At 40.9% G+C, this 72,089-nt stretch overlaps 1 protein-coding gene across 8 annotated transcripts; it reads right to left on the bottom strand.

Moving 5' to 3' along the window:
- Nucleotides 1-17,879: 17,879 nt before the first annotated feature.
- Nucleotides 17,880-50,020, bottom strand: taf1a (TATA box binding protein (TBP)-associated factor, RNA polymerase I, A). 8 transcript variants are annotated; one of them, XM_048601282.1, is made up of 12 exons: nt 48,992-49,244; nt 47,708-47,820; nt 38,415-38,575; nt 36,310-36,479; nt 34,913-35,026; nt 34,080-34,278; nt 32,536-32,663; nt 28,746-28,904; nt 26,972-27,038; nt 26,537-26,660; nt 22,249-22,403; nt 17,880-20,631 (listed from the first exon to the last, which is right to left on the bottom strand). In XM_048601282.1, exons 3-12 carry the CDS (start codon nt 38,539-38,541, stop codon nt 20,513-20,515), a joined length of 1,362 nt encoding a protein of 453 aa, XP_048457239.1. In that variant the 5' UTR covers nt 38,542-38,575; nt 47,708-47,820; nt 48,992-49,244; the 3' UTR covers nt 17,880-20,512. The 8 variants fall into 8 exon arrangements, with proteins under 8 accessions (XP_048457239.1, XP_048457240.1, XP_048457242.1 ...); XM_048601283.1 differs by having other exon boundaries at nt 47,734-47,820; XM_048601285.1 differs by having other exon boundaries at nt 49,095-49,244.
- Between the last annotated feature and the right edge of the window lie 22,069 nt (nt 50,021-72,089).

The raw sequence follows: 72,089 nt of genomic DNA, 5'->3' as shown, positions 1-72,089 counted from the left end.
TGGAAAAGTGTTGCCAGTAGTGTGCAGAATTGCAGATTGTGGTGCCAATCAATCTGTAATGCTGAATTGATGCCAGCCTTCAATTTTGGAATTGCAAACACCTTGCACAGTTGAACAACATAAAGTGTGTTAAATATGTTTTAATCTTTTCTTACCAGAAAGAAACATGTGGAAGTAATATTTGGCTACACAAAGAGTATAGACTTCCCAAGATACAATTGTCATAGAGTTCTAGAATTAGACAGCATGAAAATGGACCCTTCGGTCCAACTCGATTGTGCTAACCAGATTTCCCAAACTGAACCAGTGTCATTTGCCTGCATTCGACACACATCCTACTAAATCTTTCCTATCCACATACCTGTCCAAATGCATTTTAAGTGTTGCAATTGTACCCGCCTTTACAACTTCCTCTGGCAGCTAGTTCCATGCCTGCACCAACCTCTGTGTGAAAAAGTTGTCCCTTAGGTCCCTTTCAAATCTTTCCCCCTCACCTTAAACCTATGTCTTCTAGTTTTGGACTCCACTACCGTGGGAAAATGACCTTTACTATTCACCTTAACTATGTCCCTCATGATTTTACAAACCTCTATAAAAGGTCACCCCCTCTGCCTCCAATGCTCCAGGGGAAAAATATCCCAGTCTATCCAATTTCTATTTATAACTTAAATCCTCCAGTCCTGGCATCATCCTTGTAAATTTTTCTATACCCTTTCTAGTTTCCCTATAGCAGGATGACCAGATATTGTACACAATATTCCAAAAGTGGTCTCACCAATGTCCTGTACAGCCATAACATGATGCCCCAACTCCTATACTCAGTGCTCTGACCAGTGAAGGCAAGCATGCAAAAAGCCTTCTTCATCACCCCGTCTACCGGTGACTCCACTTTCAAGAAACTATGAACCTGCACCCCTAGGTCCCTCTGTTCAACTACATCCCCCAGGGTCCTACCATTGACTGTATAAGTCCTACCTGATTTGCCTTACCAAAATGCAACCTCTCACATTTATCTCAATTAAAATCCATCTGCCACTTCCCAGGCCATTGGCCCCTCTGATCAAGATCCTGTAGGTCTCTGAGAATCTTCTTCGCAGTCCACTATGCCACCAACTTTGATGTTATTTGCAAACTTACTAACCAGACCTCTTATATACTTGATAAATGACCTGATCTCCCTCATCTGCTATGATAAGAGCATGCCAGCAAATCTCTGAGATGCTGTAATTGTAAAAAGAAAGGAGGTAAGACTGATTACAGTAACTGCAGAGGGTTATACTTCCCACTACAGGGAAGGTCATTGCAAGAATCTTCCTCAAAATTTGAGGGTCTCAAGATGTGAGGCAGCAATGGCCAGCATGTTCCTCTGCCTCCTCCCCTTCAGGCCACACTTCCCTTAATTTTTTCTGCTGCTATGTGGCAGGACCTTTGAGGTCCACGAGTGGCAGTGACATCCGGAACCAGAGGTCAATGTGTTCACACAAAGATTGGTGTGACTCTCCAAGCAGCGTGGCCGTGCAACTTATGGGAACATTGCTCCGAGGTCTGACGCCTGTCCCACCTGATCTCACTGGTCTCTCCACTCCCCACTAATCACCCCACCCAGCTCTCATGTTACATTGGGGGCCATGACAATTTTCAAGTCTAAAATTGGAACTAAAGTGGAGAAGAAGTTTCAGAAGCACTTCACCACACTCTCTGAATTATCCTGCAAACTTGATTTGTTCCACCCCTTTCTGTTTATGCACCCACAATCGTACCCTTCATCGCCCCTCCTGGGTTCTCTCTGCAAAATGGAACACTTCACATTTCTCCCAATTTAATTTAAGTTACCAGTTGTCTGGCTGTCAATTCCCCCTGTCCTTTTAAGACAGTTGACAAAAATATGCGCCCAGGTTTTGCAACATTCACAAAATTCTGAAACTGGGTCTTGGGGGAAGAGAGCTTTGGGTTGAACCGTGAAGCAGATTAATGATTACAAGGTGCCATGTTTGTATGTAAAATAATACCAAGTCTACGCCTCACCACGTGATCAGCTTGCTGCTACCATCCACTTTAAGCATAGAGATCTGCAGAGCCTGGTTAGTCTAGTGTATAGCGGAAACCCAGTTCTAAGTCTAACTAGAAGAGACAATTGTACTGAATGTGAGATAGTTCAAAGCATGTTAGCAACTAATTACAGGTTTCTTTGATATAATAGACCCTGTTACCGTAACTTAAGAGTAGGAACTAGATGTTACACTTCACTCCTTCATGATCCTAAGTCATTTTCCCACCAAGTCCATACGATATCTTCACAGTTAGTGGTGCTGAACGCACTCATGATCATTATCCTTTCAGAACCTTACACCAATATACAACACCATAGACTGCATGCACATTGCTCTAAGGTGCCACATGTTAATTCTGATTAAATATGTCACAGTTGAAACAGACTTTTTCTCCTCAACATCCAGCTGGTGTGCAACATTTATCAGTGTAATCTGCAGGTTAATACTCAGTTACCTGATAACAGCCATAATGCCTTTACTCTGCAGCAATTCACTGTACCATCTGCATTTAAGTCAACTCTTCACATGGTTCATAGCTTGAGGACGCAATTCACATTCACAAACATAACAACATAAGAAACAGAAACAGGAGAAGAACATTCAGCCCTTTGAGCTTAGTCCAACATTTAATAAGTTAACTGCTGATCTTCTGCCTCAATTTCTTTTGCCTGCCCTGTTCCTATAAATCTTGATTCATTTAGTATCAAAAACCTGTCACTCTCTGTACTCAGTAACTGAGCAACCACAGCTTTTTTGCAGTGAAGAATTCCAAAGTTTCACAATCCTTTCAGTGAAGAGGTTTCTCCTTATCTCAATCCTAACTGAGCATTCCATTATTCTGAGGTGGTGATGTTTGGTTCAAGATTCCACATCTGGGAGAAACCTAACAACTAACCTGTGAAGCGTTTAAATAATTCTTTATCTAAGTGCTAGGGTAAATGGACTTAATCTGCTCCATTTCTCATTATAAGATCCCCTGATTTAAAGAAGCGGTCCAGTGTACCTCTGTTTCACTCTCTCTAAGCCAGTTATATTCCTCCTTCGATAAAAGGAACAAAACTGTAAAGTACCCCAGGTACACAGTCTTATACATTTTGAAAAAGAATTTTGTAGTCTTTTATTTCATCATTTCATATTTGAAGCCATTTTATTTCTTAATTGTTTATTATACCAACTAATCAGAACTGCCCCAACACCTAATCTGCTACTGAAACTCTCTTCCATTACTTCAGTTTGGGCAATTGTCTTGGCTGAAGCTGGATGAGTAAAACAGTTGCCCCTAGGAAGGGAGGTAGTTAAGGATTGTTAAAAAAAAAGTCATCAGTGTGTAAGGAGTTTAGTTTAACAGCTCCAGAACATAAGTGTTTAGGTAAAACCCTGAAGGGGTTATTTGAAGCGGAGAAAATCTTAGCTCAGAATCTAGGAAGAGCCTATCAGATTCACAACCACAACTAAATCAAACCCAATGTGGGATAGAGAAGGGAATTCTCTCACGTGTGAGTACTGAAAAGGAGTGTTTTTGCGATTAGTGGGATTATGTTTTACCGAGTATTGTGAAATATGTAAGTTCGTGTCATATCTAAATCAATTGGTTTATTCTACATTATCTGCAATTCTTTTGCATAAAAGAAACTCTAAACCTAAATCTGCAGCTTATGTTTCAGTACAAGATCAACTTGTTCAAACAAAGAAAAATCTACTTAGACAGCTTTCAGTCTGGGATCTGACTTTCCAGAAATAACATCAGCTGTGATCATAACAAGGTCATCTAAAGCTTTGCTGCCTGTGTCCTAATTCACACTAGGTGCTGTTCACCCATTACTGCTGTCTGACTATACCACAATAGTGCTGACTTGAGAAGCAATCAATTTTAATGTTCACAGCTTTCGTTCAAACCCAGCCTTCATGACCCTGATTATTGATTTAATTCAACCATTAATAGGTGCATGTTTAATTGTTTGGGACTTACATTCCAGAATTCCCTGAAAATGCTTCTCTGCTTTTCTGTCTCATGCTCTTTCTTGTATAAAAAAACCTTTTCTAACCTGCTTCTTTGGTCAAGCTTTTTGGCCATCTGTTCCAATATCACTTTATGTGGCATACTGTCATTCTTTTCTTTAGAGCACTTCTGAGAAATGCTTTGGGACATCTTATTATGGTAATTGTACTAGATCAATACAGCTATTGTTGTTGACACCCAGTTCCTTCTGAATACCAAAATTTCCAAGATTCTCCATTTTAAAAAATATGATATATAGCTGTCTAAAAGGGAAATTTCTGAGACCAATATTTTCATTAAAAAATTAAGGGGTTAATTGTATATATAATCAACGGTTTTGAGAGGCTTAATTTAAATATACAAACCCTGCACACTTAACATGAAGCTCAGAAGTGATCTCTTCTCCCCAAACAGGCTGAGATTTGATGATTGAGGGCACAAAACCCAGGTGATCACTAATGCAATGTTTGCTTGGGAAGTTTGTCTCTGCATCATGATTTTCAGTCCATTATCTAATGCTCTTTTTTTCCCGTTTCTTGATCATCCTTAAGTCTAAACTTGTCCCATTCCCTCGGCTAACTCATCTCTTTGGTAACTTCATAAACATCTAGATTTAATTGTGTCAGGTCAAGGTATATGGACAATGATTTAATATTCATAATCATATTATGAATATTATAAATGTCAGATTTTATGAGATTAAGTTTTATGAATGTGTTTGGAGTTAGGTTAAAGTGGAGGAACGAATGATATCGTGTAACCTGTTGTGAGTTCCACTGACATAAAAGGTGGGTGGTGTGACTGTTAAAGATTAAAGTGAAAGTAAATGGTCTCACTGGTAAGTACCTGCAAGATGTTTGCACTTGAAGATAGTGGCTGAAGCATCTGTGCTGAAAATGGACAGATTTAGTTTCTCAAGATGACATTAAAAATGTGAGGTTAGAAATGGTTTTATTTTAAACTAGCTTTTTTAATTTCAAGTTAGGATATAGAGTCGGTGCCTAAAGGATAGCTAATCAGCATTTCTACCAGGATACAAAGCCCATATGATTCATGCTGTCATTAATCTCAGAGTAGCAGAGGCATATGAAGCAATAGCAAGAATGGATTACAAATTCTCCTAAAAGGTCCCTGAATTTCACAGCCAGGGGAATTTGCCAAAATCTAATACAGGGAGAGATATTAGGTAGAGGCTGCCAATCTTTAAAGTTCACCATGGAAAAATGTGGGTGGGAGCTTGTGTTATCATTGAAAAGATCAAAATTATGAGGACTTAAGATGAGGCTAGATGCTTCATCTAGTTTCAGCCAGAGGGAGAATCTGCTAGGAAACTGTCAGCATGAAAGACAATTATTGGGTTTACCAGAGACTTGGAGATGAAAGGAGTGAAAGCTAAACCTGAGGAGCTAAGGATCACTTTGGACTGGGTTCAGGTGAAATAAATGTTAACTTATGCTCAGTTATAAATTGTAAACATGGAGTCAGACTTAGGATTGTGTTAAACATAAACAATGGAGTTCAGTTCTGTTGTTTAAACTATAAGTTGGTTGCCAAGGTAATATTTAATCAGTGTTGCTTTTAGCTTGTTTTTTCAGTAAATGTTGTGAATCTCAAATGCTTGTTTTGTGATCCTTTAAGTTGGACAATGAGAATGCAGATCTGTTTTTAAGAATTATTGGTCTCTACAGAGATCATAACAAGTGTCAAAAATATGGTCTGTTTGCAAAACTGGAAATAAAAAACGCCTCACTGTTTTTAAATTGCCTATTGATTTTCTTCTTTTCTAGTTAAGGGACAACACAGTTAAGTGTGTGAACCTTTTCACGTCAGATTCTGCCCAGTATCATCTTGCACTGGTAATGAGAGGATAACAACATCTGAAACTCAGAAGTGTGCAAGTCAGCAGGTTTGATTCAAACTAAAATGCAGAAATGTTCCATTTTCTCTTAATCCTGCATTACCCTGTTGATAGAAGACAGTTTGATACATTTTGCAACACCACCTATTTTAAAGCATAAAGGCAGCTAGAGTTGTTAGTCCTTACAGTAATGCAAGTCTGGCTGTTGCACAGTTAGAATAAATGTGTTTTGATTCTATTCTTGGAGTGTTGCAATCCATTTGGAAGCCAAATTGCCTTCATTTTTCTTTCAGGTATTAATGAAACTACTTACTAAAAACTAACTATTCATCCTATAAACATTTTTGTTTAGTGCTAAAGGACAGCAACAATGGCAGTGATGGCGTGCAGGAGTTATTACATGATTTTATTTTATCCAAGAGATTAAAATGGCCAAAAGAATCTTGCACGCCCCTCTTGCAGGGTGAATTAATGGAAAGGACTGGCAAAGTTTATTCCATATTTTCAGAAAAAAGCACTGTGGACTAAGAGTCAGTGAAAACATACATGTTAGAATACCCAAGGTACACCATCAGAAATTCAAAAAACTTGAATTCTACATTGAATTTGAAAGAAAGTTTTCAATCACTGGGTAAGAATTCTAAAAGCAGATCAGTCCTATGACAGATAATTCTCTTTAAGGAATTTAACAATGACATACCATTTAACATTGTACCTCAATTTGGGATTCTAAGGGTTACAAGAATCAGAGTCACTGCTGTTATGATGATTGTGAATATGAAGTAGACTTTTCAATCAAAGAAGTCTTTTCTCTAAATATCTCCAGAGGTCAGAGAAGAACGGAAAGTCAGAGAACAAGAGGAAATGGGAGATACTGAAAGGGAACAACATGAAAGAAAAAATAAGCTCAAATAAGAACAAGTATGGAATAAAATGGACAGACCATTCCCCAACTTTATAAAGCTGAATTCAGGATTTAGGGATTTGCTCAACTTTCTCGAACCTTTAAAAACAGACTGTTGGAATTACAATGGTAAACCAACAGGGGACTCCATTGCTAAAATACTGACTGTGACCATGGAAACTTGTAAGTTTATGTTCAACTGTAACAGCCACAAACCAGGAGATCTTTGAAAAAAAATTTCTTGTTTAAAGGGAAAAATGACTCCCAGATTTTCTAAGAAACCAAAAGAAAGGTATTCTCAGAGATAATGGTTTCTTACAAGTTTTCCTTCAGCCAGAAGACGGAGATATTTCATCTAAAAGCCCAGTGGATGCCAGATTGCTGTTTGCTGGAGGATGTTTAGAGGTTCCTATAGTTAAGGTATGCTTAGAGTGAGCTAGTTACAGGTCTCCTAACCAGTGGGGAGATTCCAAGTTGACCTATGCTGGTTTTTTCCACAGATAATGATATAGCTGGATGTAAGAGAGGAACCACCGACAGAGATTGCAGAGGCTAAAAAGTCTGAAAAAAAGATTCTGCAGAGGCTCACAGAATTGATGAAACTTCTGCAAGAATTCAACAGTTGCAAACAACATCACCAGAATTTATATTGGCCGAGAGAGGAACAGAAATAGGGAAAACAGCTGAAATGGAAGCAGCAGTGACAGAAATGCATGAGAAGTGTTGTTAGCTGCTAATTTCTTCAAAGATTTAAATAGGGACAAGGAATGTCCTCCTGCTAATAAGGAGTAAACAAACTTTGCAGAATATTCACTAGAGACAGGAGTTCCATTTTTCCATCAAGCCAGAAAGTTATAAGAGGTCATATGCGGTAGCTTCCCAAAGTCCTTTACCACGTGTGCTATGCTGGGAAATTTGGAATAAATCACATGAGAAATCAAATGAGGCCTTTCTTGACATCGAAGCAACTGGTCACATGTTCCAATTAAATTCTGGTTGTTGGGATTCTCACCGTTGAGCAGTGCAAGGCCCATTAAAGTCATTATCACCCTGATAATGACTTAATCTCTCTCTACTGATATGCACTCTCCTCTTCTGCTGCCCTCTAAATAGGAACTTATCGCAAAGAATGCCTGCCATGAAAGTCAGAACGGATACTTGTCTGTGGATCTTCTGCTTGCTGGGTGCCCACTGGCACCACCCTGTGAGAAAGGACTAGCTGGAGTGAGCTCAACATCACTTGTCCCTTTGCTGGTGCTGAGCACCAAGATCTGCAGTGATGGTGTGCAGGTCTGTGGGCAAATCCATTAGACATGGAGTGTGTCACCAACTTGTCCATGGAGGCAACCAGACACTTGCATTCCTGAGACAGCAGGGTGCCAAGAGGTGTGGCTGCAGGCCTGCAATGTTTGTGTCGGATTGTCCATTGCCCCTGACAAACTTGTCCCCTGGTCCTGTGCCTGCTTGTACATATTAATAAAATCCTCGATTTGCAATGCCATGGGGTCCTCTCCTGCCTGGTCCTCCAAATGTCAGTGACCTTTGGCATTTATGCTCACCAGCATGTGCTTCTGACTCTAATTCAGGTAAAAAAGACACGAAGGTGGCAGTCTCTGAGCTGGCGAGGGCTGCAACACTGTTGGTTCATCCTCTGAAACATCTGAGCTCTCTTCTTCCTCAGAGGCAGAGGGGAACACGGCTGTCAGTGTGGGGTGGGGGGGGCTTCTTGACCGCAGACATTGGGAACCTCCAGGTCACGTCTGCAGAAGACAAAGGGGAGAATGCCCTGACCAAGGGGGAGAAACTGTGGCATCTTATCATTAAATGCACACACAGTGTGGGGGTAATGGGAGGTAGCAGGGCAGTGGGTGGTGGCACTTATTCTGGTAGAAGTGAGAAGGTTATTCGCCTTTCTCCAGCACTGCTGAGTGTTTCGCCAGACCGTGGGATCGCACTTACCCAGGGACAACCTCAGACCAGGTTGGCAGGTGGCACAGCCTCCTCTGGGAAGAGAATGTCATTCCACGGTAACCACCCCACGTCTAGTTCCCTGTCCACAAAACAGTGCGCCAAGTCATCATCATCATCATAATAGAATCCCCTACAGTGTGGAAACAGGCTCTTTGGCCCAACAAGTCCACACCGATCCTCAGAGCATCCCACCCAGGCCCATCCTGCATAAACCACCTAATCTGCACATCCCTGAACACTATGGGCAATTTCGCATGGCCAATCCACTTAGCCTGCGCATCTTTGGACTGTGGGAAGAAACTACTGCACCTGGAGGAAACTCGCACAGACACGAGGAGAATGTGCAAATTCCACACAGACAGTTGCCAGAGGGTGGAATAGTGCTGTGAGGCAGTAGTGCTGACCACTGAGCTGCCCCCTCTGGCACTGTTCAGTACTTGCAGCAATGGCAAGTGGGAGAAATGAGCTAGCACTGGATGCAGGGGAGGGGTGCTATAAGGACAGGCAAATTTGGGACAATTGCATGAGCAATTGTACTTATGAGGCCTCACTGAGAGAGACCCTTCATGAAACTCAATAGAAATGACTGCCAAAATATAGTAAGATTCAGCCCTGCATGACTTCTTGTGTAAGTGTAAGATCTTCTAAATCTAGAAGCAAGGAGCGGTCAGCCTAGAGGTGTTTGCAGATCTCTCCTCATCCATGACATATCTCACATTAATCCAGCATTAACCGCCCATCCTGAGGCCAAATAGGCTTGATGGCCTACAAAATGCTGGCCTAGCCAGCAATGTCTACACCCGATGAATGAATACATTTAAAAAAATAAATAACTTTGATAGTCTGATCATGGAGACTGCTTTCATAATGTCTCAACAAATGTCATTAAGTGGCTGAAGTTTCAAAATGCTCAGAAAAATATAGTTGATTTTTCAAAAATTTAATCGTATTGCGTGTAATCTTTGAGTCAGAGTGTGATACAGCATGGAAACAGGCCCTTCAGTCCAACAAGTCTACACCAACCATAATCCCAAACTAAACTAGTCCCACTTGCCAGTGTTTGGCCCATATCTCTCCAAACCTTTCTTATTCATGTACTTAACCAAATGTCTTTTAAACATTGTAACTATCCATGCATCCACCACTTCCTCTGGCAGTTCATTCCACACACAAACCATTCTGTGTAAAAACGTTTCCCCTCATGTCCTTTTTAAAACTTTCTCCTCTCACTAAAAATATGCCTCCTAGTTTTGAACTCACCCACGTGAGGGACAAGACCCTGGCTGTTCACCTTATCAATGCCCCTCATGATTTTATAAACCTCTATAAAAAGGTCCCCTCTCAACCTCCTAAGCCCCAGTGAAAAAAGTCCCCGCCTATCCAGTCTATTTTTATAACTCAAATCCTCCATTCCCAGCAACATACTGGTAAATCTTTTCTGAACTCTCTCCAAGTTAGTAATATCTGAATATTTCAACTAGAACTGAGCAAGTGTTTCACAATCCCAATATAACTCAAACATTGAAATAACGTCAAGGATTGATGACAATTTGGAAACATTTGTGAATTATGTTAATAATATTCAAACTGTTTAAAACTTAAATTATTACAAATTAGCCACACTGCAGCAGATAGAATGGTTTTGGCCAGTTTTAACTCAATGAATATTTCTGATTTTAAACAAATATACTATTAGTGATAATATGAACACTCCAAATCCGCTTCAAAAAAAAAACTTTACTGAAAGCTGAACACCATTTTTTTTAATGCTAGATTGCAAAATACAATTCTTCATGATAAAAAAGCCAGTGCCAGAAACAAGCACAAGTTTCATTGTGGTGCTGCCATCAAGTGGTCAAGTGTGTTCATCATGAAACTTGATTAAAAAAAAATGACTGCTAAAATATAGCAAGATTCGTGACTTCTTGTGTTGGCTATCTTCCAAACCTAGAAGGAAAGAAATGGTCAGCCTGGAGGTGTTATCAGATCTCTCCCCATCCATAACACATCAGGCATCAATCCAGTATTAACTGCCCATCTTGAGAGCAAATAGGCTTGAGCAACAAAATGCTGGTCTGGACAGTAATGTCCACACCTCATGAATGCATACATTTTTAAAAATCCTTTGATAGTTTGATCAGGGAGATTGCCTACAATGTCTCAACAAATGTTACGAAGTGGCGAAGTTTCAAACACTAAGAAAAACGTATTTGATTTTTCAGAAAATTAAAACTGTATTGTGTGTAACCTCAATGTTTCAACTAGAACTCAGCAAGTGTTTCACAGTCCCAATACAAATCAAACATTGAAAAAACTTCAAGGATTGATGATGATTTTGGAAACATTTATGAATTATGTTAATAATATTTGAATTGTTTAAAACAAATTGTTACAAAATTAGCCACAGTGCAGCAGATAGAATGTTTCTGGCCAATTTCTGCTCAATAACTACATCTGAATTTAAACAAAAATACCGTCTGTATTGAATGTCCTCCAGATCCCCTTCAAACAAAAACACCTTACTGAAAGCTGAACGCATCATTTTTTAAGCTAGTTTGGAAAATATAATTCTTCATAATACAAAGCCAGGGCCAGAAACAAGTCCCAAACTCGTTGAATGGCTGCCATCAAGTGGTCAGTTGTATTCATTACAAGAGTCATTAGAATTAAATGACGCTTAATGATCAGGCATTTGGAACAAAAGGTTACTTTCCACCCTTGTACTAATCAGAAGAGTATGGTAACCACAGTCATTTTATACGTTTAATATATTCATCTAAGTGACAGCTTTTCTATTTTCTGACCTGATGATCACTGTTTTCCATTAGGCAGTTTACAAAACTCCATAGCAACAATCTGGGGAATTTATAGATCAGAATTTCAAAATCATCTTCCAATTCATAGGATGAAGATTAATTAGGTTATTCTAAAAGAGGATTCAGAGCCTGTATCCTTTGACTGTATGACTAATATATAACAATTAAATTGCATTTTAGTCTGCATTCCATTTCTAAATGTTATCTCTCAGCTTTGAATACCTGGTTTATGTATAAATACTAATGAGGTAACTATTGCTGTTTTACTGCAATGGTGCACCACAGAACAACGGTACATGATGATGGTCTAACGGTTTGTACCATTGGTTTTCCCTATTTTTTGAATTCTCAATCCTCAGTTTTGTCATTTGTAGGGAAGAAAAAAAAAAAAATCAACAATCTCTCCATAAGATCAGAATGCTTACACATTGTTCAGTGCTGAGTGTGGGCAGGTTTATAAACAGATCATCTATCCTAATACTTTTTTTAAATAAAACTTTTGCTGCATTCATGGGCCTGGGCAAAGAAGAAAAAGTAATGGGGATTTATTCAAAAAGAAGATGGAATTTACTTTGGTAAACAAAAATTTAAAACAACAATTTTCATCTGTAAAGCCTTTTTGAACATGGGAAAAAGTCCAAGGTGCTTTCAGATGTGTGATCAGGAAACCCGTCTGAGGATTAAGGAAAGAAATAGAGAGGTAATGAGAACCTTAGTTAAAGAATGGGGCATAAGGAGGGTCATTAACAAATGTGAAAATAAGGATAGAAGCTTAGTGCAGGAAATTCAATGCATACCCCTTACTTTCAGAACTGAAGGTATAGCCATCAGTGGTACCTCAATAATCAAAGTAGGTTTGAGTGGGGGATAGTACAAGGCTTTAGAGGGTTAGAAAGAGAGAGAGATTGCATGAAAGCATTTAAATACTTTAAATTCTGAAAACCAAAGATCTAAAGTGGATCATCAAGCACAACTGTTGTGAAAGAGCAAGGCTGTGAGCAGCGTAGAATGTTGGTCAGTTAGAGAGAGGTAAACTGTCAGCATGTAAAAAAAAAAATGGGAAGCTGCCAAGTGAACATTGGACGAGTGAAGTCTGAACGTGGCCTGGCATGGATTAAAGTTTCAGCACCAGATGGATGGAGTTTGCATGTTTTATGGAATGGAAGTAAGAGTGAGAGTGTGGAAGCTCAGGGTCAAGGAGAAGGTCAAAGTTACAAAATGGATCAACCGGAAACAATGGCTGTAAAATGGACTGTGGTTGAACCATAGCAGTTTTGAAAAGTGTAAATTTTGAAACTTACCCATGGCAAGAAAACAAAAAGGCACAGGTGAGGTATCTGATTTGTGAGTAAGGGTGAAGAATTTTGACTTTCTACTGGTCTCCAGTATTTAGTCGGTAGGACAAGTGTAAGGTTAAAGTGAGTTAAAGTATTAAAGCTGCAGTAAGTAACTTAAATGTATGAAGTATTGTAGGGCAGCTTGGCCAAGTATAGCGCCTGGTCGGTAGCATGTGGAAATGTGTGGACACCTCCTGAGACTTAAAATGGATCCATGTGCAGGAACTGTCACTGGCTGAACCATTTTGAGCTTCAGGTTTAAGAGCTCGAGCAACTAGTCAGAGGCACACCTACAAAGCAAATGGCTTTTGAGATAGCATATTCGAAGAGATGGTCATAATGCAACTTAGGGGCAAGCCAGGCTGCCCATGAGGCAGTCTGAGAGAACAAAACAGGTTGTGTAGGAGTTCTCAGAAATCATTCTCAGTAACCAGTTTTCCATTCTGAATATCGGTGGGGGTGCAGGATCCTTGTAGGGGTGCAATGAGAACACCCTCTGTACAGGATGAGAAGAGGGAGAGTGTAAAGTCAGTACTGATAGAATATTCTTTGTTCAGGGAAATAGGCAGCTGCCTCTTGCCTGACAACCCGACTCCAGCATGGTTTGTTGTCTCCCTAGTGATAGGGAAAGAGACATCACAGAACGGTTGCAGGGGTCTAGGTGTGGAATGCCCTGCCTGGAAGTTTAGTGGAGGCAAGTTCGATTGAGGCACTTAAGGAGGGAGCAGATAATTATTTAACTAAATAAAAAGAAGCGCTGGTTTTGGGGAAAAGGCATGAGAATGGCACCATGGTAAAATGCTCAAAGAGCTGGAGCTGACATAATGGCTCATTGGCAAAATTGTTAACCTGTACAAGGAAACCATTTTGTGAAATGGACACAAGAGGCTATTAAATGTGATGAAAAGATGAAATTTGGCATATATTAGACAAATCCCTATCAAAACTCTCAGCTTTTTTGCCCGAATCCACCCCCTTACTCAGAAATAACTAAAGCCCATACCCTATCCACAAAAAGACTCCTTACTTCAACTTTGAAAACATCAGATTATGTTTGCCATTGTTGAAATCTAGATTTTTACTCATTCCATCCAAGCTTGACCTCGCTAACATCTTCCTGACTTCCTGAGTTTCATACTAGGTAACCTCTAATTTATCCATAATGCAATTGCCTACTTTCTTTCCAACTTACCCATCATCTCAATAACAATAAATTCAAGGCCCATTCTAAGTTCCTTGAACTTCCAACTCTAGGCTCCTACGTTATCTGCCTATTACCTTAAGATCTTCCTCTACAGAGTACTGTCTCTCCTTCCACTCTCCAAATTCAGTTTTAACTATCATTTTAGTGATCTACTCTAACATTCCATTTGCACCTTGATATATGAAAAGCATTTTCCTAACAATCGTAAACCTGCTTTATATGTGATCTTGGACACTAAAATTGTCACCCTGATTACAATTCGCATTTTAAGGAGCTTTTGACAGCAATATTCTGGCAACATGCTCCAGGAACAGGCAAGTGAGTCTAGTGAAGGATTACGTTCGGCATCGACTGGTTGGACCGAAGGGTCTGTTTACGAACCTATTACTCTATAAATCCCTTCTTTGCATGTGTGATTGCTATATAAGAAAATAATAATAAAGTAATTAACTGATTTTGAACCCCAATTAAACACATACCTTCTGTTTACCTTAAGTCAACAAATTTTCACCAAAAATCTCATTTTTCATTTCTATTTGTTGATTTTAATACAATATAATTGATTTTTTAAAATTTTGCTATTGAGTTTAAAATATGTAAATATGTTTCCAAATTGCTTGCGACTTCAATGGCAATTGCATAATAATATCCAAGACATTAATCCTTAAAAAATCTAATGGTTTCAGTGGAGATCTTTTCCTATATTTTATAGAAATATGGCACATGGTGGACTAGTTATAGCTCACTACTGTAACTCAGCATGACTTTCAATCAGACAAGGTCATCAGTATAAATGGAATATTAACGTGGAAGGATCAATGAGCTTGTAAATCATTCCTAGTGAGGCATATACACTTGGAAAGTAAGTGACCAAGAAGTATAACTCCCTTTGAGATGTTATCAAATATTGTTTAGGAAACAAGATTATTGACTGAATTATGATACAGGAAATATGTAGTTGGTGATATGGATTTATTCACAGAAGTACGCTTTTGACATATTTGATATCTGGCTTCGAAATCATTTGCTTCACATCAGTCTACATACAAATCCTCAAGGGCAAAGGTCCACATTATTGTGCCAGCCATTCAATGACTCAGGATTATCAAACTGCTCTACCATTCCACGTGAACTGTTCTGCTAATTTTTCCCCAAAGTCAAAGGATTATTTTCACTTGTGTGCCGAACGTAATCTCTAAAGATCTGTACAGGATTATCTGTCTGCATACCGAGACTAGAAATTACCCCATAACAATCGTTTCAGCATACTACTTGCAAATGAAATTTCCCTTTCGTTGATACATTTTATGAACCAGTGTCATAGAGTCAGAGATATACAGCACGGAAACAGACTCTTCGGTCCAACATGGGTCGATCAATTTTTTTTGTTAGGGATAGGTAATTTCTAGTAATTCTAAGAGCTGATTTTTGAAGACTTGTCGTAAAACAAATTGCGTGGACTGAATCCTACTCATCACCCTGAGCATTTTGCATGAAAGTCAAGTTTGATTGAACCTGTAAGCCAAAACAAAAAACAGCTACAAGGCCAAATCTTCCAAGCAGTGGTAATGAGCACCAGGCCGCCCCTCCATTCTTCATTGTCTTATGCTGCCCCAGTGCCCTACGTTTCTATCCCGGAATCCCAAATCAGGCCTGTTGAAAAACGAGCAGTGCATCAAATCTGACTGTCTTACAGTGCAATGCAGGATCAATGCTGCAGGTTAAGCAATCCCCCCTTTTAAGGGCAGTAACTGCCCGTAGGGTGCCAGGTCGGGGGTGAGGCTGGGTTCCAGGTGGGTGCAGAGCTCGGTTGTTAGAGGTTTGAGGGAATAGGGTGGCAAGTGTGTTGGAGATAGGGTGGTGGGTTGGGGAAAGAATAGCAGGCTGATTGCTAAAGGTGGCAATTAGGTCGATGTTTAGTGAGGTACTGTGCTTGTGGTTCACTAAAACCATAAATAGAACACGAGGCTGGCAGAGGGTAATCTTGAACATGGAATACTTTATTGTGCATCTTCTCAGCTCCACACTTGGTCTTAGGCTGCCTCTGGGTCACCTGACCCACTCTCAAAGAGGCAACACACACTCAACCATATACATAACAGTATGGTGGCAGGTAGGTGGGCAAGGGAGTAGGATACCAAGTGGAAAAGAAAAGTTGGATGCCAGGTTGATGACAGGCCAGGTTTCAGAGCTAGGGTATCAGAAGGGGAGGCAGTGGCCTAGTGGTATTATCACTGGACTGCTAATCCAGAGACCCAGATAATGTTCTGGGGTAGTAGGAACTGCCGATGCTGGAGTCTGAGATAACAAGGTGTGGAGCTGGAGGAACACAGCAGGCCAGGCAGCATCAGAGGAGCAGGAAAGCTGACGTTTCAGGTCTGGACCCTTCTTCAGAAAAGGACCCAGGTTCGAATCCCGCCACAGCATGGTGGAATTTGAATTCAATAAATATCTGGAATTAAGAATCTAATGATGACTGTGAATCCATTGTCGATTTATGGAAAACACCATCTGGTTCACTAATGTCCTTTAGGGAAGGAAACTGCCATCCTTACCTTGCCTGGCCTACCTGTGATTCCAGACCCACAGCAATGCGGTTGACTCCGAACTGCCTTCTAGGCAATAAATGCTTCCTTGCCAGAGACACACTCATCCCGTGAATAAATAAAGACAAAAAAATGTTTAAGTGAATCTGGTGGCTGTGGGTTGATAAGGGTAGTAGCGGGGGGTGGCGTAGTTGTGTTAGAGGGGTCAGGTCAGTGGGATGGGTTGGTGGCCAGGCCAAGGTTTTGGGGAGGTGCGGGGAGCGGTGTTGGTCATGTCAGTGGGGGATGACGAGTCGGGGACAGTCAAATTTGGGATGTCAGGTCGGGTCAGTTCACTGAAGGTGGTCTCATGTGGGAGTAACATTGAGTTTTATAGTTACCGAGGAGTTACAGCTGGTTATAATCTCTCCAGCTATTCTTGGATAACTATGCAGGTCAGTGTGTCTGAACCTTCCAAAGTTGCAACTCTAACTCAGAGTTTAAAGACATTTTCAGTGGGTTTCCAACAAATCCCGCAGAACATCCTTCAGGGCTACAATAACTAACTTCAAGTCAGAAGATCTGTGTCAAAGATTTTATGATACAAGTACTTAAACGCTCCCATTTCTTGTTTCCTTCAGCCAAAGAATGCTGTGCTTTAGGACTGATCTGTAACATGACCCAGCTGAGAATATAAAAGTCTGCTCGTTAGCTCTGGGTATATTGATACAAGCGTGTTGTTGGGTCACATATGAGCCCGGAGGCACTAAAACAAATTTCCATTTTGTTTGAAATATAATTAAGGTAAATGCTAAATCAGTATTCTGAACAGCAAAAATAGCTAGGTTTTTGTTTTAATGCAGCTTCACATACTTGATCCTGAAGACAGATGGTACTGGGATTGACAATGCAGGCATGACTAATGGAGCCCTTATGTCCCAACAATACTTCAGGGCAGGATGCACTGGTAAAATCCTGCATGTTCATTGAGGAGGCACTATGTAGACAGATACATCATAGCAGCATCTTCCGTAGATAATACTGTGCTTCATAAAGATATACAACTACCACATACCCGAATCTTTTGACTTTCTACATGGAAATGTTTAAATAAGGCAAGGTTGAGACAATAACAAAAACTTCTGAATTCCAAGCTAAAGAAAGCTGTTTTGTTTATATTTGATTGAATTTTAATTATATTGTCATTGCTACAACATTGATATCTGTAAAAGTTGCCTGTATGGAGTTTTATTGAACCATTTTCTATAAAAGTCAAAGAAACTAGTGTTTTGACACAAAAATACTGCAGATATTGCAAGTCCAAAATACAATCAACTGAAACACTAAATCAACGTTTTTTTCTTCTCTGTAGCTAACGTCTTATCTATTGGATATTCCCAGCTTTGTTTCCATTTTAAATGCAATGTTTTATACACAGTTAATAACAGAAGAAATCTTGCAAGCTTATCATCTCTGGCTTCGAATCAAGAAATGGGAGCTTTAAGTGCTTAATGTCAATCTACGGTTGAGAGAAATATTTGCCTGTATCTAGGCAATCTCTATTAAAGAGGTCCTCACCCATTTTCTCTACCCTCCTAAATATTGCATATTTCTATACAAAAAAAAAACTGAGAACTGTGGATGTTGGAAATCAGAAACAAAAACAAATCGCTGGAAAATCTCAGCAGGTCTGACAGCATCTGTGGAGAGAATTGCTCTGAAGAAGGGTCACTGGATTTGAAACATTAACTCTGATTTCTCCCACAGATGCTGCCAGACATGCTGAGTTTTTCCAGCAATTTGTTTTCGTTTATGTTGCATATTTATATGTTGTTTACACTAAATGAAACATATCTACAATTTCTTCTCCTTTTGGAGAGTGTTGTGTGCTGATTTGGAGTACCTGAAGCGTAAACTTCCAATGCCATCATCCTTTACCTTGATGGACGCAAAAATTACCAAATCTTTTTTAAAAAAAATGAGAAAGTTACATACACTTAATCAACCATTACTTCAAACATCCACTTACACCACCAAGCAAAACACTACATTGACACATGCATCATCTATTGAATTCTACTAACTCAAAATTTTATTTCACTGCAACTCCCAAATTGTAAGCTGCATCACCTTGAAAATCAAGGGGAGCAAGGGTGTGTGGCTATTATTACAATAACTTCTCAATTGAAGTTCCAATCCTGAAAATTATGACTTTAAGTGAAACATAGTTTCCCATAGAAATCAGGCAAAAGTTCCTGTGGACATGATTTGCATGGTAAAAGAATGCACAGATTGAAATATTATACTGTACCCATGCTTCAGCTAGGAATCCAACTTGCAAAATAAAACCAAGGACTAAGTTAGGACCTTAGTCTGCAGAGAAAAAAAAACCTTAAAACATTAAGTGAAAACAGTGCACAGTTCTTAATATCTACATTCAAAAACGACCTCTAAAATAAACGTAAAACAAAGAGCTATAAAATAAATGTGAACCCATGCATTATAAATACATGTTTTCTATATCAACCTGCTCAGATATTTATTATCCATCTCTGGAACAGGTGGGACTTGAACCTAGACTTCCTGGCTCAGTGGCAGAGGCACTTTCACTGCACCACAAGAGCCTCTACCCCCATGTACTGCAAATATTACACTCACCTGAAGTTTCAATTGACCAGTCTCCATCTAGTGGCAGAGGACATTCAGTGCAGACAGAACTATCAGCACCAACTAACTTCTGCCATTAGCTGGGCCCAGCACTTCAAAAGAAAGTTCAGGAGAATGACGGAGACAGAAATAAAACAGAGATTTTAAAGGGAAGAACAGAGGGTGATATTAGGAGCCAGACTGGGATACAGGAAAGTTATTAGAGGCGGCTTGGGGGGCTGGTTGCACAATGATTGACAACTGTAAATTGAGTGCTGGAACACTGCTAACTTACTTTTAAAACAAACATTTCTTCTAATGGTGCAAAGTCCAGCAATACACAAAGTGCTTCATATGTAGGTAACCAAGGTTTTACCGAACTAACAAATTCACTGCTTCTTCTGTATCGAGAAAGCTAGAACATAATTCTAACATCCTGTTCATCTTTGATTATTAGGAGCTACATTGTCAATGACAAAGTTCATTACATTTAGCATTGAACCCATTAGTTCTGGTTGAATGTTTGATGGCATTATACATTGCTCTACCACAAACTTCCCTTCCACACTCCTCACCAATATTCACCCACCACCACTCCTCAAAAAACAAGACCACATTAAAATTATTAATCTAGTGACGGTAAGAACTGAGCTTTTTAGACCAGCACAATCATTTTATTGACTGACTTCATTGAAAAACTTAAATGCATTAGTTTGTAAATGCTTCATTATAGAAGTGTTCACCATTTAGTTGAAAAATATTTTTAAGTTTGTTACAATGTAAATTTGCCAATATTACACATTCTTATAGCGTTCCAGGTACCATTTGTATTTACCTCTGCTGTATTGTGGAGTTTTCTCCAAAACAATCTGAATGAATGCTGCACACTGAAGAAAATCTAGGCCTGTTGGAAGTAGCAACACTCCTGTAATTATGAGGAATGTTTCCTGTCAGCTGTCTGCTCTGGGTCACACTTGTGTTTTATCTTAAAGAGGATGACATGAACTAATCCTTCTTAAATCAGTGCTAATAAATGTGTTTTGTTTAATACAAATCTCAGCAACACTTTCCTTAGTGGGATTAATAACAAAATAAATTGCTTGCAATCCTTTTCTTCCCTTTTATTTCAGAGAGAGATTCCAAAATGTTCAAATTTTTTTGAAAATTTGAGTTTTGATTTTTATGAACTGTATGTCCAGAGTCACACGGTCAAACATATACTGCGCAGACTGTGATTCTTTACATAATGTCTCATCTTCTTCAGTTTTGCTCCCTGAATTTTGCTTCCCAGTTGGTAAATGGTGACAAAGTATTTGCAGCCTAAAGGGGTAAAGAGAGGAACAAATTCAAAGCTTGGTTAAAAAGCAGCTAGATGCATACACAAATCTTCAATACCAAAGAAAACAGTGAGACCAAGGACCTCCATTTCAGTCAATGATGAGTGGGGACGTGGGGGAAGCTGTTTGAGGATTATGTGTGGTGGAGGTTTGAGAAATGCGGTCAGTGACAGAGTTGCTTCACAGTTTAAACCATGCAACACTTAGAGGTTAAGGATTGCGGTGAGTTGTGTATATCTAGACCAAGTTTCTGACTCAGTCAGTGTAAGAGACATTCACAGTCCCCAGGGAAGCGTAAATCTGCTCGTCAGAAGTTTGAAGCTCCCAGGCAGTGCTGCCACAAACATTAGGAAGTCTTCAGGTTCCCAACAGAAAATAGCAGATGATTTGTGATACAGAAAATATGGCCCAATATTCTCTTAAACCACACAGATCAGAGGCTCCTATGTTTCACTCCTGGCCAATGTTGAATTGACTTAACTGCACAGCAGTTGGGATTCCTAACTGGCATTGAAGACCAGAGAGACGGAAAGAGAATACCTGATCATCCAGCAACATCTAAGAGAAGAACATTTTCAGCTGCAGGGAAATTGATCAAACGTGAACATTTAAATTTTGTGCCATAAAATATCTTTCTTAGGAATTATGATAAAATAAGAACTCCTTAGGTAATCAGAAGACATACTAGTACGTCTCAAGTTTAATTATCAAAGGAAGTGCACAGACAATTTATTTCACTCACCAGATGTTAGCAATTCAATGAGAAATCATCTCAAAGCAAATAAATGAAAAGACTGCCTCGAAATGAGGGCCCAATCAATTCAAGTAACCTTCTGTTGCAACTCAAGCAAGCATACTGACTGCATGACTTAAATTTCATGCTACAGGTACAGCTGTGAAGTACAAAAGGTGTTTTCAGAAGGATATTAGGACTTCTGTTCAAAAATCCATGATCTAAGCACCACGCTTCACTCCACTTTTCTAGTAGAAAAAGTTTAGAACAGCAATCACTCAAACCTGAACTTGTAAAGTCTTTGAGTTAATAAAACATCTTAATGCACTTCATAAAAACATGAAACAAAACATGACAGTGGTACAAAAGACACGGTCAGGGAAAATGGTGAAAAACATTGCCCATTGCTAGCTTTTTTGAGGGCATCTTAAAGGAGCAAAGAGAGGTCGAAAGATAGAGAGAAAGAATTTCAGAGCTTAGGCTCTAATCAGTCAAAGACATGGCAACAAACAGTACGGTGAGTAAAAATGGGGATGCTCAATAGACTAGAATTACTGAGGTGCAGATATCTTGGTGGCTGTGGGATCAGACGACAATATAGAGATAGGGAGGGGCAAAGCCAGGGAACAAGGGAAACAGATAAAAATTTTAAAACCAAAGTGTATTTAACTGGAAGCTGCTGTCCCAACAAACCCAGAGAACGGATGGAATTTACTGTGTTAGGATGCAGAGTAAGCATTGACCTGAAGTGTATGGAGAGTAAAATGTGAGGTTTCACACTGTCCCTTTATTACTGTGGGATTGAATTTGCAAAGAAGTTAATCCACAGACACAACATTAGTTTAAGGGATACATTTTTTGACTTACCTTTCCCCATTAGGATTCCCGCAATCATTGCTTTCCTACAAGCATAGCCCTCATTTTCTTCAAAATCCTTGTGCGCTCGATATTTGCTGAAATGATACGGAGGCCACCAATCTTGTCTCGACGCCCATTGCTCATGGATCCAGTCACAGTGGCCCCTAAAGGGACAGAAAATAATAGCACTGTGAAATATCGACATTTTAGATTTGACTTTCAAACTACAATGAGTAAGAATCCTCAGTCCACAGACTTGAGTACAGTCTAAGCTGGCACACTATTACTGGTATTTATACTGCAGCTTTAAAGTAGTTGCACATCCCAAAACCCCTCATAGGAGCCTCATTCGGCAGAATTTGCTATCGGACACATAAGGAAATATCAGATTCGACCAAAAGTATCAAAGGAGTGGGTGATGAGGAGGATCTTAAAAAGGAGGAAACAAAAACAGAAATTGCTGGGGAAAAAACCCAGCAGACCTGATAGCATGTGTGGAGAGAAAGAATTAATGTTTTGGGTCCAGTGACCCTTCTTCAGAATGGAAGCTGCAGATTGAGAGAGGCAGGCAGGGGAGGTTTTTGGGGTAGAATTTCCAGAGTTCACAGTTTAGAGTTTTGGCATTTGAAGACACAGCCACCAGGAATGGAGCAATTAGAATCAATTCAAAAAGCCAGAATTAAACAATCACAGATATCTTGGAGGCTTGAGATTTGGAGGAGAATATACAGACTGGGGGGGCGGGGGAGGTGCATGGAGGGACTTGAAGACATGGATGAGAATTTGAAAATCCACACTTTGTGTGAGTGAAAGCTTCAGTGAGCACAGTGGTAAAGAGATCTGGTGCCAATAAGGATGGGAAATCCAAGGGATCTGGTGCCGTTAAAGACACAAAGTTTTGGAGACATCAAGCTTATAGAGAAAAAGAAGAGAGTCTGGGAGGTTGGTCAGAAGTGTTTTGGAACAGTCCAGTGTTGGTAGAATAAGATGGAACAGCAGCAGATGGAACTGAGGCTGGTTGCTTTGACTGAGACTTGATGTCAGAAAAGCAATGGGATCATTTTGGGAAGTGGAAACAGACAGTGACAATGGCGAGGTAGAGCTGACCATCCAAGTGAAAACTAAAACTGTTTTTCAGCAATGTTGCCAAGGGGCAGCACATTGTTAAGCAATAGGAATCAGGATCAAAGATAGACGCTAGGGATTCCAGAGGTAATGAGAATGAGAAGGCATTGCAAGTAATTCAATGATTGGAACTAGACAAGTGCAGCCACCCTAAGCCTAGCGAGCACATTGAGAATATTAGAGGAAGATTGTGCAGTCAAACATATTAAATGTCGTGTATATGTCATGAAGAATGGGGGGGGGGGGGTTCAGGTTAAACATGGGCAAGGATGCCTCCTGTGCCTCCTGATTACCACATACCATCCTCCCTCAGTTGATGAATCAGTATTCCTCAACATTGAATACACTTAGGAAGAAGCACTAAGGGTGGCAAAGATGCAAAATGTACTCTGGGTGGGGTATTTCAATATCCACCTCTAAGAGTTGCACAGCAGCAGCACTACTGATCGAGCTGGTTGGGTCCTAAAGGACATAGACTGGGTCTGCGGCAGGTGGTGAGGAAAAACATACTTGACCTCATTCTTACCAATCTGCCAGCTGCAGATGCATCTATCCACGACAGCATTAGTAAGAGCGACCATTTCACAGTCCCTTTGAAAACGAAGTCTCACCTTCACATTGAGAATAACCTCCATTGTGTTGCGTGGCACTATCGCAGTGTTAAAACAGGACAGACTTCGAACAGATTTAGCAATTTAAAGCTGGGCATCCATGAGGACCATCAACAGCAACAGGATTCTACTCTACCACCACCTGCGACCTCATGGTGCGGCATATCATTCACTCACCCATTACTATCAAGCCAGGGCATCAACTCTGGTTCAACGGAAAGTGCAAGAGGGCATGCCTAAAAATGAGGTGTCAAGCTGGTGAAGCTACCAAACAGGATTACTTCTGTGCCAAACATCAAGTGATAGACAGAGCTAAGCGTTCCCACAACCAATGGATCAGATTGAAGCTCTGCAGTCCTGCAACATCCAGTGGTGAATGGTGGTGGACAATTAAACAACTCACTGTAGGAGGAGGCTCCAAAAATATCCCCGTCCCCAATGATGGAAGAGCCCAGCGCACCAGTGCAAAAGATAAGGCTGAAGAATTTTCAGCAATCTTCAGCCAGAAGTACTAAGTGGATGATCCATCTCAATCTCCTCCAGTAGTCAAGAACATCACAGATACCAGTCTTCAGCCAACTCAATTCACTCCATGTGATATCAAGAAAGAGTTGGAACTGAGGAACTGGATACTGCAAAGGTTATGGGCCCAGATGATATTCTGGCAACAGAAGCTGCCACTCTCCTAGCCAAGCTGTTCCAGTACAGCAACAATACTGGCACCTACCAGATAAGGTGGAAAATTGGTCAGGTATGTCTTGTATACAAAAAGCAAGACAAATCCAACCCGAGACAACAAGGTGCAGGGCTGGATGAACACAGCAGGCCAAGCAGCATCATAGGAGCAGAGAGGCTGACGTTTCGGGCCTAGACCCTTCATCAGAAAAGGGGGAGGGGAAGGGGGTTCTGAAATAAATAGGGAGAGAGTGGGAGGCGGATAGAAGAGGGATAGAGGAGAGGATAGGTGGAGAGAAAACAAACAGGTCGAAGAGGCGGGGATGGAGCCAGTAAAGGTGAGTGTAGGTAGGGAGTTAGGAAGGGGATAGGTCAGTGCAGGGAGGACGGACAGGTCAAGGGGGCGGGATGAGGTTGGTCGGTAGGAGATGGAGGTGCGGCTTGAGGTGGGAGGTGGGGATAGGTGGGAGGAAGAACAGGTTAGGGAGGCAGGGACGAGCTGGACTGGTTTTGGGATGCGGTAGGGGGAGGGGAGATTTTGAAACCCGGCCAATTACCACTCCATCAGTCTACTATCAGTCTACTCTCAGTCATCACTGACGTGATGGAAAGTGTCATCAATAGTGTTATCCAGATGGACCTGGTCATCAAAAACCTGTTCACTGTCATCAAGTTTGGGTTCTGCCAGGACCGCTCAGTTCTTGACCTCATCATAGCTTTGGTTCAAATAAGGATAAAAAAAGAGCTGAATTTCAGAGTGAGGTTAGAGTGACAGCCCTTGACACTAAGGCTGCATTCGACCACGTATGGAATCAAGGTACCCTAGGAAAACTGAAGTCAATGGGTATCAGGGTCAAACTCTCCACTGGCTGGAGTCATACCTGGAATAACAGAAGATGGTTGTGGTTGTTGGAGGACAGTCATCTCAGCTCCAGGTCGTCTCTGCAGGAGTTCCTCAGGGTAGTGTCCTAGGCCCAACCATCTTCAGCTGCCTTATCAACGACCCTCCCTCCTTCAGTAGGTCAGAAGTGGGGATGTTAATCTATGATTACAATCCACACTCAACTGCAATAAGATTTGGACAATATCCAGGCTAAGGCTGACAAGTAGCAAATTAATTCACACCACACAAATGCCAGGCAATGACCATCTCCAATATGAGATGATCTAACCGCCGTTCCTCAACATTCAATGGAGTTACCATCACCGAGGCTCTCAATATCAACATCCTGGGATATTGTTGACCAGATGCTGAACTGGACTCGCTGTATAAATACTGTGGCCACAAGAGCACATCGGAGGCTAGGAATCCTGCAGTGAGTTAACTCATTCTCCAAAGCCTGTTCACCATCTGAAAAGGTCAAATCAGGAGCGAGATGGAATACTCCCCACTTGCCTGAATGAGTGCAGCTCCAACAACACTCAAGAAGCTTGACACCATCCAGGACAAAGCAACCCACTTGATTGGCACCATACCCACAAATATCCACTCCCATGACCACTGACGCTCAGTATCTACAAGATGCACTGCAAAAATTGGTCAAAGATCCTTCGACAGTACTTTCCAAACCCACAACCACTTCCATCTAGAAGGACAATGGCAGCAGATTTACGGGAACATCACAAACTGAAAGTTCCTTTCCGAGCCACTCATCACCCTGACTTGGAAATATATTGCTGTTCTCTCAATATCGCTGGGTCAAAATCCTGGGATTCCCTCTCTAAGGAAATTTTAGTCAACCTACAGCACACGGAATGCAGCAGTTTGAGAAGGCAGCTCACCACCACCTTCTCAAGGGCAACTAAGGACGGGCAATAAATGCTGACCAGCCAGCGAAACCCACATCCCACATGATAATTTTTTTTTTTTTAAAAAGCGTACATACTCTGCTATAACTTTCTTCATCTGTTTTATTAAACATTTCCATACGTGGCAGTTTTCTTTCCATGTAGAAAAATCCAGAAGGCTGAAGAGGACACCCAGTGCTTCCCTACAATGCTTCTTTTTTTCTGAAACAAAACAAGACATTGTGGATGAAGTTTCTGCTTTCAAGTGACAAGATTTTCTTTAATTAACTGAACTCACAGATCCATACAGTGGTCAGTAGTTAATACTCCTGTCTCAGAGTCGGGTGTTGCAGTTCAAATCTTTACTCTTGATATTTTCACAGATGTTATGACAGACCTCTGGGGCAGTTAGGACTAGAACGCAGGCCTCCTGGCCCAGAGGTAGGGGCACCTCTACTGCGCCTCAAGACCCTACAAGTCCCTATTAGACACTTGCTTTTCAGCAAAAGCAATATTCTCACTGAAGTACTTACTTGATTGCAGAAGGAGCGAGTTAAATTCTAACATCACTTCATGGGAAGGAACCAGCTGATGCAAGATCTGGAGATTCAACAAAAAAAAACTCCAGTAAATAGGGCGATGGCCCTAAAGATGCACAATAGGATGATACACATTTAATAATCAAATCCCTTTTCGTAATATGTTACACAACGTATTTTGAAACCAGATGGGGACAATACTAATAGATGCTGGTTCCTATGAACAAAAAGTGACTTACAAGCTTGTTGAAAGAACGTGCCAGTCAGAAATTTTTCAAAGGCCTGCACTTTGCACAACAGGCTACTTGTACTCAAAGCCCATACATACGCACGCTGACTGGTCAGCAGGCAGGGACACACATTTTCACTCGGCTTTCAGATCCTGGCTTCTGGGAAGAACTTGCACTTTCATACATGATCAAAGACGAAAATCAAGAGGAATTTGCTAATTGTCACTGGAGAAAGCCAAGGATTTTTAACTGTATAAATACCACGGTTAAAACACAAGGTAAACCGTTACAAAATGACTGAGAATGTGGCTAATCAAGAGGTGAAATTTCTACAAAGGTACTCTGCACTTCCGCTGAAAGTGTCTAGAACAAGTATTGGCTCGTTGCTCCTCAGATAGCAGAGCTGCACCCTCCAGCAAATGACCCTTGGAAAGGAAAGGCTTGAAAAGGCAGGCCTGATCTTTGACAACGCAAGTGATCCACTGGCTTCCACTAGATCTTGGACCTCTCGCCTTAAACGGAACTTCCAATTCTTAACAACCACGTCAGCCATGGCTCCGTGAATAGACCTTTTATCTCTGAGTCACAAGAAACTGGGTTCAAAACTCATTCTAGGACTTGAGTTAAACAAAGGAAATCTAGGCTAACACTCCAGTTCTGTACTGAGCAAATGCTGCAGTGGTGAAAGTGCCATCTTTCAGATGAAATGTTAAAACACAGTTCAATCTGCCCTTCTTGGTGGAGACACACAAAAGACCCCACTGCATGGTTCCGAAGAGGAGCATAGGAGTTCTCCACAGTGGCCCAGCTAATATATGTCTCTCGAGCAGTGCCACAAAGCTTTAATAAAACTGTTCTTTCCAAACAAATACAGTGAATCCTTTTTTTAAAAAGCTGTTAGCTAATCTATACAAAATAATAAACAGTCAAAGTAAAGAACACCTTATTAATTATTTAGTTTACAACAAGATTGGTTTGGTTTTCAAAATTTTGGAAATTTCATGCACGTGTATTGAGAGATGGCCTCATTCTACGACAGTCCCAGGCCTAAGATTAAAGCCCAATCACAATACTGGGAAATGATTGGTTATTTAGGTTTGAGCAACTCCCCTCAAAGCTCAACCAATCAGCACAAGTAAGTAGTAAGGCAGGCAGCTATTCTTTCTGCTCTGTGGAGCTGCTCCCTGATGGATTTACCACCCAGATGCCTCCATCTGCAGAAGACAGACCACGGCAAATGGACGAGGACAGACATCTGCAATGCAGCTTAAGGCAACAACTGTAAATTCACCAGATTTTCCTACTATCCCACGCAGTGAAACAACCAGAAAAAAGGTGACTGTAAAATAAAGTTTTTAAACTGTGCAGCTAAGTGCGGCATGAACCAGAAGCATGAACATGCAAGTTCGATATATCTCCAATCGGTGCAATGGAGACAAACATGGTTCCTGCAACAAGATGAAAACAAAATCATACAGGCTCTAATCAGATGAAGCAGATCAGACCCTTCTCGCGATCGTCAGACAAGTGAATCTTACCCTCAGTACTTTTATCAGTTTTTTAGCCGAGGTGTTGTGTTTTTTCAGGAACTCGTACAAGTACACATGAGCATTTGGGTTTGGTGGAAATCTGCTATTATAAGCATAATTATTTAACACAGTCAGTGCTTCTTCAAAACCATCATAGAAATCAAGGAGCTGAAATCAAAAACAACACAAGTTACCAACATTTGCAAGATGGGGATAGAAATATTCAAAATAATTCCGTGCAAAGATAGATTTTCTGCACATTCACATCTGTGGTGGTTTTGGCAGGGCAAACTTTAGGGAAGGTCTTACGAGGAAAGGTTGAGAGAGCTAGGGCTTTTTTCTTTAGAACGACGAAGGATGAGAGGTGACTTGATAGAGGTGTACAAAACGATCAGAGGTATAGATAGAGTGGCCAGCCAGAGACTCTTTCCTAGGGTGGAGGTAGCTATTACGAGGAGGCATAGTTTTAAAGTGAGTGGAGGTAGATGTAGGGGAGACGTCAGAGGTAGGTTCTTTACTCAGAGAGTGGTAGGGGAGTGGAAAGCATTGCCGGAGAGGGTAGTGGAGTCGGCCTCATTAGGGGCATCTAAGTGGCTATTAGATAGGCATTTGGATGATAGTATAAGGTAGGGGTGGAGGTTAGATAGACCTTAGGTTTAGGGTAAAAGTTTGGCACAACATCATGGGCCGAAGGGCCTGTACTGTACTGTTCTAAACTTCAACCAACTAGCCAGTTAATCGTTCAACATCTTCCATACATTTGACTAACACAACATTAAGAACCACAGCAACCAGCTGTCAGGACATCTTGGAAAGCAATGAAATTTAGAGGGAAAGATTCAAAGGCATTGAAATAATTCACAGAGGCCAGCATCCTGCCACCAAGTTATCCTTTATTTAACTGTGCACAGTACATGGACTCTGATCAGCTAACTCAGAGCCAGTGCTGAGAGTGAATCTTGTTAAAGACTGGTTCTGCAATCACCGATACAGCTGAGCCAGTATCAACCTCCATCAGAACTGGGCGACCATTTAAACAGACATTTATTTTGATTGGCTCTGAACTGGACGTTGCTAAGCAACCTAACTGTTTAAAAGTACATGTAAGTGGATCTTCCAGTGTGTGCACTCACCAGGATACCAGCCTCTGTGGAATTATTTCAGGCAGAGTGATCTGAAACTGGGAATATTAGGCAACAATTAGGAGCTGGAATTTCTATCATTAAGCCAAACAGACGACGCGTCTGCTTCTAAAGGATTACAAAATACAAGTGTTTTTCTCTTGATCTATGTGAACTCTTTACTTTATTCCTGATTGGGACAAATCATCTGTTTCAGCTTAAAGTGCTAAACAATAGGTCCTACTGATGATTGAATGCACTCATTACACCGAGTTAGGGGATGCTTGTGCAATGCTGATTTCTAAGATGCTTACACAAGCATGACTTTTCTCAAAGCCAGAGAGTCCTACAGACAGCCCTTGGCCCAAGTTAAAAGAAAATTGTTAACTTTAGAAAACTTGGAAAGTCAGGGATTGATTAGGTATAGTCAACATGGCTTTGTGCATGGGAAACTGTGACTCACTAACTTGAATGAGTTTTTTTGAAGAAGTAACAAAAAGAGGATTGATGAGAGCAAAGTGGTGGACATGATCCATTTGGACTTCAGTAAGGTGTTCAACAAGGTTCCTCATGGTGGACCGATAAGCAAAGTTAGATCACATGGAATACAGGGAGAACTAGGCATTTGGATACTGGCTCAAAGGTAGAAGACAGAGGGTGGTGGTGATGGAAGGTTGTTTTTCAGACTGAAGGCCAGGGACCAGCGGTGTGCCACAGGATCAGAGCTGGGTCCACTGCTTTTATAGAAGTGATTTGGATGTGAACATAGGAGGTATGATTAGTAAGCTTGCAGATGACACCAAAATTGGAGGTGTAGTGGACAGCGAGGAAGGTTACCTCAGAGCACAATGGGATCTTGATCAGATGAGCCAATGGGCCGAGGAGTGGCAGATGGAATTTAATTTAGATAAATGTGAGGTGTTGCATTTTGGTAAGGCACATCAGGGAAAGATTTATACACTCAATGGTAAGGTCCTGGGGAGTGTTACTGAACAAACAGACCTTGGAGTGCAGGTTCATAGTTCTTTGAAAGTGGAGTTCCAGGTAGTTAACATAGTGAAAAAGGTGTTTGGTACACTTGTTTTCATTGTTCAGTGCACTGAGTTTAGGAGGTGGGAGGTCATGTTGTGGCAGTACAGGACATTGGTTAGGCCACTTTTGGAATACTGTGCGCAATTCTGGTCTCCCTGCTATAGGAAGGATGTTGTGAAACTTGAAAGGGTTCAGAAAAATTTACATGGATGTTGCCAGGGTTGGAGGGTTTGAGCTATAGTAAGAGGCTGGGGCTATTTTCCCTGGAGCGTCAGAGACGGAGTAGTGACATAATAGAGGTTTATAAAATCATGAGGGGCATGGATAGGGTCAATCGGCAAGGTCTTTTTCCTGGCGGAGTCCAAAACTTGAGGGCGAAGGTTAAAGTTGAGAGGGGAAAGATTTAAAAACGGACCTAAGAAGCAACGTTTTCCACACAGCGGGTGGTGCGTGTATGGAGTGAGCTGCCAGAGGAAGTGGTGGAGGCGGGTACAATTACAATATTTAAAAGCCATCTGGATCGGTATATGAATAGGAAGGGTTTGGAGAGATATGAGCCAAATGCTGAAAAATGGGACAAGATTAAATTAGGATATCCAAGGAGGTCCATGGTCAGCACTGGAGGGTCTTGTCCGTGTTGTACAACTCTTGGCCTAAAACACTGGCACACATAAGAAACATCTCTCAAGCTGGGCTACAAACAACAGTGATCAGAGAACACAGAATGAAGACGTGTAAATTCAGTAAACTTTCAGCTTACTCCTAATAGCTGTATGCAATTCAGAAAGCACCATCTAGCGGGCAAGTATATGTAAAATTTATATTCAAGAAGCTAGAAGCTCTCCATAAGTAAAAATTATGGACAAATGAAAAGCATTGAAGCAAAACTGAGTTAAACTACTATGCCACTTCAGTCAATATTTAATATATTTATCCGTTTTGCAATATAATAGCCTTCTTCGACCATGATTCACAAGACTTTATGCTCAATTTCCCGATACCTATTCCCCAACACATTTCAGACAGAATTATGTAAAATAGCTAACAGTTGCAGCACATTTCCCAAGCACACTCTCAGGTTGTGAATATGACAACGTACCCATCAATGAACTTGTGTTTATTAAAAATCTTTCAGGGCATTCCTAACCATTTCACCCTTAAATTAGGTACATTTTGATATAATGTAGGCAAACACAGAAAAGCCTCAAATTACACAATGAGACAAATCACGAGCTAATTGGATGGCACTGAGGACAAAGATTAACCAAAACACCACAAGAGCTCCCTCGTGCTTCTAGGAATCGGGTCATAGAATTTTAGCAGAGACGAGAGATGAGATGTTAGTAAAATATTTCATACAAAAAACAGTAATAGTGCAGCACTCATCTGGTACTATAGCAAGGAAGAGCCTAGATAGTGTGCTCATGTCTTCGGAGTGGGATTTGAATCCTTAAGCCCCTTATTGTGTCCCACCACTGATCCAAGGCTGGTCTTCAAATCACAGCATTCCAACTGTTGTATTCAATCAGATTGAAAATAACACTACGGCAGCATTATGCTCCCTGCAAAAGGCTAGTAAATAACTTGGCAGAATATTGAAGCTTTAAAACGTTCTGTGTTAAGTACCCAGAGATACTGAAACTTACATTTACATAGCTCAGTATAAAGGGATCCCAAACACCAGGATTTTCTACAGCATCATGCAGACCAATAGAAGCTTGTCGAAAATAATTGTGCATCTCTTGCGCTCTGCCCGAATCAACTTCAGCATCAACTAGTTTTAAGAGTACAAAGTGTTACTACTTGTAAACAAATAAGAAAAATTGCATTTATTCCGCATCTTTAAATGAGAAACGTCTTAAGGTGTTCCCCAGGAGCACAGACAAAACCAAGAGAGGGTGACATAGAGACACACTTTGCATGCTGGTGCCAAAGAGAAACATGCAGCAGTCAAGGTGGAATTGCTGGAGCCTTGCAAAGATAAAAAGAGCAAGGACAGGAAGCAAAGCCACTGCTAGCAACATTCTGGCTCTAATTGCATAGGAAACAGCAACAAAGCAAATTCGACTGTGTTGTACTACACAGGTAAAAATACTGCAAGAGGACAGGGAGGCTGAAATGTCAGAGAAAACTGGGAGGTCATGGAGCAGAAGGAAAACTAGTATATCATGGTCACAGTCAATGACTCAAATGAGGATTGTTTCAAGGCTGATGCAAGGGTAGAAACTCAGTTCAAGGATTTTACAAAGTCGTGTTTTCAGCTCTTTGAAAATGTTTTTAGCGAAATGCGCAGTACTACAATAAAATCCAAGTCCCACAAGTGGTCAGAGACATAGAGAGAAAACCAGGCATTTTACAACGCAGGATATGGGAATAGAGAGGGGAGGGGAGAGGATTTTAACCCTGTCACAAGCACGTTTTGTTGGGTGGGGTGTATATCAATCTCAAATCTGGCTACTTCTAGAGGAAAGACTACTGGAAGAATAACCAACCATCTTCTTGGAGGCATGTTAGAATCACAGAATCCCTATAATGCGGAAAGGAGCCATTTGAGTCATCGGGACCTGCACCGACTCTCTGAAGAGCATCCCACCCAGATCTAACCCCATAACCTCACACTTAGCATGGCTAATCCACCCAATTTGCACATCCCTGGACACTATGGGGTAATTTAGTATGGCCAATCCACCTAACCTGCACACCTTTGGACTGTGGGAGGAAACCACAGCACCCAGAGGAAACCCATGCAGACACGGAGAGAAAATGCAAACCCCACAGAGTCACCCAAGATTGGAATCGAACCTGGGTTCCTGGCACTGTGAGGCAGCGGTGCTAACGACTGAGCCACTGTACCATCCACATTGCTCACATATATAACTTAATGACGCTAGATTTTACTTCAATTTTATACTGGTCAGTTTGTTTCAGGAAACAGGGCAGCTAAAGGGAAGACGACTGCTGGTCGCAGCAGGCAAATGCCTATGCCAGACTTTATGTGGGCCAAGATGAGCAGGAGCGTTCCTTACCAGCGCTGCCAGCAAACTGCTTACACATTTTGCCAAACCCACCCTGCATACCCACCCATTCTTGATCGCATGATTGCTCTGTCCCCTCACACGCACGCACACACAAAGTTCAAGCAGGATAATAACAGTGCAGTACACGTTATGGCTCCACAAAAAGCACTTACCTTGCTCTTGAAGAGCACTATTCTTTTTAGCCCATGTATAATAGTCAAGCAATGACCTATATCCCTGAATAAGTTTAAGCGCTTTTTGCTGAGCTGGAGATTTTTCACCATATCTCCATGTTTCAGCTAAAGACAATTCCCTGTAGGCTTCCTCCATCGTTCCATTGCACAGCAGGTGAAAAGCATGTTCCAAGCACATCTTAGGGAACACAGAAAAGAGGAGAGATTCTGCTTTACTTGATGCTGCAAGTTAGGCTTTTTAAACATGTGCACAAGCACACTAGATGGTTTACTGGGTAGCTACACCCTCCCCAGCAAAATACTGTACCATGAAGGTAAGATCTCTTCAGATTTCATAAAGATTTTGACAAAGTAACTGATCTCTGGCACGTAATCATACTGGGCACCACCAGTGAGGTTAAATCGTTTAGTAATTAATGAATCTGTGTTCTACAAAAATAGGAAAGAATCCTTTTTTAAAAGGTCCAAACAGTATTACGAAGAGATGATAATGTCTTGGAACTTGTCCATAATACACAACAGATAACAGATAATATGTAACAGACAATATGATACTCTTGGTGGACTATAAGAAAAATTACTGATTACTGATTTAAAAGCAAAAATAACTTTAGAAAGAAAAAGGCATGTAAACTAAACAACTTCGTCAATCAAGCATTGGAGAACAACACGATCTTAACATTCAAAATCGAACACATTAACAGAGTGAAGTTCATTACACTTTGGAAATACTCCATTGGCTGTAAAGAGCTTTCAGATGCCAGGAGGTCACAAAAAGTGGTATAAATGTAGGAGTATTTCTTCTTAGTTACCTTCAGGTAATGTTTCACTCCTATACTCTTCATTTTCCTGGCAAATGAACTGACGTCCTCAATGCAGCTGTTAGGATGATACTGAAGTATTGCAGTCCCCATCATCCAAATGAACTGGCATAGAAATAGTGTCATTTCAATACTGCTTTAGGTGTTCTCATAAAAATAACTTTTAAAAATTAGAAATAATCATGTAGATATTTTAGCAAATTCTAGGCTGAAAAATCTGTTTTGAATGCTTAAAGAGATTATAATTGAAATGGTACAGATAGGATAAAATTGTAAGACATCATTCAGGGAAAACACCTTCTTTAACATTTGCTCAATTTTTCATTTACATGACTTCGGAACTGTATTAACTGGCAGGCAACATGCACTTATATAATAATGCTGGGCATGCAGCTAGAAATAGTGTGAAGTATATTTCCCATGAATAATACTGAACTTTATGACCAGATACATTTTCAAAATTAGAACATCGCTAACATCACAAAATATAAACATAAAAATAGACAAGCTGAATTCTGTCGGCTAAGTTCTACTGCTAGATGGCTAATGTTGTTTGTTAAATGCAAGTATCATTAATGTCTACAGGAACAGATCTCACATTGCATCAGCTACATGAGCTACCAAATCCTAATGCATTCTCTTCCTCTTTTGCCATCTCCCCAGCTAATTCCACTCGGGAACCACATAATGAGGTAAACTGCATGCACAAGAGGGACTCTGCTTGAAACACTTACCAAGAGAAAGAGCAGGTCATACAGTGGAAATAAAACAAAACAGCTAACTCAGGAACCAACAGCACTGCAAGTCTCTTGGGAGTGTTGCAATATTAACTTCACTCCAGCAGCAGAATTTACATGGGAAACTGATTATGAAGCAACAGCTCTTCATTCACAATTCAGTGAATTATCCTTTATCACTGACAGATCAATACTTACATTAGAATGGAGTGGATATGGTCATTCACGATAAAATAATTGGATGGGGATTTGTTACTGGCGTAAGAATTCAGAGGTGCATGTTCACATGCTAATTTGATAATTTGAATTTTTCTTTAAAAAAAATGAAAACTAAAAAGCTGACCAATAAAAAAAGTGACCATAAAGTTGACAATCCAACAATAACAATCCAACAATAACAATCCAACTGGATCTCTAACATTTTTGGGGAAGGGACCTATGTCCTTGTCTTGTCTGGCCAATAACAGTCTCAGACCAGCACCCATGAGACTGAATCCGAACTGCCCAACGTAGCTTCCTAATATTCAGATTGTCAAGAATGCCCAGCACAAACACCTTTTCAGGTCCAGGCCAAAGATACTCACATTTGGGGCATAATTTCAGACAGTGGAGTGTGTATAACTACAATCATATTCCACAAATATCCTTTACCTTACTAGCAGATGCCTGCTTTCTGGAGGTGTTGTCTTCTAAGATCTGGAAGTAGTTTGTCATCAGTTCTGCAGCAGTCTGCCACTGGTGATGAAGCATGGCCTTCTGAATGCGACTCAAACAGGTTTGGACTGTCCTTCGGAAACCAGTTTGTTTCGCATCTTTGATCGCTGTACATCACAAGCATGGATGTAAAAAAGTTGCACTGCCAGTCGCTGAACGTGCATAAAACTGATCAAAGATACGCAGTCACACGGTTTTACTGCTGGAACCGACAATATCCTCCAAAATTACAGCCAGGATCACACACATAAGGGGGTACAGAAATAGGAGGATAAGACAGATCATTCTGTAGCTGGAAAAACTGCGCAGGAGGGAGAGTTTCAAATCTGTGGCGCTCGCTGTGGTGGGGATGGCACGTGTACAAACCAAGCAATTTGCACCTGAACAGAACTAATTTCCTTGTGAGGGATCTCACTGGTGGTTGGGAATGCTTTAAACTAAATTCTGCAGGGTTGGGGGACAGAAAGGAACTGCTTGTGAAGAAGGCACAGATTTAAAAAGTAATTTGTAACAGAAGCACGACGCGGTGGCTCAGTGGTTAGCACTGCTGCCTCACAGTGTCAGGGACCCAGGTTCAATTCCACCCTCAGGCGACTGTCTGTGTGGAATGTGCACATTCTCCCCGTGTCTGCGTGGGCTTTCTCCGGGTGCTCTGGTTTCCTCCCACAGTCCAGAGATGTGCAGGGTAGGTGGACTGGCCATGCTAAATTGCTCGTAGTATAATGTGTAGATTATGTGGGTTATAAGGGGGATGGGTCAGAGTGGGATGCTCTGAGGGTCAGTGTGGACCTGTTGGGCTGAAGGGCCTGTTTCCACACCGTAGGGATTCTATGATTTCTATGAAGCAAATGCAATGTAAGAAGAAACTTGTTCACACAGTGAATCATTAGGATTGGGAATGCAGTTCCAGGAAGTGTGGTGGACTCCAAGTGAATCTTGCCATTGTCCCAGAGGTTGCTCCCTTATTAGAGGGGAGAGGAGTGGTGGCAACCTTCAAGGGGAGATTACCCAGCCTTTGGCAAGGACAAGGTCGAGATGGCAGGGAAGGTTCAATTAAGGCATTTTTTCCGAATTTTCATTCACTGGGTGAGGGCATCGCTGGCTAGGCCAGTATTTATTACCCATCCCTTATTATCCAGAAGGCAGTTAACAGTCAACCACGTTGCTGTGGGTCTGCAGTCATATGTAGGCCCGACCAACTAATGGACATTAGCGAATGAGATGGGTCTTTCTGAAAATCAACAATGGATTCATGGTCGTCATTAGACTCTTAATTCCAGATATTTATCGAGTTCAAATTTCACCACCTTCCACGGCAGGATTTGGACCCGAGTCTCAAAACATTGCCTGGGTCTCTGGATTAACAGTGCAGCAACAATACTACTAGGCCAGTAGCTCTCTTTTAAGAGAGCATTAAACAATTACTTAGGGAGTCAGTTAGCTAAGGTGGCTGGACAGCTAGTTTGCGATGCACAGAAATGTCAAAAGCGTGGGTTTAATTCCTGTACTGGCTGAGGTCACTTTAAAGGTCCCTCCTTTTCAATTTCTGCCCTCACCCGAGTCATGGTGACCCTCAGGTTGAACAACCATCAGTCATCTCTCTCTAAAAGAGACAGCAGCCCTAAGGCCCTCTAAGACATGGCTAATTTACCTTAGCATAAGTAGAAACAATGTTCAGGATTATTGGGAAAGGCAGGAGAGTGGCATTAAGTCAGGACACTCATTAGGAGAGCTAGTACAGACACAATGGGCTGAATGGCTCTCTTCTGTGATCCTATAAAAACAAATAAGCTTATTCGAGACTGGGTCATTCAGCATATGCAAGGCTGAGATAGCCAGGCTTCTAATCATTAAGTGAATCAAAGGTTATGGGGCAGGAGAGTTGAGGACTATCCTGATAGAGTGGGCTTGATGGGCAGAATGGCCTATTTTGCTCCTGCATTTTATGGTCCTATAGTATTCTTTAATGTCACTACATACAGCCTCTGACTTAATAAATCATTTTAAGTTCTAACAGAAATGGCTTACGGAGGTAGCCGTACTTTGGAACTGAAGTATACTCGTAGGCAGGTGTAAACAGATTTCTGGGCGGGAACTGCTGGTCTGAACAGGTCCATCATCAGTTGAATGGTCTCTTTCTGCTATTAGCTCAGCAATCACATCATCCATCTTCAGCTCACCGTTAACGTGAAACTAAGACAGCCTGAAAAGTAGAGATTACCTTTGATTAAAAAAAAGAACCAACTTCTTGCTCGCCGAGCCGGTGTGCTTGATGCAGATATTTCGTCACCCTGCTCAGTAACATCATCAGTGCGTCTCTGGTGAAGCGTTGGCGTTCCGTCCCGCTTGGTACTTACTTGCCAGAAGTGATACCAACCACCCCAGCAAACCGAGGCATATAAATAACAAGCAGGACAGAACACCAATGCTTCACCGGAGGCGCACTGACAATGTTACCTAGCAAGGTGACGAAACGTCTGCATCAAACACACCGGCTCGGCAAGCAAGTCTACAACCTCATCCACAAACCAAGCTACGAATCTTCTCAAAAACTTTGAACCACCTTCCGGTTTACTCCCAGTGCCATGTTCAAATGTGGGAAAGAATGAGAAGATGAGAGGTATAAATCAATGGCTGAAGAGATGGTGTAATGTTCAGGGAATCAGGTTCTTGGGTCATTAGGATCTCTTCTGGGACAGAAAAAACCTGTACAAAAAGCATGAGTTTCACCTGTACTAGAAAGGGACCAATATCCTAGTGGGAAGGTGTGCTAATTCTATTAAGGCAGCCTGTAAACTATTAGAGAAAGGGGGTGGGGGATCCCAAGTAGCAGAGTAAGCAGAAAGAAAGATAATGATGGTTTTGAGTCTGAAGAGAACAAATTAATTAGAAAAGACAGACAAGAGTAAGCCAAAAAACGAAGTTGCTCTAAAGAATTAAACTCCATTTATTTCAATGCAAGAGGTCTCACTGATAAGCCTGATGAACTGCGGGTACGTTCGGTAACATGGGATTGGGACATCACAGCTATTATGGATACTTGGCTGAGAGATGGACAAGACTACAGCTCAATGTTCCGGGTTTCATATGCTATATGGAGGATACAAAGAGACAAAAGAGGGAGAGAGACATTTTTGATTAAGAAAACCGTTACTGCTGTAACTAGAGAAGATATTCTGAAAAACTGTCCAGTGAAAATATATGGGCTATAATTAGAAATTAAAAAAGGAAAGATTACCTTGATTGGATTGTACTATAGAACTCCCAGCCATCATAGGGTAATTGAGGAACAAATATATAGACAGATCTCAGATATATGTAAGAATAACTTTTTTTTTCTTTATTCACTCATGGGATGAGGGCGTCGTTGGCTCGGCAGCATTTATTGTCCATCCCTAACTGCCCAGAGGGCAGTTACAAGTCAACCACATTGCTGTGGGTCTAGAATCACATGTAGGCCAGACCGGGTAAGGATGTCCCTAAAGGACATTAGTGAACCAAATGAGTTTTTCCAACAATCGACAATGGATTCATGGTCATCATTAGACTCTTAGTTCCAGATATTTATTGAATTCAAATTCCACTACCTGCCACGGCAGGATTTGAACCCGGGTCCCCAGAACATTATCTGAGTCTCTGGATTAACAGTCCAGCGATAATACCACCAGGCCATATGGCTGTAATAGTGATTGATTTTAATTTTCCAAACATTGACTGGGACTACCATAGTATTAAAGGTTTGGATGGTGAAGAATTTGTTAAACATGTTAAACAAAATTTTCTTGAACAATATGTAAAATGTTTCCACTAGAGAATGAGCAAAAACTTGACCTTCTCTTGGGTAATTAGACAGGGTAAGTAACTGAAGTGATAACAGGGGTGATAAACACTTTGGGTCTAGTGATCATAATTCTATTAGTTTTAAACAGTTAATGGAAAAGGATAAGCCTTTCATAAAAATTAAAGTTTTTAATTGCAGAAAGGCAAATTTTAATAGTACGAGACAAGAACTTTCAAAAATTGATTGGAGTAGATTTCTAAAGGAATGTCTGAAAAGAGTTCCAGAGTCATTATGTTCCTGTTAGAGTGAAAAGCAAGGCTGGTAGGATTAGAGAACAATGGATGAATAAAGATATTGAGGTTCTAGTCAAGAATAATAAAAAAAAAGTATTAGATATAAACAACTAGGTTTAAATGTATCTCTTGAACAGCATAAAAAGAGTGAAGGGGCATTCTTAAGAGGGAGATCAGGAAGGCAAAGACAGGATGCAAGATAGCCATTGCAAACAGAGTTAAGGATAATCCAAAGAGACTCTACAAGTACATTAAGAGCAACAGAGCAACTAGAGAGAAAGCAGAGCCCCTTAAAGATCAAAGGGCTCATCTCAGTGTTGAACCTCAGGAGATAAGGGAGGTATTAAATGAATATTTCACGTCAGTTTTTATTTTGGAGAAAGAAATACAAGCTAGAGAACTCAGGGAACTAAATAGTGATGTTTTGAAAACAGTTCACATTACAGAAGTAGTAGAGCTGGCGGCCTTAAAAAAATATGACGATGGATAAATCTCCGCGTCCTGATCGAGTGTATCCTAGGTCGTCATGAGAAGTTAGGGGCGAAATTGTAGGACCCCTTGCAGAAATATTTGTATCATCTATAAATAAGGGGGAGGTGCCAAATGACTGGAGATTTGCATAATGTTGTGCCTTTGTCTAAGAAGGAAAAGCCTAGAAAGTATAGACCTGTGGGTCTGACTTTGGTGGTGGGTAAGTCGTTGGAGGTGATTCTGAAAGATAGGATTTATATGCCTTTGAGGAGGCAAGGAATGATTAGGGATAGTCAGCATGGTCTTGTGTGAGGGAAATCAAGGGAAATTGAATTTTTTTTTGAGGAAGTAGCCAAGAAGATTGATGAGGTTAGAGTGGTACATTGTTTATTTGGACTTTAGTAAAGCCTTTGGCAAGGTTCTGCCTGGTAAACTAATTTGTAAAGTTAGACCTTGCCAATTGGATACAAAATTGGCTTAACGGCAGAGTGATGGTTGTTTCTTTTTGTCAGAAGGCCTGTGATGTTCACAGGGATCAGTGTTGAATCCACTTTTGTTTGTCATTTACATAAATGATTTAGATGAGAATACAGAAGGCATAGTGAGTAAGTTTGCACCAAAATTGGTGGTACAGTGGACAGTGAAGAAGGTTATCTAAGATTACAAAGAGATCTTGATCAATGGGATCAAAGGGCTGAGGAGTGACAGATGGAATTTAATTTGGATAAATGCGAGGCATTGCATTTTGCTAAAACAAACAAGGGCAAGACTTATACAATTAAAAGTAGGGCCTTGGGTAGCGTCATAGAATGGAGAGATCGAGGGGTTTGGGTACATAACTCTGAAGTTTGCATCATAAACAGATAGGGTGGTTAAGAAGTTCAGCATGCTTGCCTTTATTGCTCAGACCTTTAAGTCTGGGAGTTAGGATGTTATGTTGAGGTTGCACAGGACGTTGGTGAGGCCTCTTCTGGAGTACTGTGTCCATTCCTAATCTCCCTGTTATAGGAAGGATATTATCAAGCTGGGGAAGGTTCAGAAGAGATTTACCAGGATGTTGCTGGGAATGGAGGGTTTGAGCTATGAGAACAGGGTGGATAGGATGGGACTCTTTTTCACTGAAGTGTAGGGTTTGGGGGTGACCAAACAGAGTCTTATAAAATCATGAGGGGCATAGATAAGGTGAATGGCAAGGGTCTTTTCTCTAGGATGGGGGTTTTCACAACAATATTTTTAAAATGAGAGAAGAAAGATTTTAAAAATACATCAGAGGCTTTCTTTTAAAAAAGAAAAAAAGAGAGTAATTTGTGTGTGGGTTGAACTTCCAAAGGTAGTGGTGGATGCAGGTACAGTTATAATGTTTAAAAGACATTTTGTAAGGATGCGAGTAAGAAATGTTTGGAGGGATATGGGTCAAGCACAGGCTGGTGGGGTTAGTTTAGTTTGGGAATATGGTCGGCATGGACTGGTTGGATCGAAGGGTCTGTTTCTGTGCTGTATGACTAACTTACTCAAAATCACATGAAAGTAATAACCAAGAGGCCAGATATCTGAGTTTTAACTTTGCCTGGATTTAGATTTAAAACCAATTTAATTCTCACAAGAGGCAAAATACAGACTTAAGTACCAAATTTGGCACTTTTACAACTATTTCCAAAGTCTGCTCCAGTAGCTGGATCCCCAGGTTTCCTCTCCAATGGATCTCTGCTTATCAAGATGAAGGGATATTCCAATCTTGAACAGCTTACCGTTGGTTACACTTGTGTAAACCTGGAACAACAGTATAGTGTAACAAAGGTGCTCTTTAAGTCTATTCAATGGCAGTCTTTCAGAAGCCTATCTCTACTTAATCCCATTTCAGTACTTGGTTGCTTCTTGAAAAAAAAAATCCAATCTTTCCAATGGCAAACATGCTTTGTGCAGAAATATTCAATTCTCCTGTGCCTTCTTATTCTGGAAGTGCTATTTCAGTTTCACTTTATCTACTGAAGTATCTATGTAACAGTAGGAAACGCAATCTAAGGGGTTTCTTTTCAAAGGACAGAGGTCTTGTCTGTTCAATTAGCTCAATAATTTTTTTCCACCGCTTCTGGGATCAGACTTTACACTGTCTCTACTAGCCCCACTCATATCACAGTACCTACAATTCTTCCAGCTCAGAATGGGGTGTGGACTGATGGAAGTTGTAAAGGAACAAGAACATGTACAAGAACACATACACAAAGACAAATTACACAAAATTCTATTAAAATCCAGTAAAATAAAGATGGAATAATGTTTTGCAGTCACACTTAAACACAGAACAGAGAACAGCACAGTACTTGAAACGCATCAAATATAAATATGTTCAAATTTGGTAACTGGATTCATCGAATGAACTTTTTCAAAAAAGTACAAAAGCTCCATCTGGTGGTGAAGAATAAACACTGTGAGAACATCACAGCAAAAGCCTCAAAGTCCAGAAACAAAATATAAACATGCTCACTTCGAGCAGTGATATTAGATATTTTGGGCCTTAATTAATAACTTAAAGCAAACAACTCATCATCTTTGAAGCATTTCCTTTCTTTGCATCTTAAATAACGAGGTGCACGAAGTATCAAAACTGCAATCGAACTTTTGCTGCATCTTGTTATCCAGTTATTTCATGGTTGACTTATGTTGAGAAAGTACAACTACCAGATATTGTGCTGTTGGACAAGGTAGACACCTGTGCTGCAGAATTCACTCAATGCACCGACCCACTTCCACATTGGAATCCTTACAAACTAAAATGTCAATCAAGGATTACAACAGAACTATCAAAGCGATAGGCAATCAAAATGGAATAAAATTAGAAAATACCAATAAAAAGGTAAAGTCACCACAGTCTTACCAGACCGTAGGCTCCTCTCTCTTTAGACAGAGATGTCTGGTGGTGGTTTAACCTGAGGGTCACCATGCCACAGTCAAGGGGAAGAGGTGGAGAAGGAAAGACCTTGATGGTAACCTCACCCAGTGCGGGAACTGAACTTATGCTGTTGGCATCACCCTGCATGGTAAAGCAGCTGTCCAACCAACCAACTAGCCCCAAAAAGAACTCATTTCAAAAACGCCCTTCAATGCAGTGTTCCACATACTTCACCAATCTTTAGGGGAAGAAGTTTCTTTGAAATTCCTTATCTTATCTTGATGGCCTCCAGTTATCTTCTTCACCACAAGAAGAAACGTTCTTTCTGTATTCACTGTCTCTAAACCTTTCATAAAGGCTTCCATTAGGTCACCTCTCAGTTGTTGCTTTTCAAGAGGCAAGATCCAGTGTCTCTAACATTTCCTGAAGGGACCGCTCACATTTCCTGATATTATCAGGAAATTTCTTCCTTCACCCTCTCCATAGGGCAAGACTGCAAAAGTGGACCATTTAGTCCTTCAAACCTGCTCCATCATTCCATAACATCATAGATTACTTGTTCGAGGTCACAACTTTCCTGTCTGCCACCCCTCTCCCAAACCATTAATTTCCCTGTCTATCAAAAAACTAACTCAGCCCTGAATAGATTCAATGACCCAACCTCTACTGTTTTCTGGGAAAGAGAATTCGACAAGCTAATGATTCTCAGAAAAACAGTCATCTTGATTTTAAAAAGCAAGACCTCAGATTCTTAGAATGTGTCCTCTAGTTCGAGTCTCATCTACATAGGGTGAATGCTGAGAAGATATTCTCCAAACAAGACCCCTCAGAATCTTAGAAGTTTCGATAACATTACCTCTCATTCTTCCATCCTGTAACGGGTAAAGGTCCAATGTTTTCAACCTATCTCCACATGATAAGCCCTTCACTCCCTGAATGAGTCTGGTGAGCATTTTTTTTTAAATAATATGGCATTAGATTGTACAGCAAACCAAAGTTTAGATTTCCACCTTAACAGAGCTGGAAGGGATATGCTACCTCACTAAAAATTGGCACTGGTACCTTGAATACAGAAGTTCCACCTCTGAGCCCAGAACTCACTATTTCTGTCAACAGCGAACTGCGTGTGTTGCATATCCAGATCACAGAGACCCCAGCACACTTAAAAAGATACAGCTGCATGGCTCACAAGCAATTTTCATCATCCTAGTTTCTGAAACAGGTCTCATGAGTATGAGACATTAGAGGAAGTGGTCTAAACGTACTGTAGCTCTTTGAAAAGGATGTTGCCGGGACTGGAGGGTTTGAACTATAGAAGGGGGCTGAATAGACTGGGGCTTTTTTCCCCTGCAGTGTCGGAGGCTGAGGGGTGACCTTATAGAAGTTTAAAAAAATTAGGGACACAGATAGGGTGAAGAGCCAAAGTCTGTTTCCTAGGGTAGGGGGGAGTCCAAAACTAGAAAGCAAAGTTGAGGAGCAGGGGACAGATTTAAAAAGGACTGAGAGGTAACTTTTACATGCATACGGTGCCGCACGTATGCCAAAAGAAGTGGTGGAGGCAGGTATAATTACAAATTTAAAGGCATCCAGGTGGGTACATCAATAGGAAGGGTTTAGAGGTATAAAGGCCAAATGCTGGCAAATGGGACTTGGTCAGATTGGGATGTCTGGTCGGCACGGACAACTTGGACCAAAGGGTCTGTTCCATGTTGTATGACTCTATAAGGAGGTCAGGTATCCTGCTGGAAAGGTCTCGGTATCACTGTGGGATTATTACCAATATAAATTTGCATGTAAAAGGAGGATTAAACATGTGGAACTGTTAAGTTGTCAATCATTTACATCCTCTGTTTTTTAAATTTTGAAAAATTCTTGCTGTGACTCTTGCTTGAAAAAAAATGTTTTGCAATTTCAATGGATGTTCGTTGACACAAGCCCGAGTTCTAACATTATAGGATCACTCCGCAGAAAAGTAACTGGGGACTCAAACATGAACTCTGTCTTGGGAGCATTCGTGAAAGAGAAACAATCAAGTTTCTCCAGCACTTTGTATTATTGAGTATTTGGTGACAGCTTCTACCACCTATCATCACAGTGGGGGGACAGTAAATTCACAGCTTGATGGACAGCTCCATGTGGGTATAAAAGGGATCAGCTATATTTTCTGGAGGGCTGTGAAATACAATCGTTTTCTGAAGAAGGGTCTAGGCCCGAAACATCAGCTTTCCCGCTCCTCTGATGCTGCTTGGCCTGCTGTGTTCATCCAGCTCTACACCTTGTTATCTCAAATACAATTGTTTGTTCTGTAATGGATTAAGCACTTGAATAGATTTAAATTATGAAAGAGTTTTTAATAAAGGAGTGTTATTTACCATAGGGAATTAAAAATTTGTTACTTGAATTTATTTTATGTCATCTTACTGTGGCTCCTAAGATCTGCCTATGGTAGATACTGGGAGAGTTGACATGGAGTGAGCAAGGTCAAAGGGTGGTAAGTGAATGGTGCTAAATTGGCATAAAGCGTGTGTGGCGGATGGACGAGCATGAGAAATGTGTAGGGATGAGGGATGCAAGAAGGCCCATTTTTAATATCAGTGAAATAAAGTCCCAGGGCACCTAGGCAAGTCTTTTAATTAGCCCACCTAGGTATTCAACAATTTATGTGGCTGCCTTGGGGCTCCTTCTGTAGAAGGCATACCTGCTTCCAGTTAGCAACGCCCAAATGAAAATTAGGCCATTTGGGGAAGTTTCTCTCAAGATCTTTTGGGGAATTAGAAATCTTCTTGACTGCATACTCAACACAGGAGCAAGAGGCTGGTCCCAAGTGTAGTCTAACCAACATTTAATACATAGAGTCATACAGCATGTAAACAGACCCTTCGGTCCAAACAGTCCACGCCGACCATATTCCCAAACTAAACTAGTCCCACTTGCCTGCGCTTGGCCCATATCTCTCCAAACATTTCCTATTCATGAACTTATCCAAAAGTCCTTTAAATGTTGTGACTGCACCTGCATCCACCACCTTCTCTGGCAGTTCATTCCATGCACGAACCACTCTGTATAAAAATGCTGCCCCCTCACATCCTCTTTTAATCTTTCTCCCCTCACCTTAAAAATATGCCCCCTAGTTTTGAACTCCCCCACCCTAGGGAACAGACCCTTACAATTCACCTTATCCATGCTCCTCATGATTTTATAATCCTCAATAAGGTCACCCCTCAACCTCCTCCACTCCAGTGAAGACGTCGCACCTTTTCCAGTCTATTTTTATATATCAAACCCTCCATTCCCAACAACATCCTGGCAAATCTTTTCTGAATCCTCTTGAATTTAATAATATCCTTCTTATAACAGGGCAACCAGAACTGCACACAACACTCTAGAAGAGGCCTAACCAACATCCTGTGCATATTGAACATAACCTCCCTACATTTCAATTCTATCCCCCTAGAAATGAAGTCTAGTCTTTGGTTAGTGGTTTTATGGCCCTCTAGGGCCAACAGCACAAGTTCAATTCCTGCACTGCTGAGGTTCCTATGCACTTTCCTTCTAAACCTCTGCCCTTGCCCGTGGCGTGGTGACCCTCAGGTTAAACCACGACCAATCATCTCTCTAATGAGAGAGCAGCCTGGTCCAGTAAAGACTGTGATCACACAGTGCGGAGCTGGAGGGGCACAGTAGGTCAGACAGCAACCCTACCCAGGACCTCCTCCTCAATGTGCTTGGCGCCATTAACCATGTGGTCACCATCACCTCTCCCGTTGACACCACCGACCTCGTCTTTACTCCTCTGATGCTGCCTGGCCTGCTGTGTTCCTCCAGCTCCACACTGTGTTATCTCTGACTCCAGCATCGGCAGTTCTTGCTATCTCCCAGTTAAAACTGTGGTGACTTTACCTTCATACTAGTCTTGAAGAACTCACATCACAGATTGACCAGAATTTTCACTAGGCCTTGAAGCATTCAACAAGGACTCCTTGTGTAAAGTCAACGCTGCTGAAGTTTGGAAGCTGTAAAAGAATGAAGGATCCAACAGTTTGAAATATTACATCTCTCTTTATTGGTATAAGTACTTTCACTCAGCCATATCATTACAAAATCTGTTCTTTCATTCCAGAAAGGAAAATTAAAAAAAATTCAGACAGTACAGCATTCTAAAAAGTGAACTGGAAAAGGGAAAGAACAGCAAACACCTATAGGAGACAACTGTAAAACCTCACTGGGTAAAGCTCCTGGATATCAAGCCCCACTGTTCCAAGAGTAATCATAAAAGTTAGAAGTTTTACTAAAGTCCCAAATTTATCTGTCTTGCAGTCTCAGATTAACAGAAAACATGGAGTAGGTTTCTCCACTTAACAAGAAATACGATATATCACAAATGGATTGATTCCAGCAACAGATAAACAAATATGAACTACTGGCTAGCTCTACTATCTAAACTTTTAATTCCCTTCTAAAAGCACCAACACACATACGAAACAAAAAAGTATCATCAGTGGAATGAAGAAAACTTGGGAATCAGTTCAAAGCATCAGTCCCCAGGATTTGATGCAGTGTTAACTTTGTTTCCAAAGTCCTTTAGTTCTCTGAATTTTTCCTTCAGGTTCTTCTACTTTGCAGGAGACACAGAGTGACTGGTTCGCAATTATAAAATCTCTGACTTATTGCTGTAATGCAACAGCTTACAGCAACTGGCAGGATAACACAATCAGCTTTATTTGGCTTCAAGTACCTTCACAGGAGAGACAGACCTTCTAGCCTACAAGCAACCAGTACTCCACAAGACTCACTTAGTATCAGAGATGGCTGGCAATGATGCAATTAGTGGAGGTGAGATAAATATATGAAGAAATACAGGGATGAATAAATTAGAAGTGAAGAAAGACTAGAAGGTGATGGAGTATAAACAAATGCAATTTCCTGTTGTGTTTGCATCTAATGGCCTTTTAGTGATGGTATTAATACGCAAAAAAACATATTAAACCCCTTCTACAACTAACTACTTTCCAGACAACATGAAATACTGAACTCTACCAATACTGAATACCATCCATTATTTCTTCGCTATTTCGGTTTTAGTTTTTCAAAAAAAAATGAAAGCATGAAAATCACAAAGTTTCCAAAAGCTAAACAAATACCAAGTTTTTTTTTCAAAAACTCCCAATGAAGGTCTCCACGCACCTTCTGATCCCTTATCCCCTCCTCTGGTTAACCTGCTTTAACACCGAAAGATTTTCCTCGGTAGTGACCAAATGTTTAGCACAATCTCCTCCACATCATTTACCCTCTTGCCTGGGCACGCTCAGGATTCTGCTCCCCATCCGGGCAACGTTCCAATCCCAGGACAACGTTCCATTCCCGGGGTGACATTCCAATCCCGGGGTAACGTTCCAATCGCTGGAAAAAGATAGATTTACTTCCCACGTGCTGACAATCTTAAACTCCTTCCGGGGTCATGTTGAATATTTGCTGCATTTTTTCTTAAAGCAACCATCCATATTCGGGATTATCGATTTTGTCCATTGAGTAACAGGAGTTAGTGACTTGGAAGTATTTATTCGTAATCTGGGATAAAGCTCAGTAAAAATATTTTCGGAATAACAGCCACTACATAGTCATCGTTTTAATGTATTTAACATTTACATTTATCGTGATGTGTTCAATTCCGTTCAAACAAACATGACGATTATGCATAGTGAGTTTTTTTTTGGAATTTACTGCTTATCTATTTGAACTTGTAGAAATAAGCCAATGTTTATTTTCAAGAGTGAAATGCCTCGACTGAGTCAAGATCAAATCAATAAGACTTGGCAGGCAAAGACGTGTTAAACCACTTGCACAACTACTTACTTTCCAGACAACATGAAACAAAATACTGACCTCTACGACTGAATATCATCCGAAGCGTGCAACAACTCAGTAGGTCTGGCAACATTTTAGAGGACGAAAGATGCTTGACCTGATGAGTATTTCCATGAATTTTTACAACACTTTGCAGATTTCCAGCATCCGTAATGTTCTGCTTTTAAGTGTGGTATGTCACATAAGGCAAGAAATTCCGCAAAGTGTCTTCAAACTTACCACATACCTCCATACCATTATCACCAGAACACATCTTTGTCTGCTTGCCTGTTCTGGCAGCTTCTCTTTCTTTGAGAACCTCAGTTATTGCAACTTTTTCAATTAAAATCTCCCTGTTTTCGTGCCTGCCTTAGCCCTCACACCATGTTTTCCACTGAGATGTGCTCACTGCTTTGCTGCCAGCCAATGTTGTCAGTGATAGCCCCAAAGATTGGGATAAATTCAGAATCCAGCAAAGGAGGACTAAAAATATAATAAAGACAGTGAAAATAAACTATGAGGGCAAACTAGCTAGGAATATAAAAATTGACAATAACAGCTTATTTAAATATATAAAACGGAAAAGAGAGGTCAAAGTGAACATAAGCCCTTTAGAAAATGAATCTGGGGAGATAGTTTTGGGTAACAAGGAAATAGCAGAGGGTTAAACAGATATTTTGCATCAGCCTTTACAGTGGAAGATACTTCAAGCATTCCATTAATACTAAAGAATAATCAAGTACCATCACCATCACTAAAGAGATGGTATTAGACAAATTAATGATGCTTAGGTAGATATATCCCTGGCCCTGATGGCTTCCATCCTGGGATCCTAAAAGAGGTAGCTACGGAAATAGTGGAGGCATTGGTTGTAATTTTCTAAAAATCATTGGATCCTAGAGAAGCACCAGAGGATTGGAAAACTGCTGAACCCTATTCAAAAAGGGAAGGAGACAAATCAGGTAACCATAGGCGAATTAGCCTAGCATCAGAATCTATTAGTATCAAGGTAGTATATTGGCATGGACAAAAAATTGGCTAATGGATAGGAAGCAGCGAGTGGGAATAAGGGGTTCTTTTCCAGGTTGGCAAACTACAGCCAGTGGGATTCCACAGGGATCATGCTGGGACTGCAACTGTTTACAACATGCTTTCATGACTTGGATTAAAGAAGTGAATGTACTGTAGCCAAATTTGTAGATGACTTAAAATAGGTGGAAAGGCAGCTTGTGAGAAGGATACAGCTTACAGAGAGAAAAACCAAACAAAGCTGCGGATGCTAGAAATCAAAACAAAACACAAATTGCTGGAAAAACTCTGCAGGCCTGGCGACAGCAGTGGAGAGAAATTAGAAAATATTTTGGGTCCAGTGACCCTTCTTCAGTACTGATGGCAGCTAGGCAAAGGCTTTAATGCAGAAGACAGGTGGGGGAGGGGTAAGGAGTAAATGATATGTGGAGATAGAGAGAGGAGAACAGGTGGACAGGTAAAGAAATGGATAATGGTCAGCCTAGAAGAACAAATAGCTGCTAATGAATGAGAATATAGAAGGCATAGTTAGCAAGTTTGTGGATGACACAAAAATTGGTGGCACAGTAGATGATGAGAAAGGTTTTCTAAGATTACAAAGGGATCATGATCAAATGGGTCAAAGGGCTGAAAAATGGCAGATAGATTTCAATCTGTATAAATGCAAGGTATTGCATTTTGGTACAACAAACAAGGGTAGGGTTTATACAATGCATTGTAGAGCCTTGGGTAAGGTTGTGGAACAGACGGATCTAGGGGTGCAGGTACATAATTCTTTGAAGTTTGTGTCACATGTAAACCGGGTGATTAAAAAGGCGAAATAAAAACTAAAAGAACTGCGGATGCTGTAAATCAGGAACAAAAACAAAGTTGCTGGAAAAGCTCAGCAGGTCTGGCAGCATCTGTGAAGTTAATGTTTTAGGTCTGGTGACCCTTCCTCAGAACTGATTCTGAGTTCTGAGGAAGTCTGTTCTGAGGAGTTCTGAGGAAGGGTCACCGGACCCGAAACGTTAACTCTGTTTTTCCCCTCGCAGATGCTGCCAGACTTGCTGAGTTTTTCCAGCAACTTTGTTTTTGTTCCTGGTTAAAAAGACGTTTGGCACACTTACCTTCATTACTGGGAGATAATAGGAACTGCCGATGCTGGAGTCTGAGATTACAAGGTGTGGAGCTGGATGAACACAACAGGCCAGGCGCATCAGAGGAGCAGGAAAGCTGATGTTTTGGGTCTGGACCCTTCTTCAGAAAAATTGCCTTCGTTATTCATTCTTTTGAATATAGGACTTGGGAAGTTATGTTGAGGTCGTACAGGACATTGGTGAGGCCTCTTCTGGAATACTGTGTCCAGTTCTGGACTCCCAGTTATAGAAAGGATATTATTTAACTGGACAGGTTAAATTGGATAGGTACATGATTTGGATTGTACCTAATTGGATTTGGGTAGGTACATGAATAGGAAAGGTTTGGAGGGCTATGGGCCAGGAGTAGGCAGATGGGACTAGTTTAATTTGGGATTATGTTCGGCATGGGCTGGTTGCACCAAAGGGTCTGTTTCCATGCTATATGACTCGATGACTCTAAGACTGAAAGGTTGATCTCATTGAGACATGTAGAATTCTTGATGGCTTGACAGGGTAAATGCTGAGAGGATGTTTCCTCTTACGGGACAGTCTAGGACCAAAGGGTGTAGTCTCAAAATAAATGAGTGCCAATTTAAGACTGAGATGAGGAGGAATTTCTTCTTTCGGAAGATTGTGAATCTTTGAAACTCCTTACTACAGGGAGCAGACTTGTGTATAGTTAAGGCTGAGACAGATTCTTGATCGGTTGGGCAAAGGGCAGGAAAATGGACATGAGGAATGTTGGATCAGCCATGATCCTGTTGAATGGTGGAGCAGGCTCATGTGGCTGAACAGCCTACTCTTGTTCCTATTTCTTCTGATCTTTTGGTCATAACTCTCATGTAATAGCTTTGGGAACTGGTATTTCTGAGCACGGGATTTAAGCAACCAAAACTAATCTTCTGGCTAGTCACATCTGCCTGTTTGGCAATGCCACGTAAAACACTTCAATTCCCGCTGGTGGTATGTGGATGATCATAGTGCGATTTGTCACACACACAAACAAAGAGCCAAAGGTAAGAAGGTACTCTCAGGTTCCGTCTCCCACAGACTGATGTGGAAATATGCAGGACAGTTGATCACTCTGCACTTAGCCTTTGAAGTAATTTTAACTGATCACCTGTCCTCTGAGTTCATTCTGTTCTGCATATAAACCTCACCACCCATATTCACAACTAACTTCTTGGCCTTTCATTCAAACAAGACTAATTTATCCCCTTCACCTTGATCACTGAAAAATCCATGTCTGACAACTTCCATCCCTTCCCACTCACAAACAATTACAAAGCATTTCCTTCTGTATCTGCCCTTGGCATTCTTTCAAGTCATTTTTACCGGCACTTTAAATCTTTCAACTATCTAGGCCCAAACCACATTTCTACAATTTATCCATTTATTCCATTACACTCTTATGTTCACCTTTGATGCTCATTTCCGCAGAAAATTCCTCTATCTCATAGCCTGTTCCTTCTTGCCATGGCCACCATCTCCCTTCCCTCAAATCCAACAAATATAAGCTCTTTAGTCAGACATTTGTACTTCTGTTAACAGTTTCCCTCAGTTACTACCACCACAAAAGAATTGCTATTCTGCTCATTATTCCAGCTCTAAGGCTTTCTGATAAGAAATAGCCTAATTTATATTTGATAGGAACAATACTGGATTTTACGTAACTGCTCTGTAGTATTAGATTTAATGCCAAAATTACCTAAAAATAGAATAAGGCAATTCCCAGTCCCTGACTGTTCACTTTCAACACTGCAGGAAAGGTGAATATTTGAATGGTGAGAATGCTTTGAATTCCCAAAGAATCACACAGCCCAGTTTCCAGGCCTGATGTTCCTGGCACCAACATCAAGGCTGGTCATGTGATAGTGAGGCTCCTGATTGCTCTGAGAATGCTCTGCCCTTGGGGAAAACCGATTTTACTCTTATATTAGGATACAACTTCGGACTGTGTCCAAGTACAACAGAACATATAGTTGTATGTTTGCTGAGGCCATTGTTATGATCCCTGATGAGACAATCAAGTATGTGTTTTGGCCTGGCTAGATACCAATAGCTTTTGTTATTGCTTAACGTAGACAAAGGTTGAGATCCTAGACACTTCCTAAGAGAATAAAGCCACATGATTCCCCAGGTTTGAACAAACTGCCGAGATTTAGAAAAGCAGAACAATGTGCTTTATACTCTAAACATTACGGATTAACATGAGGTTAATATAGGTAAAACCTTTCTTCTCACATATATTAATGACACTGCTGACACCAAATCCAATTAAAATGTCTCATTTACAAGGGATTTGAATTCATCACAATCAAAGATCTAGTTTTGAAACCCCCTCATCATTATCAATTACCTCAACAACTGCTCATGTTCTGGCAGTTCAACATTTTTTCACTGAAGCTGCATTCAAATAGAATCCTGAGACTGCACTCCAGAATCTACTCGTGGCACGTGTCTACTCTTTCATAGATAGCTAGCCTCACTACACTAACATTAACCTGGGGTTTCTCCAAGCTCCAATTTATCTCTACTGCATGAAACAAACACTGTTTGTGAGCATTCCTCACTCCTAATCTCATTTTCACTGAACTTTCAGTGGTTCCTAAGGCTCCTTCTGAGCCCCAATTGCTCTCAGGATTTCTGAGCCCTAACCCCAATCCTTAGCCACATGTACTGGCTCCCAGGGCTTGTGTGAGCCTTAACAGGCCAGCCTAGGACGGCAACATCTTTTCAGCATGAGACCTCTTCCCTGTTGCTGATAGAAGCCAGTTATGTGGCTTATATTCTCCCATGACCATGGATCCCATGGTCAGATAGTCAAGTTACCACCACCTCACAGATACCTGGTAACTGCTCTTCTCAAGAACGCAAGAAACTATGTAGATTTGTGAACACAGCGCAGTCCATCATGCAAACCAGCCTTCTACCCGTTGACTCCATCTATACTTCTGAGCTTTTTCCAGCAACTTCTATTTTTGTATACTTTCCACAACCTCGGAAAAGCAACCAACATAATCAAAAACCCCTCCCACACCAGTTATACTGTCTTTTACCCTCTTCCACCAGGCAGAGCATTTACAAGTTTGAATGCACAAATGAATAAATTAAAGTACAGCTTCTCCCTCACTATTAACAGAGTTTTGAATAGATCTCTCAAATGTCAATTCTGATTATTCTCTCTCTCTGCACTTTCTCTGCAATGTAAAACTCTATTCTGAACTGCGTTCTGCTGTCCTGATGCACTTTGTATGTCATGATCTGCCTGTACAACATGCAAAACAACACTTTTCACTGTATCAGAGATAGTAGGAACTGCAGATGCTGGAGAATCTGAGACAACAAGGTGCAGGGCTGGATGAACACAGCAGGCCAAGCAGATGCCTCTCTGCTCCTATGATGCTGCTTGGCTTGCTGTGTTCATTCAGCCCTGCACCTTGTTGTCACTTTTCACTGTATCTCGGTTCATGTTACAACAATCAATCAATCAATCCAGCCTGAATGCAGTTGCCTAAAGATGAAGGTGGAACAGTGGGCTGACAATGTGCAGTCTGTCCATCTCTGTCAAAGTATCAAGGGCATGCCAGTAATTGGCATTCTCGGCCATCACCCTTCAAAGAAAAAGGCTTGGATTTCATATCACCATATATTTAGCAATTCACCCCACTTCTGATCTTTGCAGCCTCTGATTCTGTTTTAAAGCTTTAGTTTATGATACTGTAAGGGGTAGGTCAAAATTTAAATTTTACTGTGGACTGTAGTGTCTTGGCATCAAAACTTATATCAGAGCATAAGCCATTTGTTGATCTGGGTAGTAACATTTTCATTATGTGTGTTTCCAAACAAACTGTTGTTCAACCAAAGAAACAGGATTCACTTTTCCCTCTGTTGAAATTTTGGCAAAGATGAAATTTGCTCAGGGAAAGAATGATGTCTACACTGTCAATTTGAGTGACACAAAATATTCTACCAACTTCCATTCAAGACTGGGCTCCCTAAAATATTTAAAGCATGACTCCTTCTTGCAAGCCACAATTCCACTTTCAACCTCTCTTTCATTTCCAAAGTCCTTGAATTGCTTGTGAGCTCGTGTTTCTGAGCCCATTTTTTGTGACTTGATGATCAACAATCTCTAGTAGCTCTTTAAGCAGGATTTCGCCCCAGCTGCAGCACTGAAACAGACATTATCAAAGTGACATAGAACATAGAACAGTACAGCACAGTACAGGCCGTTCGGCCCACCATGTTGTGCCGACCTATTATCCTACTAAGATCAATCTACCCTGCATACCCTACGTTTTACAATCCTCCATGTGCCAATCCAAGAGTCACGTAAAAGTCTCTAAAGTATCTGACTCCACTACCACTGCCGGCAGCGCATTCCACACGCCCACCTCTCTCTGTGTGAAGAACCTACCTCTGACATCTCCCCTATACCTTCCTCCAATCACCTTAAAATTATGCCCCCTCGTAATAGTCATTTCCGCCCTGGGAAAAAGTCTCTGACTATCCACTCTATCTATGCCTCTCATCATCTTGTACACCTCTACCAAGTCACCTCTCATCCTTCTTCACTCCAATAAAAAAAGCCCTAGCTCCCTCAACCAATGCTATTCGTTTGTGTCTGTGTGGCATTACCATCTTCATCATTCTCCACCTATCTGCAACTTCTAACATGGTTGGCCCTACCATCCCCCTCTAACATCTCAACTTTGTTATGTGTCTGAGTAAAACTGCCCTTGCCTGGATCCACTTGTATCTATCCAGTAATAACCAGAGAATTTCCTGCACCTACAACAGTTTCTTTGGAGAATTCTTCCCATTTCACATTTCCACACTTCCCCTCTCCCCCACCCAACTTTGCAGTAAAGTAACGCATAGCGCCCACAGCAGGTAGACAATGTGATTTCATACACCAGTGTCAGGTAGTCAGCACTGAAGGCAACTGGGCTTGTAAATCGGAGCCCAGACCACCATTTTTAAGTGTGCAATTGACACGGATATGCGTATTTTAAGGACCCAAATGTTTGGAAATTTCACTGCCCGCTGCATTACTTGGACAGCAAAAGGTTTGGCATGTTTTAAAGCAGCTTCGAAGGCCAAAAGGAAAATCAGCCAATGAGATCATGGCTGCATGGAACAGCAGATTCTGCTGGTGAAGGTGGCAATGTTAGCATGCTTTTTGACATCAATTCATCGACTTCTTTTAAGCCTTCCATAAGAAATAAAGAGAGATTGATAGAACAGCAATCTTTAAGTTTGTAGTCATCTCTAACTTCCTTTCCACTTTCTCGTAATTCTTCAGCCGCATGGTGACCCAGCTAGTCACTCGATTGGATGCAGAGCACCTCTTTTGGCATTTTAATCAAGCCATTGAATTTGGAGTACAGAAAAAAATGCACCCAATTTAGAGTGAATAGGCATAACTAATGTATGAGAAGCTTGGTTTGGCGAGAAGTTATAATATACCAGCACAATGCAGTAGTGATCTCATAAGTTAAATGGACACAGATGGGCTGACTAGCCTCTAATAGGACACCAGCAATGGGAAAAGACAGAAGCACAATTGAACTGGAGATATTCACTGATGACAGCATCTACAACTCTGTGGTTGAGAGTAAAAGTGAGAATTAGTTGGTGTATTGACTTGTTACCCATCAACCTGAACTTCATAAGTCTGAACAGTAAAGGTCCAGATTTGAATTATTTTGAGAATTGCAAGAAGCAAGAAATAACTAAAATGTAAAATGTTTATCTCCTTCTGTTATATCATTTTCATTAAAAGAGTGTTGGGTGATAGATACAGAATAGATGTCAGTTCATGGTTAATTACGATCATATACAGTTTCCACATGACAGTTTATCATTATTAATAACATAATTTTTTCTGTGTTTAAATTAAGTTGTTTCATCAGTAATTTGAAAGCACTTGCAAATGCTCACTTGTAACGTCACAGTAAAAAAATTCATAACACTCAGAAGAAACAACATGTATAATTCCCTAAAATAGAGATAAGCCATTATATTGTGGGACATGATTCAAATAGGCTGTAGTGAAATGTGCGTCAATATTGGAGTATATCTGTGAAGTTTGCAAAATTCAACACGTACTGATAGGTGGGATTTGTTTTCAACTATCAGATATTTGCACTGTTCCAAACAACTTCACTGGTACTCAAGAGAGAAAATATTTGCTCAAAGCAGAAGTTCTCATCAGTGCCATTTAGGCATGAGGTCACTATTGCATTGTGCTGTTATGTTAGAGCTTCTGGCTAAAAAAAATCTTCTCATACATCAATTATTCCTGTTAATTCTAAATTGGGTACATTAATTTTCTGAATTCCAAAGTCCATAGCTTGTTTAAGATCCAGAAACTGAATTTATTTGGAGTGAAGAAAAAGTGTAGTTGAAACAGCTTGCTTTAGTTTCAGGAAAACAGTAATGTCCCTTTAATGGAAGGACCATTGTAGGCGGTAAAATTAAACTTTCTAGCAAAGTACATGAGGTTATATAAAATGGAGGTCTATGACAGTTAAATCCTGATCAATACATCTTGGCCTTGTCAAGAAATGCTGAATCACAGTTTGATTATGAGAGTGACAAGGGCAGCAACTGATGACATGGTTGATGGCTCCAGTGCACAACACACAAATTTACAACAAAAAAAAAACAGAAATTGCTGGAGAAACTGTAGGGAGTTCTGGTCTCTGTGCTCGGTAACCCTGGCAGAACTCTCTGGGTCACCCACCAGGTGTCTGGTTCTAACATAGGACTTAGGTTAGTGAAGGTGGAGTAATAAACCAGGAGGCAGGTGTTTCGGGGCGAAGAATCTCTGTATTTATTAAATATAAAGGTATGTATCTCACAAGAAATAAAAAAAAGCAAAAGTAATAAACACGAAAATTAAAAAAAGGTGAAAAAATTGCAAGAGATTTTAAAAAGCTGTGAAACTGACACTATCAGTTATTAACTTTTAACAAGAGCCAATTATTATTATAAATGAAACAGTATTTTAAACACAGATACTTTAATCAGACTTCCTGGCCTTGGGGTGCCCTGAACTGTCACCAACCCACCTTTCCCTCCCTGCTAGGCGATTGTAAGAACTGCAGATGCTGGAGTCAGAGATAACACAATGTGGAGCTGGATGAACACAGCAGGCCAGGCAGCATCAGGGGAGCAGGAAAGTTGACGTTTCGGGTCAGGACCCTTCTTCAGAAACGGCGGAGGTGGGGGTGAAGGGAGCTCAGAAATAAATAGGGAGAGAAGGGGTGGGGCTGGGGAAGGTAGGTGGGATGATGATAGGTGAATGCAGGCAGGGAGTGTTCCACACTCCACATTAGCCCCACCACACCCAGCACCTTTCCCTGCAACCACAGGAAGTACTACACCTGCCCCTACACCTCACCCCTCACCTTCATTCAAGACACCAAACAAACCTTCCACATTAGACAGGGGTTCACCTGCACATCCGTCAATGTGATCTACTGCATCCGCTGCTCCCAACGTGGCCTCCTCTACATCGGTGAGACCAAGCGGAGGCTCAGAGACTGCTTTGTAGAACATCTGCTGTATTCACAACAAACGACAACACCTTCTAGTCGTGAGCCACTTCAACTTCCCCTCCCACTCCCTGGGCGACATGTCCATCCTGGGCCTCCTCCAGTGTCACAATGACGCCACTCGGAAACTGGAGGAGTAGCACCTCATAATCCGCCTTGGGAGCCTACAACCTAATGGCCTAAACATGGACTTTACCAATTTCAAAATCTTCCCACCCCCGGCCTCATCCCATGAGCAACCCTCCCTCTCATCCCCGTCTCCTTGACCTGACACAACCTGTCCATCTTCTCTCCCACTTATCCGCTCCTCCTACCTCACTGACCAATCTCCACCACTCCCTACCTGCACTCACCTATCTCCATCCCACCTACCTTCCCCTCCTTTCTCTATTTATTTCTGAGTGCCCTTACACCTCCCCCAATTCTGAAGAAGGGTCTCGACCCGAAATGTCAACTTTCCTGTTCTTCTGACGTTGCCTGGCTTGCTGTGTTCCTCCAGCTCCACACTGTGTTATCTCTTTCCCTCCCTGCTAGCTAGGTTGGATACCTTTGGATCTCAAGGAAAATAAGCTTATCACTGGGGATAAACATGTTTTGAACTACAGCTGGCCATTCCTGCTTGCCGTAGCTGGTGCTTCGCTGAAGACTTTGGATGGTGTAGGCCTTCAGTCTGGGTTGAGTCCACTGATGCGGTGAGACATGTTGTGAATGTATTGGATGAGTACTTTGGTTTTCTTCCTTTTGGTGGGTCTTGTGAGTGGATTTTCACCTCAGGATGTGTCTGAGGCCTTGTGCTGTTGATAGGGTCAGTAGTTCTTGGAGGTCATTGGTTGTTCGATCTGCAGGTCATGGTCAGTCGTCAGTGGTTGGAGATGGCTGTAGGAGTCTTTCTCAGTGCGGTAGCTCTCTGGAGTCCTTCTCCTGTTGGAAGCTGCGGGGAATAGCTCTTGAGGTGGATTGTTCTTCCTTTCATCTCTCCTTCTCTCTCTTTCCTTTTCTCTCTCTCTAGCTGAGATTGGGGCCTGCAATTATACTAAATTGCAGGTCTGTTATCTTGGCACCAAATCTGGCTTTGGCAATAGTATTACTGTTGCCCTTCTGGAGGTGAATTGGCTTCCTGACCCTTAGAGTAGGTGTAAATGTCTTTCAATCACAGGTGAATAGGTTTCCTGGTTGTTCAGAGTAAATGTAAATGTATTTCAATTGCAAGGAATGTCCAGTATTTCTGTGAATGAATATTAAATGAAGTTGAATGCCTTAGTACCTCTGAAGAGTCCAAAATGTCTTAAATTGTTGTCTTAGGTCTGGTTCATTGTTCCTTTAGGGCTGAGGTGTGAATAGGATTTCTAACTGAACCATGGCTCCAGACATCTATCCCTGCTATCCCTGTGATTGTGTATTCCAGAGCATAGCCCTGCTGCCCTTTGTTTTGCTTTAAAAGTTCTGTTGAAACTCCAGGGGTTTTGGTCCAGTATTCTAAATGACAGGGATTTTTTCTCACTCCTACAAAACTTAGCAGGCCTGGCAGCATCTGTGAGAAACAGCAGGGTTAATGCTTTGAGTCCAGTGACTCTTCTTCAGAACGGCATTTACAGTATGCACAAAATGAAAATCTTGCTGCCACGAGAAAAATAATCGTACTAACTATTGTTATGTGCCAAAACAACTTTTTCCACCACATTGACTTTTCTAGAGGAGCCTGCAGTACTTTACAAACTGAGTATGCTACATACTCTGCGACAACATGAGGGGAGAGCCTTTGTTACTAGCTACAGTACACAGCAAACAGTGCAGGAGCAGGAAGGAAAGGAGGCAATCTAGTCAACTCTTTGTGGTTGTGCTGTCTTTGAAGAACACAGCTGGGTGTGGTACATGCAACTGCAATCCTAATTCTCTATCTGCCAACACTTTCACACTATCCATTCTCTCTGACCATCACAGTATCTGCTTGGCTGCCAAACAAATGCAACAGAAAACGAAAAAATCCAAATCAAATTTATGAATAAAAATAAAAATATTTTATGTTGCATTCTAAAGTCAACTAAACATATCTTGCATTCCCTTAACACCTGTCTTCTGTGTTTACCATTATTAATAATGTAACTTTTTTCTGTTGTTATTTCATCATTATTTTGGAAGCATTTACAAATGCTCGCAATTACTAATGTCACTGTGAAGAAATGTGTAGCACTCAAAAGAAACAACATGCATAATTCCCTAAAAAAGAGATAAACCGTTATATTATGGGACATGATTCAAATAGGCTGTAATGAAATGTATGTCAGTACTGGAGTGTGTGACAGCAACCTGTGACATTTGCAAAATCCAACACATGCTGAAACGTGAGTGATCCATGGCTGGTGGAAGGCTGCTATAACTCAGGGTGGACGAAGTTGCAGATGGTTTTGGAAGATGACTTCAACAACTCTGAATCCAGAAGACACCAGCTGTACCATTCTGCAAAGCAATAGTGCGGACTGGCTGGCTGACCAACAATAGCAACAACATTGTAGTCCACAAGCATGGTGGCGACAAACTGTCACCAACTGAGCTGATGGCTGCAAGTGTGAAATCTGTGGAGTTTTGCACCAATCTTCTCTCTTCCATGACAACCTCTTCCTCCTCCCCATCCTGCTGTTCCCCAGCTTCTCATGGTGTTATGTTAATGTTATGCAATGTATAACATACCATAGCAATCTTGGGAACTTCTCAAGCTGCTCGTCTTTGCATTGAGAGCCTCAGTACTTTCCTAACATAACAATGCAACACAACAATTCGATAATCTCCAGTAGCAATTGGAAGGAGCCAGATGCATATAAGTTAGTCGTCACCACTATCACAGTCACTGGCAATGTCGTCCTGTCCAGTTCTGATTTTGGAATTGTAGTGCATAGTTCAGTGACGACTTCCTGAGTGAAAAAGAGACTTTTCAAACGTTGTTTTTGCTGAAATTCATATTATAGGAATGTTCCTTTAAAGACCTTTCCTAGTCTCCCTCCTACTGCTACCTACAATTTTTCCTGTTTTGTGTGGCCTTTGGTAATTTTCCTGGTCCTGTTCATTACCAAGTCAATGGCCTACTAATGTACTCAAGTCTGGGAGTTACTGATTTGAGCAGAAGTCATGAAATCAGCAGGAAAGTGCATCAATATGTGCTAAATAGTTTTTTTTGAAACTTTACATAACTGTAGAAAGTACGTACAAATCGTAAAATCGTAGCAGTCCAGAAGAATAAATCAATGGTTAACATGTAGGCCATTTAAGATTCCTTTAAATAGCACTGGAAAGTGTCTTTCGCAGCACTGGATGACCGTTCAGCTAAGGAAGATTAACATAGGGAATAGCCTGACATATGGAGCTCCAAAATAGTAGAACAGCAACAACATCATCAAGGTAATGTGCAAGGTCTGCCTGCAGCCTGTGGACTTAAGGAGTGTGCATGTTAAGTCTTCATCAATACAATGTCCATCACACTTCACATCATGCGTGCATTCAATGGATGCTTTTTGAATTTGAATTAGAATTAGATTTTATTGTCATGTGTACTCAAGGAGAGGAGTACAGCGAAAACTGAATAAAGTCGCCATTTTGAACGCCATCTTAGGTACAAAATGTAACATGAAGGTAACTTTACACTGCCCAGAAAATGGACTCTACTTAGTTAACACAGTGTGGAGCTGGAGGAACATAACAGGCCAGGCAGCATTAGAGGAAAAGGAAAGCTGATGTTTCAGGTTGGGACCCTTCTTCAGTTCCTACTATCTCTACTTAGTTAAGGTGTTTTTTTAAAAAAAATTTTTTGTTGGTTTCCCACTATTTTAGTTAACAACTTTGGGTGAAGTTGACCTTAACTGTATCCTTAACCATGAGACTTTCTGCCTTGCAATTAATTGCGGAGTTACTGTTTCAAAATATGAGTATAGGATGGGAAAGGCAACTTGAGGTTAATCAGGCTTGCTGTTTTGAACAACTCTTGTACAGTTTGTGATTTTTGTTTTTCATTTCTGAGCACGTTATGAAAGAAATACATGAGCACAGTAAAACTTTTAGCATGATAAAACCCTGAAACTTGTCCTTAACCTTAGAATTTCAAACGAACTCTGAGGTATATGATCTCAGGCCTAATTAATTTATATTCAAAGGAAACATTCCTGTAGTTTCAACAGGATTAAAATCAATCTTTCATGTAATATTCAATCATCTGTTCTTCTTATTACCAATTTCATTCTTGATTAAATGTTCCTGAGAACTCTTGAAAGTGATTTCATGGAGGCCCATTGATATTGATGTGTATCCGTATCACATGAATATTGCTGTTGAGGCAAGTTAAATCTCATCTATCTTTTAATTTAAACTGTACCAGATTTATAAATTGGTTTAAACCCATCTTCAGGCCTAAAATAGTGATGGCCCTGGCCTAAAATAATGTTGGCAAATGCTAATAGCTCATCCCAAATGGATCTCATGAGCATATTTTCGGGAAGTCCCCAGGTGCCAACCATGACTAGAGTCAGATTGCCAATTCAATGGTGCCCAATTCGGTCCTCATTGTGAGGAGGCCTTAGGTAACAATCCTATGGGATGGATGGAAAGAGAACAGGAGTATAAGCCAGCAATAGCCAGTCGTGGTATTTTGGGCCAAGAATATCACTTTGTCTCCACCCTCAACAATAAATATATAAGAGATTAGCCTTTTGATGACAGTCTCAGGTGCTCTGTTTAAGCACTCCTTATTATAGCAATGAACAATGACACTGAATATATTAAGTCAGCAGTTCTTAACCAGTACTCACCATTTTCAGTCTGAGGCAGCTGCTAATGTTTAGGAAATATTTCAAGCACCGTTAGAATGCAGAAGCCAACAAAAAAATGATGATTTTTCTCCTGTTCCAGGCTGGAAAACTAATCGCATTTGTGTCCAATTTGTACCCTGCATTCTTCAGTTTTGAGATACCAAGCTTAGCAATTACTGCATTCATATTATGCATGCTTCTTTGCATTTTTCAGCTGGGCCTGATTCCTATCAATAAGCTGACCTCTAGAGGCAACAACTTCAACTGTCTTTTGTCATAATGTAATATTATCATATTTGCCCTCCTTTGAAACTTATCCAAGAAACATGCCAGAAATTTCAAAGCATATCTACTTTTCTTTGCAACTACCGACTGAGCTACAGTGTATTTGAGTTGTCTTAACCATTTCTACTAAGACTGATCACGCTCATCACTTGTCCACATTTGAAATGCGCAAATTAGGTTATACATTGGTTTCAATACATTATAAACATAGATGTCATGTTCAGAATCCTCTTGAATTCAGGTAAAAAAATTACACGTCAAGTAAAAAGATATAAATAATGTACCTAGAAGCACATTGATGCCTCAACATTTGATGTTCCAATGTTAGGTGTTATCAAGTTTGCAACTCACATCTAGACTGCAATTCTTGACTCACATTTTCACTAATCATGGGATTTACAGCAACAAACATTCTGCAGGCTTGCTTTCAAAAGAAATTTGGCAAGGAAAGAGCTGGTCAAATATTATAAATGCTCTAATATGTTTTGCTTAACAAATTTCAATCTCTTGAACATTTCTTGAGACTTTGGGCATATATAAGCTGTCTGGGAGGCAGGAGGGAGAAGCAGGAGGGAGAGAAGAAGTGGACATGGGTATGTGGTGTGCTGCAACCTTCCCAACTGTACAGCAGCGAAGCCATTACTGTAGAATAAAACTCTTTACAGAAGATAAAATACCTAATTACATCAGGATGCTTTGATATCCTAAATTGCATTGCCAAGAAGATTTAATTTCATAGATGGGGGAAGAAAAAATAAAATTGAATATCGTGGAGAAGACAATTCTTGACAGTTTCTTTCTAAACTGGAAACTTAGGAACAAGTGAAAACACTTCTAACTGCATTTGGGAGTAGAATGGCTGATGATACAGCAGTAAAAGAAACATTTTCGAAGATGTAAAAGCCTTTGACAATTTTTTCAAGCTTAGAATGATTGAAATTCTTGAAAGGGCAAGATTCATTTAAACAGTGCAATACCCAGGTGAATGCATAAATTATTTCATTAATGATGCCTATAAACTAGAAGAGAGATGAAACGATGGTGACAGTCAGAATTTGTAAGTGACCTGATTGTAGTGTACACTACTAAGGAGTCTTTGTCAAATGTATTACAGTTCAAAAAGACCTAACTCTAAAGAACTATAGTCAATGAAGCAGAGGTCTAGAAGCAAAACACATCAACCCTAACAGAAGCTAAAACTTGGCACAGGAGATCTACAGATTCTATTCAATTATTAAGGTATAAAACTGTAAAAGATGCATCAGAGAAGCAGACACCAGACACTAAACTCTATGATTGTGGAGCAAAGAGAGCTCAGAGGTAGAAACAGTGCCCAGCTTTCAAAATTGAATACTCTTCTTGTAAAATTGGGTCATTTTCAGACATGTGTTGATTCAGGATGAAGCTACGGAGAATTACTCATACATAGAGGTAAACAAGTTAGAACAATCTCCAGTAGAAGATAAACATAAAGCTTTCCAAAGGAAAATCAGTGACCTAAATCAAATATTTTGACATGCAAACATCTATGACAATGGGCAATGGGCATCGGACAAGTGTTAAGTTAGACATGGGAGTGAATGCAACAGCTTCTTCAGATACCAAGAATGTATTTCCAATAACAATTGAGGAAGTGATCAAGCTATTTTCATCAATATTTAAATCTCCAAGAGGGAAACAGAAGGCCCCACATTTCAATAAGCATACCAACTTCAGCCCAGACCTTCAACTGATTGAGAACAAAAATTTATAGATCCAGGCAGAATCAGAGAACAAGGCGGTCAATGCACATTGTGTTCTAAGGGCCTGTTCCTACATGGTGAGGTGTGGTCTAGATGCCCCTAATCTTTTCCTTTACTTTCTCAGGTAATGTTTAGATGCAATGAACATGGATGTATATATTTGGGTTTCCAGAAGGTGTCTGCTTTAGGTACCATACATTAGACTACTTGATAAGTTAAGACAGTGTAATTGCATGGGTAGAGGATCGGTTAGCTTATAGAAGACTTTTGGAATAGCAATCTGTAACTGGTGGAGCCCCAGGGATTAGTGCTCCTGCTATAGCTATTTACAATATGTATTAACTTACTTGACTGAGGGAAGTGAATATACTAATATCAAATTTGTAGATGACACAGAAACATTTGGGAAGACATGGGGTGAGTCAGACACAAAGCGGGATATAACTGATTAAGCGAGTGGGCAAAAACTTGGCAGATGGAAAATAATATGGGAAAATTTGACGTTATGCCCTTTGGCAGGAAGATTAGAGGAGCTGAATATTACTTAAATGGAGAAAGACTACAGACAGCTACATCACTGAAGGATTTAGGAGTCCCTAAACCACAAAAAGCTACTAAACAAGTTCAGAAGCTAATAGAGAAGGCAAATAGAAAGTTGTCCATTATTTCAAAAGGAATGGAGTATAGAAAGAGATAAGTATTGCTAAAATTGCTGAGATACTAGCTAGACCATATCTGGAATACCAGGAACAGTTTTGGTCCCCTATCTCAGAAAAGATGTATTACCGCTGAAGGCAGCCCAGAGAAGGTTCATTAGGCTGATGCCAAATATAGAGGGATTGTCTTATCCCAGTATAAATAAAGGATTTTTACAGGACATAAAGAGTCAAACAGCCTTACTCAATGATAAGCAGCAAGCAGCCTAATGGACAACTTATGTGCAGACACCCATAGCCCACAATTATTCTAGATCGCTATCTTCATGTGCAGGCATCAAAATTGGCTTAAAGCAACAAGATGAGGGAGAGTTTCTCATTCCTAACCAACTTGAGATCTTGTGAAGTTAGTGCCGAAACACAAAAAGTTTCCAGCAAAACTGTACGACCAACAGCAGCAAGAATTTCCTGCAGCCCAATTTCTTGCATTCTTCTTATTGCAATTGTCAATTTATGCTGCAGATAGATATATTTTTGGACCATTGATAAGACATAGGGAGAGGCCAACTTCATGTGCTCATTTCATGTTATTGAGTTTGGCATTTTCCAATTTGGGAACACACTGTTAGAAAGTGAAACTCACAGCTTCTATAACTCTAATCCATATTTCTTGAAATTCGCTATGTTTTACAGAATATTGAGTAAAATAAATAATGGAAAATAAAGCTTGCATTTATATAGCACCTTGCACAATTTCAGGACATCTCAATGCGCAGTGTAGCCGACTAAAATATTTTTGAAGTGCAGTCAATGTTGTGATGTCAAAAAATGCCAAGATCAATTTATGCAATTGGATCCCACAACCATCAATGAGATAAATTATTAGATATTAGTCGAGATCTTCTGTGGAGTAGCTATCATTACCACTCTGTTAGAACCTTACCCTGATTAGACATTGCTCCATATTTCTTGCCAATTCTTCTAATCCTACTTTCTCCAGAAACACCGGAGAAACAATCCTCAAAAAGCTCCAACATAGTGCATCTGGTGGGGTGAGGGGTTAAAGTTGCAATGGTACATGTCTTTTTATGCCACTTGCTACCAGATGCTAACTTCAAAGCTCCATTGTGAATGTTAGTGAATGGGTATGTGGATGAATGAATGAGTGGTTAGGGAGGTTGGTGGATAATGTGGTATGGGTGAGGTAGTAGATGATTGCGATAGTGGGCGGGGAGGTTGAAAGGTGGGTGAAGAGACAAATGGATTGGGAGGAAGTCAGGTTCAGTTGGGGGTTAGACAGTTTGATCTGCAGGTGAATTTAGGTGGTGCGGATAGCCAAGGTGGAGAGTTCAGTTGAGTAGTCAGATGGAATGTTGGAATATTGTGGGATGGTCAGGGATCAGGGGATAGTCAGGTTATTGGGATGAGAGTTGGGTCAGATCAGGAGATAACAGGAGGTTCAAATTGGGTAGTCATGTGGTTGGGACAGGTCAGGTAAGGCCAGGGATTGTCTGGTGGGACAGGAGGGTAGTCTGGAGAAGGGATTGTCAGTAGATGTGCAAGGGTTAGATTTGAATTTTTCTGTCTTACATTTCCCGAGAAACAATTCAGTTAAGTACTATAAGGCTATCCCAAGTCTCAACTCTAGATCAGAAGTGGAGACTTTAAATGAGGTTAGCCAGGACCAGAGGAACTTCCTATTGTAAGTTCAAACTTCCTGCGAGATTCCCATAGAGATCAGAGCATTGAGACCGCTGTGAGATCGTGACCTTTATTTTGGGTTCTGCTTCTGATCTCCAAAGCTCCAGACATCAAAAGATTTGGGTCAGTATATGTTTGTGATTTTTCTTGAAGGATATATGCTGGTCTACTTATCGGGAAAACTTCACTGATTTGAACAACATTGTGCCATGGGACTTTGTTTTGACAAAAGGAATAACCAATAAACTTGTGAATGACACATACTGGTCTGATATGTCTTGTAAATCAAGGTCCAGTATGACCAGTATGTTCATTTCCAAGTATGACATTATTTTACTGTTTTTTTGTCCCCTCTTGGCTATATTGAACAAAGAAGATAGTTGAGGGGTAACAAGGTGTAGAGCTGGATGAACACAGCAGACCAAGCAGCATCAGAGGAGCAGGAAGGCTGATGTTTCGGGCCTAGACCCTTCTTCAGAAATGGGGGAGGGGAAGGGGGTTCTGAAATAAATAGGGAGAGAGGGGGTGGCGGATAGTAGATGGATAGAGGAGAAGATAGGTGGAGAGGAGACAGACAGGTCAAAGAGGCGGGGATGGAGCCAGTAAAGGTGAGTGTAGGTGGGGAGTTAGGGAGGAGCTAGGTCAGTCCAGGGAGGACGGACAGGTCAAGGGGGCGGGATGAGGTTAGTAGGTAGGAGATGGGGGTGCGGCTTGAGGTGGGAGGAGGGGATAGGTGAGAGGAAGGACAGGTTAGGGAGGCGGGTACTAGCTGGACTGGTTTTGGGATGCTGTAGGGGGAGGGGAGATTTTGAAGCTTGTGAAGTCCACATTGATACCATTATTGGGCTGCAGGTTTTCCAAGCGGAATATGAGTTGCTGTTCCTGCAACCTTCAGGTGGCATCATTGTGGAACTGAAGGAGGCCCAGGATGGACACGTCGTCTGAGGAATGGGAGGGGGAGTTGAAATGGTTTGCGACTGGGAGGTGCAGTTGTTTAGTGCGAACCGAGCGTAGGTGTTCTGCAAAGCGGTCCCCAAGCCTCCGCTTGGTTTCGCCGATGTAGAGGAGGCCACAACAGGAACAGCGGATACAGTATACCACATTAGCAGATGTGCAGATGAACATCTGCTTGATGTGGAAAGTCTTCTTGGGGCCTGGGATGGGGGTGAGGGGGGAGGTGTAGGGGCAGGTGTAGCACTTCCTGCGGTTGCAGGGAAAAGTGCCGGGTGTGGTGGGGCTGGAGGGGAGTGTGGAGCGAACAAGTGAGTCCCAGAGAGAGTGGTCCCTCCGGAAAGCAGATAAGGGTGGGGAGGGAAAATTGTCTTTGGTGGTGGGGTCGGTTTGCAGATGGCGGAAGTGTCGGAGGATGATGCGTTGGATCCGGAGGTTGGTGGGGTGGTACATGAGGACAAGGGGGATTCTGATTTGATTGTTATTGCGGGGAAGGGGTGTGAGGGATGAGTTGCAGGAAATGCGGGAGATATGTTCGAGGGCGTTCTCGACCACTGTGGAGGGGAAGTTGCGGTCCTTGAAAAACGAGGACATCTGAGATGTATGGGAGTGGAATGCCTCATCCTGGGAGCAGATGCGGCGGAGGTGAAGGAATTGGGAATAGGGGATGGCATTTTTGCAGGAAGGTGGGTAGGAGGAGGTGTATTCTAGGTAGCTGTGGGAGTCGGTGGGCTTGAAATGGATATCGGTTTCCAGGTGGTTGCCAGAGATGAAAACAGAGAGGTCCAGGAAGGAGAGAGAGGTATCAGAGATGGTCCAGGTGAACTTAAGGTTGGGGTGGAAGGTGTAGCTGAAGTGGATGAACTGTTTGAACTGTTTAACGTTAAGGCCTTGGTTTAACATTGCATTTCAATGCAGTTTTGGACTTAATTGATTAAGCGTTGATTATATGTTCAAGTATGAAGTTGGTCATGAAGGTTAGTTTGATTTAAAGAGATGGTAAACAGTCCTAACATTGAAAATATGTCTTCTGCTTTTCGTAGTACTAAAAGGAGAAGTTCAGCTCAGGCGAGTAAGAACGAGAGGAGAGAATCTCAATCAAATTATTGATTTGAAGAAAAGTAAGGGATTGTGGAGAAAAGGATTTATATCAGTGAGCAAGGCAGGTATGGCATGTCAATTATGTTCAAATCTTACTGAGAGTTTCTGTTAGACTCACTCCACTGCTGATAAGACCTTCATGCTTTACCTTATCAAAAAATGAAAATGTAACTGTTTTCTTATTCCCATCTACAATTTCTATTTCTATTCTAATCAGTGGAGATGAGGAGATATCATTCAAGACATGTATGTTAAGCAAGTACTTAAAAATATTCGAAACAGATATGCATACTAAAATGCCCAACATTGTCGCAATTCAACACGCAATGAATGTTACCTTTCAGCATGGGCATAACATTAAAAAAATTCAATCAAGAAATTGATCTGTTTCAATTATAGTAAACTTTTCATAATGGAAATGGGGTCTTGTTGGTATATAATTACAATTTTTTTTTCTCAATTTTAAAATTACTCATCAAAACATTCTTAGAGATTCTTAAACTGAATTATTTTATTATATTAATTAAAATCTGTCTGAATCTACAAATCTGTTTCATACAAGATTGTAAGACACTATCTGAATTAATTTTTTATGAATTCAGGAACAGAATTACATGCAAAGGAACTGTTCAAAATATTAACCGGTGAAATGTAAAGCGTGATAAATGAAGATACCAATTTAGCAATGGTGTGCTTTATACATTTTGAACTCCATTAATGTGACAATGGTCAAGAAAACGATGGAGGCTGGAGACTGTGGGATTTTCAACTACTGACTGCCCATTTTTCATTAAAAGTGGATGAGAGTGGGGAGAGTGCACTTCAATAGCTCCATTGGCACCCAAAATTAGCTGATCCAAGATTCATAATGCTTGAGTTGTAAACTCAGAAATGGCTCAGGCTTCCCGATGCCAGTGCCCATGATTTTGTTCTTGAGGCCTTTGAGGATTATTAAACAGGAAGAGCTTTAACATCTGAAATGTTGCTTGAGGAGGACGTCATTCCTGCTGAACGAGACAATTGATCCATTACATTGTCTGTAAGACCCTTAGTCTCCTGAACATCTTTCACAGAGGACCTCTTTCCTGGTGAACCAAGTAATTGTACTATGTCATCACCCAGGGACCTTTATTATAAATAATATCTTGCATGAAAAATGGTTGTTTTGCTGAAACAAGTATACGTAACATACTCATATTTGAGACTGTATTTTCAGAACTCTGCTTTCTCACAGACAACAGCATTTTGAGAGTGTCATGAAACTGTGGATTTCAATGGCTTCTTTATTAAAATTTGGCACTAACTTACTGTTATCCAACTGAGGATAAGCAACAGATATTGGTGTAATCACAGCAGTATAACAGAAGGCTCTCTATGGCAACAACCTCACTTGCTTTCACGCCCCATGATTTCTGCACCATACGTAAGAGACAAAGAAAAAATTGGTCTGTTATGTCTTTCCAACTGATAAAGTGTTAGATTCATTTAATAACT

Source organism: Rhincodon typus, chromosome 9 (genome assembly GCF_021869965.1).
Source record: "Rhincodon typus isolate 14 chromosome 9, sRhiTyp1.1, whole genome shotgun sequence".
NCBI lineage: Eukaryota > Metazoa > Chordata > Chondrichthyes > Orectolobiformes > Rhincodontidae > Rhincodon > Rhincodon typus.
This window is presented reverse-complemented; position numbering and strand designations above follow the sequence as displayed.

Coding starts and splice junctions, on each gene's coding strand:
- taf1a (XM_048601287.1), bottom strand. CDS start 38,541: ATGGATGATGTGATTGCTGAGCTAATAGCAGAAAGAGACCATTCAACT. Junction 28,905..32,535: donor TTATACTGAGCTATGTAAAT/GTAAGTTTCAGT, acceptor TTTTGATTTCAG/CTCCTTGATTTCTATGATGG. Junction 26,661..26,971: donor CTCGCTCCTTCTGCAATCAA/GTAAGTACTTCA, acceptor GTTTTGTTTCAG/AAAAAAAGAAGCATTGTAGG.